We start from the raw sequence: 70771 nt of genomic DNA, 5'->3' as shown, positions 1-70771 counted from the left end.
AGGCCTCCGGTCGCAATGAGGTGGGGAACTAGGTGTTTCTCTGTGGTCTCCACAGGGGATTCAGACATCCTTTCGTCTTGGGAGATGCAAGACCAGCCTGCATTCAAGTCACTGCAGGGATATCCTGCCTTATTTCGAGTCAGGGCGTCACGGTGTCCATTTCACTTGAGGCCACAAACTCAGGGTCCCTCTCACATAGCTAGAGCTGAGAGAAGCCTCCTCTTGAGGTGCTTGTGGTAAGGTGGTATTCCTCTGGAGTCGAAGCCAGGGACTACCCTCTCATCTCGAGTTGATTTTTGGTCCACGGAGCTTTTTCGTGTTGCTACAGTGACCTCAGGATCCCTCTAGCCTTGAAACAGTGTTCTTGGGGTTTCTTTGGAGTGCCATCAAGGAAATCAAGGCTCCTTTCATGTGTGATGTGCAACACGGAATTGCTCTGCACGCAGTGCAGGGGAATCGGGCCTCATCTCGCGGCGAGGGGGAAGTCTCATGGTTTTTCTCGAGTTGCGGCGGGAACCTGGGGTATATTCTCGAGTTACGACGGGGATGGCCCTTCCAGCCACGTGTTTGTTCAGCGACGTCAGGACTCCTTCCTAGTTGCGAGGGACAACTCGGGATTCTCCTCGAGGCTTGGCAGGGCAATTGGAAAGCCTCTCCAGCTGAGGCGGGAGACCAAGGGTCCATTTCCACGTGCCACAGGAATCCTGGGACTCCTATCAAGTTTCACGAGGAGTCAGGCATCGTCTCCTTTGGAGGCACTGATCTCCGCGTACCTCTGGAGTTTTCAAAGGATGTGAGGACTCCGGTCGCGATGAGGTGGGGAACTAGGTCTTTCTCTGTGGTCTCCACAGGGGATTCAGACATCCTTTCGTCTTGGGAGATGTAAGACGAGACTGCATTCAAGTCACTGCAGGGATATCCGGCCTTATTTCGAGTCAGGGCGTCGCGGTGTCCATTCCACTTGAGGCCACAAACTCAGGGTCCCTATCACATACCTAGAGCTGAGAGAAGCCTCCTCTTGAGGTGCTTGTGGTAAGGTGGTATTCCTCTGGAGTCGAATCCAGGGACTACCCTCTTATCTCGAGTTGATTTTTGGTCCACAGAGCTCTTTCGTGTTGCTACAGTGACCTCAGGATCCCTCTAGCCTTGAAACAGTGTTCTTGGGTTTTCTCTGGAGTGCCATCAAGGAAATCAAGGCTCCTTTCATGTGTGATGGCAGCACGGAATTTTTCTCCACGCACTGCAGGGGAATCTGGCCTCATCTCGCGGCGAGGGGGACGTCTCATGGTTTTTCTCGAGTTGCGGCGGGAACCTGGGGTATATTCTCGAGTTACGACGGGGATGGACCTTCCACACACGTGTTTGTTCAGCGACGGAAGGACTCCTGTCTAGTTGCGAGGGACAACTCGGAATTCTCCTCGAGGCTTGCCAGGGCAATTGGGACGCCTCTCCAGCTGAGGCGGGAGACCAAGGGTCCCTTTCCACGTGCCACAGGAATCCTGGGACTCCTATCAAGTTTCACGAGGAGTCAGGCATCGTCTCCTTTGGAGTCACTGATCTCCGCATACCTCTGGAGTTTTTAAAGGATGTGAGGCCTCCGGTCGCGATGAGGTGGGGAACTAGGTGTTTCTCTGTGGTCTCCACAGGGGATTCAGACATCCTTTCGTCTTGGGAGATGCAAGACGAGCCTGCATTCAAGTCACTGCAGGGATATCCGGCGTTATTTCGCGTCAGGGCAACGCAGTGTCCATTCCACTTGAGGCCGCAAACTCAGGGTCCCTCTCACATACCTAGAGCTGAGAGAAGCCTCCTCTTGAGGTGCTTGTGGTAAGGTGGTTTCCTCTGGAGTCGAAGCCAGGGACTAACCTCTCATCTCGAGTTGATTTTTGGTCCACGGAGCTCTTTCGTGTGGCTACAGTGACCTCAGGATCCCTCTAGACTTGAAACAGTGTTCTTGGGGTTTCTCTGGAGTGCCATCAAGGACATCAAGGCTTCTTTCATGTGTGATGTGCAACACGGAATTGCTCTGCACGCAGTGCAGGGGAATCGGGCCTCATCTCGCGGCGAGGGGGAAGTCTCATGGTTTTTCTCGAGTTGCGGCGGGAACCTGGGGTACATTCTCGAGTTACGACGGGGATGGCCCTTCCACACACGTGTTTGTTCAGCGACGTCAGGACTCCTGCCTAGTTGCGAGGGACAACTCGGGATTCTCCTCCAGGTTTGGCAGGGCAACTGGGACGCCTCTCCAGCTGAGGCGGGAGACCAAGGGTCCCTTTCCACGTGCCACAGGAATCCTGGGACTCCTATCAAGTTTCACGAGGAGTCAGGCATCGTCTCCTTTGGAGGCACTGATCTCCGCGTACCTCTGGAGTTTTCAAAGTATGTGAGGACTCCGGTCGCGATGAGCTGGGGAACTAGGTCTTTCTCTGTGGTCTCCACAGGGGATTCAGACATCCTTTCATCTTGGGAGATGCAAGACGAGCCTGCATTCAAGTCACTGCAGGGATATCTGGCATTATTTCGCGTCATGGCATCGCGGTGTCCATTCCACTTGAGGCCGCAAACTCAGGGTCCCTCTCACATACCTAGAGCTGAGAAAAGCCTCCTCTTGAGGTGCTTGTGGTAAGGTGGTATTCCTCTGGAGTCGAAGCCAGGGACTAACCTCTCATCTCGAGTTGATTTTTGGTCCACGGAGCTCTTTCGTGTTGCTACAGTGACCTCAGGATCCCTCTAGCCTTGAAACAGTGTTCTTGGGGTTTCTCTGGAGTGCCATCAAGGAAATCAAGGCTCCTTTCATGTGTGATGTGCAGCACGGAATTGTTCTGCACGCACTGCAGGGGAATCTGGCCTCATTTCGCGGCGAGGGGGACGTCTCATGGTTTTTCTCGAGTTGCGGTGGGAACCTTGGGTATATTCTCGAGTTACGACGGGGATGGACCTTCCACACACGTGTTTGTTCAGCGACGGCAGGACTCCTGCCTAGTTGCGAGGGACAACTCGGGATTCTCCTCGAGGCTTGGCAGGGCAATTGGGACGCCTCTCCAGCTGAGGCGGGAGACCAAGGGTCCCTTTCCACGTGCCACAGGAATCCTGGGACTCCTATCAATTTTCCCGAGGAGTTAGGCATCGTCTCCTTTGGAGGCACTGATCTCCGCGTACCTCTGGAGTTTTTAAAGGATGTGAGGCCTCCGGTCGCGATGAGGTGGGGAACTAGGTTTTTCTCTGTGGTCTCCACAGGGGATTCAGACATCCTTTCTTCTTGGGAGATGCAAGACGAGCCTGCATTCAAGTCACTGCAGGGATATCCGGCCTTATTTCGCGTCAGGGAATCGCCGTGTCCATTCCACTTGAGGCCGCAAACTCAGGGTCCCTCTCACATAACTAGAGCTGAGAGAAGCCTCCTCTTGAGGTGCTTGTGGTAAGGTGGTATTCCTCTGGAGTCGAAGCCAGGGACAAACCTCTCATCTCGATTTGATTTTTGGTCCACGGAGCTCTTTTGTGTTGCTACAGTGACCTCAGGATCCCTCTATCCTTGAAACAGTGTTCTTGGGGTTTCTTTGGAGTGCCATCAAGGAAATCAAGGCTCCTTTCATGTGTGATGTGCAACACGGAATTGCTCTGCACGCAGTGCAGGGGAATCGGGCCTCATCTCGCGGCGAGGGGGAAGTCTCATGGTTTTTCTCGAGTTGCGGCGGGAACCTGGGTTATATTCTCGAGTTACGACGGGGATGGCCCTTCCACCCACGTGTTTGTTCAGCGACGTCAGGACTCCTTCCTAGTTGCGAGGGACAACTCGGGATTCTCCTCGAGGCTTGGCAGGGCAATTGGAAAGCCTCTCCAGCTGAGGCGGGAGACCAAGGGTCCATTTCCACGTGCCACAGGAATCCTGGGACTCCTATCAAGTTTCACGAGGAGTCAGGCATCGTCTCCTTTGGAGGCACTGATCTCCGCGTACCTCTGGAGTGTTCAAAGGATGTGAGGACTCCGGTCGCGATGAGGTGGGGAACTAGGTCTTTCTCTGTGGTCTCCACAGGGGATTCAGACATCCTTTCGTCTTGGGAGATGTAAGACGAGACTGCATTCAAGTCACTGCAGGGATATCCGGCCTTTTTTCGAGTCAGGGCGTCGCGGTGTCCATTCCACTTGAGGCCACAAACTCAGGGTCCCTATCACATACCTAGAGCTGAGAGAAGCCTCCTCTTGAGGTGCTTGTGGTAAGGTGGTATTCCTCTGGAGTCGAATCCAGGGACTACCCTCTTATCTCGAGTTGATTTTTGGTCCACAGAGCTCTTTCGTGTTGCTACAGTGACCTCAGGATCCCTCTAGCCTTGAAACAGTGTTCTTGCGGTTTCTCTGGAGTGCCATCAAGGAAATCAAGGCTCCTTTCATGTGTGATGGCAGCACGGAATTTTTCTCCACGCACTGCAGGGGAATCTGGCCTCATCTCGCGGCGAGGGGGACGTCTCATGGTTTTTCTCGAGTTGCGGCGGGAACCTGGGGTATATTCTCGAGTTACGACGGGGATGGACCTTCCACACACGTGTTTGTTCAGCGACGGAAGGACTCCTGTCTAGTTGCGAGGGACAACTCGGAATTCTCCTCGAGGCTTGCCAGGGCAATTGGGACGCCTCTCCAGCTGAGGCGGGAGACCAAGGGTCCCTTTCCACGTGCCACAGGAATCCTGGGACTCCTATCAAGTTTCACGAGGAGTCAGGCATCGTCTCCTTTGGAGGCACTGATCTCCGCATACCTCTGGAGTTTTTAAAGGATGTGAGGCCTCCGGTCGCGATGAGGTGGGGAACTAGGTGTTTCTCTGTGGTCTCCACAGGGGATTCAGACATCCTTTCGTCTTGGGAGATGCAAGACGAGCCTGCATTCAAGTCACTGCAGGGATATCCGGCGTTATTTCGCGTCAGGGCAACGCAGTGTCCATTCCACTTGAGGCCGCAAACTCAGGGTCCCTCTCACATACCTAGAGCTGAGAGAAGCCTCCTCTTGAGGTGCTTGTGGTAAGGTGGTATTCCTCTGGAGTTGAAGCCAGGGACTAACCTCTCATCTCCAGTTAATTTGTGGTCCACGGATCTCTTTCGTGTTGCTACATTGACCTCAGGATCCCTCTAGCCTTGAAACAGTGTTCTTGGGGTTTCTCTGGAGTGCCATCAAGGAAATCAAGGCTCCTTTCATGTGTGATGTGCAACACGGAATTGCTCTGGACGCAGTGGAGGGGAATCGGGCCTCATCTTGCGGCGAGGGGGAAGTCTCATGGTTTTTCTCGAGTTGCAGCGGGAACCTGGGGTATATTCTCGAGTTATGACGGGGATGGCCCTTCCACCCTCGTGTTTGTTCAGCGACGTCAGGACTCCTGCCTAGTTGCGAGGGACAACTCGGGATTCTCCTCGAGGCTTGGCAGGGCAATTGGGACGCCTCTCCAGCTGAGGCGGGAGACCAAGGGTCCCTTTCCACGTGCCACAGGAATCCTGGGACTCCTATCAAGTTTCACGAGGAGTCAGGCCTTATCTCCCTTGGAGGCACTGATCTCCGCGTACGACTGGAGTTTTCAAAGGATGTGAGGCCTCCGGTCGCGATGAGGTGGGGAACTAGGTCTTTCTCTGTGGTCTGCACAGGGGATTCAGACATCCTTTCGTCTTCGGAGATGCAAGACGAGCCTGCATTCAAGGCACTGCAGGGATATCCGGCGTTATTTCGCGTCAGGGCAACGCAGTGTCCATTCCACTTGAGGCCGCAAACTCAGGGTCCCTCTCACATACCTAGAGCTGAGAGAAGCCTCCTCTTGAGGTGCTTGTGGAAAATTGGTATTCCTCTGGAGTCGAAGCCAGGGACTAACCTCTCATCTCGAGTTGATTTTTGGTCCACAGAGCTCTTTCGTGTTGCTACAGTGACCTCAGGATCCCTCTAGCCTTGAAACAGTGTTCTTGGGGTTTCTCTGGAGTGCCATCAAGGAAATCAAGGCTCCTTTCATGTGTGATGTGCAACACGGAATTGCTCTGCACGCAGTGCAGGGGAATCTGGCCTCATCTCGCGGCGAGGCGGAAGTCTCATGGTTTTTCTCGAGTTGCGGCGGGAACCTAGGGTATATTCTCTAGTTACGACGGGGATGGCCCTTCCACACACGTGTTTCTTCAGCAACGTCAGGACTCCTGCCTAGTTGCGAAGGACAACTCGGGATTCTCCTCGAGGCTTAGCAGGGCAATTGAGACGCTTCTCCAGCTAAGGCGGGAGACCAAGGGTCCCTTTCCACGTGCCACAGGAATCCTGGGACTCCTATCAAGTTTCACGAGGAGTCAGGCATCGTCTCCTTTGGAGGCACTGATCTCCGCGTACCTCTGGAGTTTTCAAAGGATGTGAGGCCTCCGGTCGCGATGAGGTGGGGAACTAGGTCTTTCTCTGTGGTCTCCACAGGGGATTCAGACATCCTTTCGTCTTGGGAGATGCAAGACGAGCCTGCATTCAAGTCACTGCAGGGATATCCGGCCTTATTTCGAGTCAGGGCATCGCAGGGTCCATTCCACTTGAGGCCGCAAACTCAGGGTCCCTCTCACATACCTAGAGCTGAGAGAAGCCTCCTCTTGAGGTGCTTGTGGTAAGGTGGTATGCCTCTGGAGTCGAAGCCAGGGACTAACCTCTCATCTCGAGTTGATTTTTGGTCCACGGAGCTCTTTCGTGTTGCTACAGTGACCTCAGGATCCCTCTAGCCTTGAAACAGTGTTCTTGGGGTTTCTCTGGAGTGCCATCAAGGAAATCAAGGCTCCTTTCATGTTTGATGTGCAATACGGAATTGCTTTGAATGCAGTGCAGGGGAATCGGGCCTCATCTCGCGGCGAGGGGGAAGTCTCATGGTTTTTCTCGAGTTGCGGCGGGAACCTGGGGTATATTCTCGAGTTACGACGGGGATGGCCCTTCCACCCACGTGTTTGTTCATCGACGTCAGGACTGCTGCCTAGTTGCGAGGGACAACTCGGGATTCTCCTCGAGACTTGACAGGGCAATTGGGACGCCTCTCCAGCTGAGGCGGGAGACCAAGGGTCCCTTTCCACGTGCCACAGGAATCCTGGGACTCCTATCAAGTTTCACGAGGAGTCAGGCATCGTCTCCTTTGGAGGCACTGATCTCAGTGTACCTCTGTAGTTTTCAAAGGATGTGAGGCCTCCGGTCGCGATGAGGTGGGGAACTAGATCTTTCTCTGTGGTCTCCACAGGGGATTCAGACATCCTTTCCTCTTGGGAAATGCAAGACGAGCCTGCATTCAAGTCACTGCAGGGATATCCGGCCTTATTTCGAGTCAGGGCATGGCGGTGTCCATTCCACTTGAGGCCGCAAACTCAGGGTCCCTCTCACATACCTAGAGCTGAGAGAAGCCTCCTCTTGAGGTGCTTGTGGTAAGGTGGTTTCCTCTGGAGTCGAAGCCAGGGACTAACCTCTCATCTCGAGTTGATTTTTGGTCCACGGAGCTCTTTCGTGTGGCTACAGTGACCTCAGGATCCCTCTAGACTTGAAACAGTGTTCTTGGGGTTTCTCTGGAGTGCCATCAAGGACATCAAGGCTTCTTTCATGTGTGATGTGCAACACGGAATTGCTCTGCACGCAGTGCAGGGGAATCGGGCCTCATCTCGCGGCGAGGGGGAAGTCTCATGGTTTTTCTCGAGTTGCGGCGGGAACCTGGGGTACATTCTCGAGTTACGACGGGGAAGGCCCTTCCACACACGTGTTTGTTCAGCGACGTCAGGACTCCTGCCTAGTTGCGAGGGACAACTCGGGATTCTCCTCCAGGTTTGGTAGGGCAACTGGGACGCCTCTCTAGCTGAGGCGGGAGACCAAGGGTCCCTTTCCACGTGCCACAGGAATCCTGGGACTCCTATCAAGTTTCACGAGGAGTCAGGCATCGTCTCCTTTGGAGGCACTGATCTCCGCGTACCTCTGGAGTTTTCAAAGGATGTGAGGACTCCGGTCGCGATGAGCTGGGGAACTAGGTCTTTCTCTGTGGTCTCCACAGGGGATTCAGACATCCTTTCATCTTGGGAGATGCAAGACGAGCCTGCATTCAAGTCACTGCAGGGATATCTGGCATTATTTCGCGTCATGGCATCGCGGTGTCCATTCCACTTGAGGCCGCAAACTCAGGGTCCCTCTCACATACCTAGAGCTGAGAAAAGCCTCCTCTTGAGGTGCTTGTGGTAAGGTGGTATTCCTCTGGAGTCGAAGCCAGGGACTAACCTCTCATCTCGAGTTGATTTTTGGTCCACGGAGCTCTTTCGTGTGGCTACAGTGACCTCAGGATCCCTCTAGCCTTGAAACAGTGTTCTTGGGGTTTCTCTGGAGTGCCATCAAGGAAATCAAGGCTTCTTTCATGTTTGATGTGCAACACGGAATTGCTGTGCATGCAGTGCAGGGGAATCGGGCCTCATCTCGCGGCGAGGGGGAAGTCTCATTGTTTTTCTCGATTTGCGGCGAGAACCTGGGGTATATTCTTGAGTTACGACGGGGATGTCCCTTCCACACACGTGTTTGTTCAGCGACGTCAGGACTTCTTCCTAGTTGGGAGGGACAACTCGGGATTCTCCTCGAGGCTTGGCAGGGCAATTGGAACGCCTCTCCAGCTGAGGCGGGAGACCAAGGTCCATTTCCACGTGCCACAGGAATCCTGGGACTCCTATCAAGTTTCACGAGGAGTCAGGCATCGTCTCCTTTGGAGGCACTGATCTCCGCGTACCTCTGGAGTTTTCAAAGGATGTGAGGCCTCCGGTCGCCATGAGGTGGGAAACTAGGTCTTTCTCTGTGGTCTCCAGAGGGGATTCAGACATCCTTTTGTATTGGCAGATGCAAGACGAGCCTGCATTCAAGTCACTGCAGGGATATCCGGCCTTATTTCGAGTCAGGGCATCGCGGTGTCCATTCGACTTGAGGCCGCAAACTCAGGGTCCCTCTCACATACCTAGAGCTGAGAGAAGCCTCCTCTTGAGGTGCTTGTGGTAAGGTGGTATTCCTCTGGAGTCGAATCCAGGGACTACCCTCTTATCTCGAGTTGATTTTTGGTCCACAGAGCTCTTTCGTGTTGCTACAGTGACCTCAGGATCCCTCTAGCCTTGAAACAGTGTTCTTGGGTTTTCTCTGGAGTGCCATCAAGGAAATCAAGGCTCCTTTCATGTGTGATGTGCAGCACGGAATTGCACTGCACGCACTGCAGGGGAATCTGGCCTCATCTCGCGGCGAGGGGGACCTCTCATGGTTTTTCTCGAGTTGCGGCGGGAACCTGGGCTATATTCTCGAGGTACGACGGGGATGGCCCTTCCACCCACGTGTTTGTTCAGCGACGTCAGGACTCCTGCCTAGTTGCGAGGGACAACTCGCGATTCTCCTCGAGGCTTGGCAGGGCAATTGGGACGCCTCTCCAGCTGAGGCGGGAGACCAAGGGTCCCTTTCCACGTGCCACAGGAATCCTGGGATTCCTATCAAGTTTCACGAGGAGTCAGGCATCGTCTCCTTTGGAGGCACTGATCTCCGCGTACCTCTGGAGTTTTCAAAGGATGTGAGGCCTCCGGTCGCGATGAAGTGGGGAACTAGGTCTTTCTCTGTGGTCTCCACAAGGGATTCAGACATCCTTTCGTCTTCGGAGATGCAAGACGAGCCTGCATTCAAGTCACTGCAGGGATATCCGGCCTTATTTCGAGTCAGGGCATCGCGGTGTCCATTCCACTTGAGGCCGCAAACTCAGGGTCCCTCTCACATAGCTAGAGCTGAGAGAAGCCTCCTCTTGAGGTGCTTGTGGTAAGGTGGTATGCCTCTGGAGTCGAAGCCAGGGACTAACCTCTCATCTCGAGTTGATTTTTGGTCCACGGAGCTCTTTCGTGTTGCTACAGTGACCTCAGGATCCCTCTAGCCTTGAAACAGTGTTCTTGGGGTTTCTCTGGAGTGCCATCAAGGAAATCAAGGCTCCTTTCATGTTTGATGTGCAATACGGAATTGCTTTGAATGCAGTGCAGGGGAATCGGGCCTCATCTTGCGGCGAGGGGGAAGTCTCATGGTTTTTCTCGAGTTGCGGCGGGAACCTGGGGTATATTCTCGAGTTACGACGGGGATGGCCCTTCCACCCACGTGTTTGTTCATCGACGTCAGGACTGCTGCCTAGTTGCGAGGGAGAACTCGGGATTCTCCTCGAGACTTGACAGGGCAATTGGGACGCCTCTCCAGCTGAGGCGGGAGACCAAGGGTCCCTTTCCACGTGCCACAGGAATCCTGGGACTCCTATCAAGTTTCACGAGGAGTCAGGCATCGTCTCCTTTGGAGGCACTGATCTCAGTGTACCTCTGGAGTTTTCAAAGGATGTGAGGCCTCCGGTCGCGATGAGGTGGGGAACTAGATCTTTCTCTGTGGTCTCCACAGGGGATTCAGACATCCTTTCCTCTTGGGAAATGCAAGACGAGCCTGCATTCAAGTCACTGCAGGGATATCCGGCCTTATTTCGAGTCAGGGCATGGCGGTGTCCATTCCACTTGAGGCCGCAAACTCAGGGTCCCTCTCACATACCTAGAGCTGAGAGAAGCCTCCTCTTGAGGTGCTTGTGGTAAGGTGGTTTCCTCTGGAGTCGAAGCCAGGGACTAACCTCTCATCTCGAGTTGATTTTTGGTCCACGGAGCTCTTTCGTGTGGCTACAGTGACCTCAGGATCCCTCTAGACTTGAAACAGTGTTCTTGGGGTTTCTCTGGAGTGCCATCAAGGACATCAAGGCTTCTTTCATGTGTGATGTGCAACACGGAATTGCTCTGCACGCAGTGCAGGGGAATCGGGCCTCATCTCACGGCGAGGGGGAAGTCTCATGGTTTTTCTCGAGTTGCGGCGGGAACCTGGGGTACATTCTCGAGTTACGACGGGGAAGGCCCTTCCACACACGTGTTTGTTCAGCGACGTCAGGACTCCTGCCTAGTTGCGAGGGACAACTCGGGATTCTCCTCCAGGTTTGGTAGGGCAACTGGGACGCCTCTCCAGCTGAGGCGGGAGACCAAGGGTCCCTTTCCACGTGCCACAGGAATCCTGGGACTCCTATCAAGTTTCACGAGGAGTCAGGCATCGTCTCCTTTGGAGGCACTGATCTCCGCGTACCTCTGGAGTTTTCAAAGGATGTGAGGACTCCGGTCGCGATGAGCTGGGGAACTAGGTCTTTCTCTGTGGTCTCCACAGGGGATTCAGACATCCTTTCATCTTGGGAGATGCAAGACGAGCCTGCATTCAAGTCACTGCAGGGATATCTGGCATTATTTCGCGTCATGGCATCGCGGTGTCCATTCCACTTGAGGCCGCAAACTCAGCGTCCCTCTCACATACCTAGAGCTGAGAAAAGCCTCCTCTTGAGGTGCTTGTGGTAAGGTGGTATTCCTCTGGAGTCGAAGCCAGGGACTAACCTCTCATCTCGAGTTGATTTTTGGTCCACGGAGCTCTTTCGTGTGGCTACAGTGACCTCAGGATCCCTCTAGCCTTGAAACAGTGTTCTTGGGGTTTCTCTGGAGTGCCATCAAGGAAATCAAGGCTTCTTTCATGTTTGATGTGCAACACGGAATTGCTGTGCATGCAGTGCAGGGGAATCGGGCCTCATCTCGCGGCGAGGGGGAAGTCTCATGGTTTTTCTCGATTTGCGGCGAGAACCTGGGGTATATTCTTGAGTTACGACGGGGATGTCCCTTCCACACACGTGTTTGTTCAGCGACGTCAGGACTTCTTCCTAGTTGGGAGGGACAACTCGGGATTCTCCTCGAGGCTTGGCAGGGCAATTGGAACGCCTCTCCAGCTGAGGCGGGAGACCAAGGTCCATTTCCACGTGCCACAGGAATCCTGGGACTCCTATCAAGTTTCACGAGGAGTCAGGCATCGTCTCCTTTGGAGGCACTGATCTCCGCGTACCTCTGGAGTTTTCAAAGGATGTGAGGCCTCCGGTCGCCATGAGGTGGGAAACTAGGTCTTTCTCTGTGGTCTCCAGAGGGGATTCAGACATCCTTTTGTATTGGCAGATGCAAGACGAGCCTGCATTCAAGTCACTGCAGGGATATCCGGCCTTATTTCGAGTCAGGGCATCGCGGTGTCCATTCGACTTGAGGCCGCAAACTCAGGGTCCCTCTCACATACCTAGAGCTGAGAGAAGCCTCCTCTTGAGGTGCTTGTGGTAAGGTGGTATTCCTCTGGAGTCGAATCCAGGGACTACCCTCTTATCTCGAGTTGATTTTTGGTCCACAGAGCTCTTTCGTGTTGCTACAGTGACCTCAGGATCCCTCTAGCCTTGAAACAGTGTTCTTGGGTTTTCTCTGGAGTGCCATCAAGGAAATCAAGGCTCCTTTCATGTGTGATGTGCAGCACGGAATTGCACTGCACGCACTGCAGGGGAATCTGGCCTCATCTCGCGGCGAGGGGGACCTCTCATGGTTTTTCTCGAGTTGCGGCGGGAACCTGGGCTATATTCTCGAGGTACGACGGGGATGGCCCTTCCACCCACGTGTTTGTTCAGCGACGTCAGGACTCCTGCCTAGTTGCGAGGGACAACTCGCGATTCTCCTCGAGGCTTGGCAGGGCAATTGGGACGCCTCTCCAGCTGAGGCGGGAGACCAAGGGTCCCTTTCCACGTGCCACAGGAATCCTGGGATTCCTATCAAGTTTCACGAGGAGTCAGGCATCGTCTCCTTTGGAGGCACTGATCTCCGCGTACCTCTGGAGTTTTCAAAGGATGTGAGGCCTCCGGTCGCGATGAAGTGGGGAACTAGGTCTTTCTCTGTGGTCTCCACAAGGGATTCAGACATCCTTTCGTCTTCGGAGATGCAAGACGAGCCTGCATTCAAGTCACTGCAGGGATATCCGGCCTTATTTCGAGTCAGGGCATCGCGGTGTCCATTCCACTTGAGGCCGCAAACTCTGGGTCCCTCTCACATAGCTAGAGCTGAGAGAAGCCTCCTCTTGAGGTGTTTGTGGTAAGGTGGTATTTCTCTGGAGTCGAAGTCAGGGACTAACATCTCATCTCGAGTTGATTTTTGGTCGACGGAGCTCTTTCTTGTTGCTACAGTGACCTCAGGATCCCTCTAGCCTTGAAACAGTGTTCTTGGGGTTTCTCTGGAGTGCCATCAAGGAAATCAAGGCTCCTTCATGTGTGATGTGCAACACGGAATTGCTCTGCACGCAGTGCAGGGGAATCGGGCCTCATCTCGCGGCGAGGGGGAAGTCTCATGGTTTTTCTCGAGTTGCGGCGGGAACCTGGGGTATATTCTCAAGTTACGACGGGGATGGCCCTTCCACACACGTGTTTGTTCAGCGACGTCAGGACTCCTGCCTAGTTGCGAGGGATAACTCGGGATTCTCCTCGAGGCTTGGCAGGGCAATTGGGACGCCTCTCCAGCTCAGGCGGGAGACCTAGGGTCCCTTTCCACGTGCCACAGGAATCCTGGGACTCCTATCAAGTTTCACGAGGAGTCAGGCATCGTCTCCTTTGGAGGCACTGATCTCCGCGTACCTCTGGAGTTTTCAAAGGATGTGAGGCCTCCGGTCGCGATGAGGTGGGGAACTAGGTCTTTCTCTGTGGTCTCCACAGGGGATTCAGACAACCTTTCGTCTTGGGAGATGCAAGACGAGCCTGCATTCAAGTCACTGCAGGGATATCCGGCCTTATTTCGAGTCAGGGCGTCGCAGTGTCCATTTCACTTGAGGCCACAAACTCAGGGTCCGTCTCACATAGCTAGAGCTGAGAGAAGCCTCCTCTTGAGGTGCTTGTGGTAAGGTGGTATTCCTCTTGAGTCGAAGCCAGGGACTACCCTCTCATCTCGAGTTGATTTATAGTCCACGGAGCTCCTTCGTGTTGCTACAGTGACCTCAGGATCCCTCTAGCCTTGAAACAGTGTTCTTGGGGTTTCTCTGGAGTGCCATCAAGGAAATCAAGGCTCCTTTCATGTGTGATGTGCAGCACGGAATTGCTCTGCACGCACTGTAGGGGAATCTGGCCTCATCTCGCGGCGAGGGGGAAGTCTCATGGTTTTTCTCGAGTTGCGGCGGGAACCTGGGGTATATTCTCAAGTTACGACGGGGATGGCCCTTCCACCCACGTGTTTGTTCAGCGACGTCAGGACTCCTGCCTAGTTGCGAGGGACAACTCGGGATTCTCCTCGAGGCTTGGCAGGGCAATTGGGACGCCTGTCCAGCTGAGGCGGGAGACCAAGGGTCCCTTTCCACGTGCCACAGGAATCCTGGGACTCCTATCAAGTTTCACGAAGAGTCAGGCATCGTCTCCTTTGGAGGCACTGATCTCCGCGTACCTCTGGAGTTTTCAAAGGATTTGAGGCCTCCGGTCGCGATGAGGTGGGGAACTAGGTCTTTCTCTGTGGTCTCCACAGGGGATTCAGACATCCTTTCGTCTTGGGAGATGCAAGACGAGCCTGCATTCAAGTCACTGCAGGGATATCCGGCCTTATTTCGAGTCAGGGCATCGCGGTGCCCATTCCACTTGAGGCCGCAGACTCAGCGTCCCTCTCACATAGATAGAGCTGAGAGAAGCCTCCTCTTGAGGTGCTTGTGGTAAGGTGGTATTCCTCTGGAGTCGAAGCCAGGGACTAACCTCTCATCTCGACTTGATTTTTGGTCCACGGAGCTCTTTCGTGTTGCTACAGTGACCTCAAGATCCCTCTAGCCTTGAAACAGTGTTCTTGGGGTTTTTCTGGAGTGCCATCAAGGAAATCAAGCCTCCTTTCATGTGTGATGTGCAACACGGAATTGCTCTGCACGCAGTGCAGGGGAATCGGGCCTCATCTCGCGGCGAGGGGGATGTCTCATGGTTTTTCTCGAGTTGCGGCGGGAACCTGGGGTATATTCTCGAGTTACGACGGGGATGGCCCTTCCACACACGTGTTTGTTCAGCGACATCAGGACTCCTGCCTAGTTGCGAGGGACAACTCGGGATTCTCCTCGAGGCTTGGCAGGGCAATTGGGACGCCTCTCCAGCTGAGGCGGGAGACCAAGGCTCCCTTTCCACGTGCCACAGGAATCCTGGGACTCGTATCAAGTTTCACGAGGAGTCAGGCATCATCTCCTTTGGAGGCACTGACCTCCGCGTACCTCTGGAGTTTTCAAAGGATGTGAGGCCTCCGGTCGCCATGAGGTGGGGAACTAGGTCTTTCTCTGTGGTCTCCACAGGGGATTCAGACATCCTTTCATCTTGGGAGATGCAAGACGAGCCTGCATTCAAGTCACTGCAGGGATATCAGGCGTTATTTCGCGTCAGGGCATCGCAGTGTCCATTCCACTTGAGGCCGCAAACTCTGGGTCCCTCTCACATATCTAAGGCTGAGAGAAGCCTCCTCTTGAGGTGCTTGTGGTAAGGTGGTATTCCTCTGGAGTCGAAGCCAGGGACTAACCTCTCATCTCGAGTTGATTTTTGGTCCACGGAGCTCTTTCGTGTTGCTACAGTGACCTCAGGATCCCTCTAGCCTTGAAACAGTGTTCTTGAGGTTTCTCTGGAGTGCCATCAAGGAAATCAAGGCTCCTTTCATGTGTGATGTGCAACACGGAATTGCTCTGCACGCAGTGCAGGGGAATCGGACCTCATCTTGAAGCGAGGGGGAAGTCTCATGGTTTTTCTCGAGTTGCGGCGGGAACCTGGGGTATATTCTCGAGTTACGACGGGGATGGCCCTTCCACACACGTGTTTGTTCAGCGACGTCAGGACTCCTGCCTAGTTGCGAGGGACAACTCGAGATTCTCCTCGAGGCTTGGCAGGGCAATTGGGACGCCTCTCCAGCTGAGGCGGGAGACCAAGGGTCCCTTTCCACGTGCCACAGGAATCCTGGGACTCCTATCAAGTTTCACGAGGAGTCAGGCATTGTCTCCTTTGGAGGCACTGATCTCAGTGTACCTCTGGAGTTTTCAAAGGATGTGAGTCCTCCGGTCACGATGAGGTGGGGAACTAGGTCTTTCTCTGTGGTCTCCACAGGGGATTCAGACATCCTTTCGTCTTGGGAGATGCAAGACCTGCCTGCATTCAAGTCACTGCAGGGATATCCGGCCTTATTTCGAGTCAGGGCATCGCAGTGTCCATTCCACTTGAGGCCGCAAACTCAGGGTCCCTCTCACATACCTAGAGCTGAGAGAAGCCTCCTCTTGAGGGGCTTGTTGTAAGCTGGTATTCCTCTGGAGTCGAAGCCAGGGACTACCCTCTCATCTCGAGTTGATTTTTGGTCCACAGAGCTGTTTCGTGTTGCTACAGTGATCTCAGGATCTCTCTAGCCTTGAAAGAGTGTTCTTGGGGTTTCTCTGGAGTGCCATCAAGGAAATCAAGGCTCCTTTCATGTGTGATGTGCAACACGGAATTGCTCTGCACGCAGTGCAGGGGAATCGGGCCTCATCTTGCGGCGAGGGGGAAGTCTCGTGGTTTTTCTCGAGTTGCGGCGGGAACCTGGGGTATATTCTCGAGTTACGACGGGGATGGCCCTTCCACACACGTGTTTGTTCAGCGACGTCAGGACTCCTGCCTAGTTGCGAGGGAAAACTCGGTATTCTCCTCGAGGCTTGGCAGGGCAATTGGGATGCCTCTCCAGCTGAGGGGGGAGACCAAGGGTCCCTTTCCACGTGCCAGAGGAATCCTGGGACTCGTATTAAGTTTCACGAGGAGTCAGGCATCGTCTCCTTTGGAGGCACTGATCTCCGCGTACCTCTGGAGTTTTCAAAGGATGTGAGGCCTCCGGTCGCGATGAGGTGGGGAACTAGGTCTTTCTCTGTGGTCTCCACAGGGGATTCAGACATCCTTTCGTCTTGGGAGATGCAAGACGAGCCTGCATTCAAGTCACTGCAGGGATATCAGGCGTTATTTTGCGTCAGGGCATCGCAGTGTCCATTCCACTTGAGGCCGCAAACTCAGGGTCCCTCTCACATACCTAGAGCTGAGAGAAGCCTCCCCTTGAGGTGCTTGTGGTAAGGTGGTATTCCTCTGGAGTCGAAGAGAGGGAATAACCTCTCATCTCGTGTTGATTTTTGGTCCACGGAGCTCTTTCTTGTTGCTACAGTGACTTCAGGATCCCTCTAGCCTTGAAACAGTGTTCTTGGGGTTTCTCTGGAGTGCAATCAAGGAAATCAAGGCTCCTTTCATGTTTGATGTGCAATACGGAATTGCTTTGAATGCAGTGCAGGGGAATCGGGCCTCATCTTGCGGCGATGGGGAAGTCTCATGGTTTTTCTCGAGTTGCGGCGGGAACCTGGGGTATATTCTCGAGTTACGACGGGGATGGCCCTTCCACCCACGTGTTTGTTCAGCGACGGCAGGACTCCTGCCTAGTTGCGAGGGACAACTCGGGATTCTCCTCGAGGCTTGGCAGGGCAATTGGGACGCCTCTCCAGCTGAGGCGGGAGACCAAGGGTCCCTTTCCACGTGCCACAGGAATCCTGGGACTCCTATCAAGTTTCACGAGGAGTCAGGCATCGTCTCCTTTGGAGGCACTGATCTCAGTGTACCTCTGGAGTTTTCAAAGTATGTGAGGCCTCCGGTCGCGATGAGGTGGGGAACTAGGTCTTTCTCTGTGGTTTCCACAGGGGATTCAGACATCCTTTCATCTTGGGAGATGCAAGACGAGCCTGCATTCAAGTCACTGCAGGGATATCCGGCCTTATTTCGAGTCAGGGCATCGCGGTGTCCATTCCACTTGAGGCCGCAAACTCAGGGTCCCTCTCACATACCTAGAGCTGAGAGAAGCCTCCTCTTGAGGTGCTTGTGGTAAGGTGGTATTCCTCTGGAGTCGAAGCCAGGGACTAACCTCTCATCTCGAGTTGATTTTTGGTCCACGGAGCTCTTTCGTGTTGCTACAGTGACCTCAGGATCCCTCTAGCCTTGAAACAGTGTTCTTGGGGTTTCTCTGGAGTGCCACCAAGGAAATCAAGGCTCCTTTCATGTGTGATGTGCAACACGGAATTGCTCTGCACGCAGTGCAGGGGAATCGGGCCTCATCTCGCGGCGAGGGGGAAGTCTCATGGTTTTTCTCGAGTTGCGGCGGGAACCTGGGGTACATTCTCGAGTTATGACGGGGATGGCCCTTCCACCCACGTGTTTGTTCAGCGACGTCAGGACTCCTACCTAGTTGCGAGGGACAACTCGGGATTCTCCTCGAGGCTTGACAGGGCAATTGGGACGCCTCTCCAGCTGAGGCGGGAGACCAAGGGTCCCTTTCCATGTGCCAAAGGAATCCTGGGACTCCTATCAAGTTTCACGAGGAGTCAGGCATCGTCTCCTTTGGAGGCACTGATCTCCGTGTACCTCTGGAATTTTCAAAGGATGTGAGGCCTCCGGTCGCGAAGAGGTGGGGAACAAGGTGTTTCTCTGTGGTTTCCACAGGGGATTCAGACATCCTTTCATCTTGGGAGATGCAAGACGAGCCTGCATTCAAGTCACTGCAGGGATATCCGGCCTTATTTCACGTCAGGGCATCGCGGTGTCCATTCCACTTGAGGCCACACTCAGGGTCCCTCTCACATACCTAGAGCTGAGAGAATCCTCCTCTTGAGGTGCTTGTGGTAAGGTGGTATTCCTCTGGAGTCGAAGCCAGGCACTAACCTCTCATCTCGAGTTGATTTTTGGTCCACGGAGATTTTTCGTGTTGTTACAGTGACCTCAGGATCCCTCTAGCATTGAAGCAATGTTCTTGGGGTTTCTCTGGAGTGCCATCAAGGAAATCAAGGCTCCTTTCATGTGTGATGTGCAACACGGAATTGCTCTGCACGCAGTGCAGGGGAATCGGGCCTCATCTCGCGGCGAGGGGGAAGTCTCATTGTTTTTCTCGAGTTGCGGCATGAATCTGGGGTATATTCTCGAGTTACGATGGGGATGGCCCTTCCATCCACGTGTTTGTTCAGCGACGTCAGGACTCCTGCCTAGTTGCGAGGGACCACTCTGGATTCTCCTCGAGGCTTGGCAGGGCAATTGGGACGCCTCTCCAGCTGAGGCGGGAGACCAAGGGTCCCTTTCCACGTGCCACAGGAATCCTGGGACTCCTATCAAGTTTCAAGAGGAGTCAGGCATCGTCTCCTTTGGAGGCACTGATCTCCGCGTACCTCTGGAGTTTTCAAAGGATGTGAGGCCTCCGGTCGCGATGAGGTGGGGAACTAGGTCTTTCTCTGTGGTCTCCACAGGGGATTCAGACATCCTTTTATCTTGGGAGATGCAAGACGAGCCTGCATTCAAGTCACTGCAGGGATATCCGGCCTTATTTCCCGCCAGGGCATCGCGGTGTCCATTCCCCTTGAGGCCGCAAACTCAGCGTTCCTCTCACATACCTAGAGCTGAGAGAAGCCTCCTCTTGAGGTGCTTGTGGTAAGGTGGTATTCCTCTGGAGTCGAAGCCAGGGACTAACCTATCATCTCGAGTTGTTTTTTGGTCCACGGAGCTCTTTCGTGTGGCTACAGTGACCTCAGGATCTCTCTAGCCTTGAAACAGTGTTCTTGGGGTTTCTCTGGAGTGCCATCAAGGAAATCAAGTCTCCTTTCATGTGTGATGTGCAACACGGAATTGCTCTACACGCAGTGCAGGAGAATCGGGCCTCATCTCGCAGCGAGGGGGAATTCTCATGGTTTTTCTCGAGTGGAGGCGGGAACCTCGGGTATATTCTCGAGTTACGACGGGGATGGCCCTTCCACACACGTGTTTGTTCAGCGACGTCAGGACTCCTGCCTAGTTGCGAGGGACAACTCGGGATTCTCCTCGAGGGTTGGCAGGGCAACTGGGACACTTCTCCAGCTGAGGCGGGAGACCTAGGGTCCCTTTCCACGTGCCACAGGAATCCTGGGACTCCTATCAAGTTTCACAAGGAGTCAGGCATCGTCTCCTTTGGAGGCACTGATCTCCGGGTACCTCTGGAGTTTTCAAAGGATGTGAGGTCACCGGTCGCGATGAGGTGGGGAACTAGGTCCTTCTCTGTGGTCTCCACAGGGGATTCAGACATCCTTTCGTCTTGGGAGATGCAAGACGAGCCTGCATTCAAGTCACTGCAGGGATATCCGGCCTTATTTCGAGTCAGGGCATCGCGGTGTCCATTCCACTTGAGGCCGCAATCTCAGGGTCCCTCTCACATAGCTAGAGCTGAGAGAAGCCTCCTCTTGAGGTGCTTGTGGTAAGGTGGTATTCCTCTGGAGTCGAAGCCAGGGACTACCCTCTTAGCTCGAGTTAATTTTTGGTCCACAGAGCTCTTTCGTGTTGCTACAGTGACCTCAGGATCCCTCTAGCCTTGAAAGAGTGTTCTTGGGGTTTCTCTGGAGTGCCATCAAGGAAATCAAGGCTCCTTTCATGTGTGATGTGCAACACGGAATTGCTCTGCACGCAGTGCAGGGGAATCGGCCCTCATCTCGCGGCGAGGGGGAAGTCTCATGGTTTTTCTCGAGTTGCGGCGGGAACCTGGGGTATATTCTCGAGTTACGACGGGGATGGCCCTTCCACACACGTGTTTGTTCAGCGACGGCAGGACTCCTGCCTAGTTGCGAGGGACAACTCGGGATTCTCCTCGAGGCTTGGCAGGGCAATTGGTACGCCTCTCCAGCTGAGGCGGGAGACCAAGGGTCCCTTTCCACGTGCCACAGGAATCCTGGGACTCGTATTAAGTTTCACGAGGAGTCAGGCATCGTCTCCTTTGGAGGCACTGATCTCCGCGTACCTCTGGAGTTTTCAAAGGATGTGAGGCCTCCGGTCGCCGTGAAGTGGGGAACTAGGTCTTTCTCTGTGGTCTCCACAGGGGATTCAGACATCCTTTCATCTTGGGAGATGCAAGTGGAGCCTGCATTCAAGTCATTGCAGGGATATCCGGCCTTATTTCGAGTCAGGGCGTCGCGGTGTCCATTCCACTTGAGGCCGCAAACTCAGGGTCCCTCTCACATATCTAGAGCTGAGAAAAGCCTCCTCTTGAGGTGCTTGTGGTAAGGTGGTATTTCTCTGGAGTCGAAGCCAGGGACTAACCTCTCATCTCGAGTTGATTTTTGGTCCACGGAGCTCTTTCGTGTGGCTACAGTGACCTCAGGATCCCTCTAGCCTTGAAACAGTGTTCTTGGGGTTTCTCTGGAGTGCCATCAAGGAAATCAAGGCTCCTTTCATGTGTGATGTGCAACACGGAATTGCTCTGCACGCAGTGCAGGGGAATCGGGCCTCATCTCGCGGCGAGGGGGAAGTCTCATGGTTTTTCTCGAGTTGCTGCGGGAACCTGGGGTATATTCTCAAGTTACGACGGGGATGGCCCTTCCATACACGTGTTTGTTCAGCGACGTGAGGACTCCTGCCTAGTTGCAAGGGATAACTCGGGATTCTCCTCGAGGCTTGGCAGGGCAATTGGGACGCCTCTCCAGCTGAGTCGGGAGACCAAGGGTCCCTTTCCACGTGCAACAGGAATCCTGGGACTTCTATCAAGTTTCACGAGGAGTCAGGCATCGTCTCCTTTGAAGGCACTGATCTCCGCGTACCACTGGAGTTTTCAAAGGATGTGAGGCCTCCGGTCACGATAAGGTGGGGATCTAGGTCTTTCTCTCTGGTCTCCACAGGGGATTCAGACATCATTTCATCTTGGGAGATGCAAGACGAGCCTGCATTCAAGTCACTTTAGGGATATCTGGCCTTATTTCGAGTCAGGGCATCCCGGTGTCCATTCCACTTGAGGCCGCAAACTCAGGGTCCCTCTCACATACCTAGAGCTGAGAGAAGCCTCCTCTTGAGGTGCTTGTGGTAAGGTGGTATTCCTCTGGAGTCGAAGCCAGGGACTAACCTCTCATCTCGAGTTGATTTTTGGTCCACGGAGGTCTTTCGTGTTGCTACAGTGACCTCAGGATCCCTCTAGCCTTGAAACAGTGTCCTTGGGGTTTCTCTGGAGTGCCATCAAGGAAATCAAGGCTCCTTTCATGTGTGATGTGCAACACGGCACTGCTCTGCACGCAGTGCAGGGGAATCGGGCCTCATCTCGCGGCGAGGGGGAAGTCTCATGGTTTTTCTCGAGTTGCGGCGGGAACCTGGGGTATATTCTCGAGTTACGACGGGGATGGTACTTCCACCCACGTGTTTGTTCAGCGACGTCAGGACTCCTGCTTAGTTGCGAGGGACAACTCGGGATTCTCCTCGAGGCTTGGCAGGGCAATTGGGACGCCTCTCCAGCTGAGGCGGGAAACAAAGGGTCCCTTTCCACGGGCCACAGGAATCCTGGGACTCGTATCAAGTTTCACGAGGAGTCAGGCATCGTCTCCTTTGGAGGCACTGATCTCCGCGTACCTCTGGAGTTTTCAAAGGATGTGAGGCCTCCGGTCGCCATGAGGTGGGGAACTAGGTCTTTCTCTGTGGTCTCCACAGGGGATTCAGACATGCTTTCATCTTGGGAGATGCGAGACGAGCCTGCATTCAAGTCACTGCAGGGATATCCAGCCTTATTTCGCGACAGGGCATCTCAGTGTCCATTCCACTTGAGGCCGCAAACTCAGGGTCCCTCTCACATACCTACAGCTGAGAGAAGCCTCCTCTTGAGGTGCTTGTGGTAAAGTGGTATTCCTCTGGAGTTGAAGCCAGGGACTAACCTATCATCTCGAGTTGTTTTTTGGTCCACGGAGCTCTTTCGTGTGGCTACAGTGACCTCAGGATCTCTCTAGCCTTGAAACAGTGTTCTTGGGGTTTCTCTGGAGTGCCATCAAGGAAATCAAGTCTCCTTTCATGTGTGATGTGCAACACGGAATTGCTCTACACGCAGTGCAGGAGAATCGGGCCTCATCTCGCGGCGAGGGGGAATTCTCATGGTTTTTCTCGAGTGGAGGCGGGAACCTCGGGTATATTCTCGAGTTACGACGGGGATGGCCCTTCCACACACGTGTTTGTTCAGCGACGTCAGGACTCCTGCCTAGTTGCGAGGGACAACTCGGGATTCTCCTCGAGGGTTGGCAGGGCAACTGGGACACTTCTCCAGCTGAGGCGGGAGACCTAGGGTCCCTTTCCACGTGCCACAGGAATCCTGGGACTCCTATCAAGTTTCACAAGGAGTCAGGCATCGTCTCCTTTGGAGGCACTGATCTCCGGGTACCTCTGGAGTTTTCAAAGGATGTGAGGTCACCGGTCGCGATGAGGTGGGGAACTAGGTCCTTCTCTGTGGTCTCCACAGGGGATTCAGACATCCTTTCGTCTTGGGAGATGCAAGACGAGCCTGCATTCAAGTCACTGCAGGGATATCCGGCCTTATTTCGAGTCAGGGCATCGCGGTGTCCATTCCACTTGAGGCCGCAATCTCAGGGTCCCTCTCACATAGCTAGAGCTGAGAGAAGCCTCCTCTTGAGGTGCTTGTGGTAAGGTGGTATTCCTCTGGAGTCGAAGCCAGGGACTACCCTCTTAGCTCGAGTTAATTTTTGGTCCACAGAGCTCTTTCGTGTTGCTACAGTGACCTCAGGATCCCTCTAGCCTTGAAAGAGTGTTCTTGGGGTTTCTCTGGAGTGCCATCAAGGAAATCAAGGCTCCTTTCATGTGTGATGTGCAACACGGAATTGCTCTGCACGCAGTGCAGGGGAATCGGCCCTCATCTCGCGGCGAGGGGGAAGTCTCATGGTTTTTCTCGAGTTGCGGCGGGAACCTGGGGTATATTCTCGAGTTACGACGGGGATGGCCCTTCCACACACGTGTTTGTTCAGCGACGTCAGGACTCCTGCATAGTTGCGAGGGACAACTCGGGATTCTCCTCGAGGCTTGGCAGGGCAATTGGTACGCCTCTCCAGCTGAGGCGGGAGACCAAGGGTCCCTTTCCACGTGCCACAGGAATCCTGGGACTCGTATTAAGTTTCACGAGGAGTCAGGCATCGTCTCCTTTGGAGGCACTGATCTCCGCGTACCTCTGGAGTTTTCAAAGGATGTGAGGCCTCCGGTCGCCGTGAAGTGGGGAACTAGGTCTTTCTCTGTGGTCTCCACAGGGGATTCAGACATCCTTTCATCTTGGGAGATGCAAGTGGAGCCTGCATTCAAGTCATTGCAGGGATATCCGGCCTTATTTCGAGTCAGGGCGTCGCGGTGTCCATTCCACTTGAGGCCGCAAACTCAGGGTCCCTCTCACATATCTAGAGCTGAGAAAAGCCTCCTCTTGAGGTGCTTGTGGTAAGGTGGTATTCCTCTGGAGTCGAAGCCAGGGACTAACCTCTCATCTCGAGTTGATTTTTGGTCCACGGAGCTCTTTCGTGTTGCTACAGTGACCTCAGGATCCCTCTAGCCTTGAAACAGTGTCCTTGGGGTTTCTCTGGAGTGCCATCAAGGAAATCAAGGCTCCTTTCATGTGTGATGTGCAACACGGCACTGCTCTGCACGCAGTGCAGGGGAATCGGGCCTCATCTCGCGGCGAGGGGGAAGTCTCATGGTTTTTCTCGAGTTGCGGCGGGAACCTGGGGTATATTCTCGAGTTACGACGGGGATGGTACTTCCACCCACGTGTTTGTTCAGCGACGTCAGGACTCCTGCTTAGTTGCGAGGGACAACTCGGGATTCTCCTCGAGGCTTGGCAGGGCAATTGGGACGCCTCTCCAGCTGAGGCGGGAAACAAAGGGTCCCTTTCCACGGGCCACAGGAATCCTGGGACTCGTATCAAGTTTCACGAGGAGTCAGGCATCGTCTCCTTTGGAGGCACTGATCTCCGCGTACCTCTGGAGTTTTCAAAGGATGTGAGGCCTCCGGTCGCCATGAGGTGGGGAACTAGGTCTTTCTCTGTGGTCTCCACAGGGGATTCAGACATGCTTTCATCTTGGGAGATGCGAGACGAGCCTGCATTCAAGTCACTGCAGGGATATCCAGCCTTATTTCGCGACAGGGCATCTCAGTGTCCATTCCACTTGAGGCCGCAAACTCAGGGTCCCTCTCACATACCTACAGCTGAGAGAAGCCTCCTCTTGAGGTGCTTGTGGTAAAGTGGTATTCCTCTGGAGTTGAAGCCAGGGACTAACCTCTCATCTGGAGTTGATTTTTGGTCCACGGAGTTCTTTCGTGTTGCTACAGTGACCTCAGGATCCCTCTAGCCTTGAAAGAGTGTTCTTGGGGTTTCTCTGGAGTGCCATCAAGGAAATCAAGGCTCCTTTCATGTTTGATGTGCAACACGGAATTGCTCTGCATGTAGTGCAGGAGAATCGAGCCTCATCTCGCAGCGAGGGGGAAGTCTCATGGTTTTTCTCGAGTTGCGGCGGGAACCTGGGGTATATTCCCGAGTTATGACGGGGATGGCCCTTCCACCCACGTGTTTATTCAGCGACGTCAGGACTCCTGCCTAGTTGCGAGGGACAACTCGGGATTCTCCTGGAGGCTTGGCAGGGCAATTGGGACGCCTCTCCAGCTGAGGCGGGAGACCAAGGGTCCCTTTCCACGTGCCACAGGAATCCTGGGACTCCTATCAAGTTTCACGAGGAGTCAGGCATTGTCTCCTTTGGAGGCACTGATCTCCGCGTACCTCTGGAGTTTTCAAAGGATGTGAGGCCTCCGGTCGCGATGTGGTGGGGAACTAGGTCTTTCTCTGTGGTCTCCACAGGGGATTCAGACATCCTTTCGTCTTGGGAGATGCAAGACGAGCCTGCATTCAAGTCACTGCAGGGATATGCGGCCTTATTTCGAGTCAGGGCATCTCGGTGTCCATTCCACTTGAGGCCGCAAACTCAGGGTCCCTCTCACATACCTAGAGCTGAGAGAAGCCTCCTCTTGAGGTGCTTGTGGTTAAGTGGTATTCCTCTGGAGTCGAAGCCAGGGACTAACCTCTCATCTCGAGTTGATTTTTGGTCCACGGAGCTCTTTCGTGTTGCTACAGTGACCTCAGGATCCCTCTAGCCTTGAAACAGTGTTCTTGGGGTTTCTCTGGAGTGCCACCAAGGAAATCAAGGCTCCTTTCATGTGTGATGTGCAACACGGAATTGCTCTGCACGCAGTGCAGGGGAATCGGGCCTCATCTCGCGGCGAGGGGGAAGTCTCATGGTTTTTCTCGAGTTGCGGCGGGAACCTGGAGGATATTCTCGAGTTACGACGGGGATGGCCCTTCCACCCACGTGTTTGTTCAGCGACGTCAGGACTCCTACCTAGTTGCGAGGGACAACTCGGGATTCTCCTCGAGGCTTGGCAGGGCAATTGGGACGCCTCTCCAGCTGAGGCGGGAGACCAAGGGTCCCTTTCCATGTGCCACAGGAATCCTGGGACTCCTATCAAGTTTCACGAGGAGTCAGGCATCGTCTCCTTTGGAGGCACTGATCTCCGTGTACCTCTGGAATTTTCAAAGGATGTGAGGCCTCCGGTCGCGAAGAGGTGGGGAACAAGTTGTTTCTCTGTGGTTTCCACAGGGGATTCAGACATCCTTTCATCTTGGGAGATGCAAGACGAGCCTGCATTCAAGTCCCTGCAGGGATATCCGGCCTTATTTCACGTCAGGGCATCGCGGTGTCCATTCCACTTGAGGCCACACTCAGGGTCCCTCTCACATACCTAGAGCTGAGAGAAGCCTCCTCTTGAGGTGCTTGTGGTAAGGTGGTATTCCTCTGGAGTCGAAGCCAGGCACTAACCTCTCATCTCGAGTTGATTTTTGGTCCACGGAGATTTTTCGTGTTGCTACAGTGACCTCAGGATCCCTCTAGCATTGAAGCAATGTTCTTGGGGTTTCTCTCGAGTGCCATCAAGGAAATCAAGGCTCCTTTCATGTGTGATGTGCAACACGGAATTGCTCTGCACGCAGTGCAGGGGAATCGGGCCTCATCTCGCGGCGAGGGGGAAGTCTCATGGTTTTTCTCGAGTTGCGGCATGAATCTGGGGTATATTCTCGAGTTACGATGGGGACGGCCCTTCAATCCACGTGTTTGTTCAGCGACGTCAGGACTCCTGCCTAGTTGCGAGGGACAACTCGGGATTCTCCTCGAGGCTTGGCAGGGCAATTGGGACGCCTCTCCAGCTGAGGCGGGAGACCAGGGTCCCTTTCCACGTGCCACAGGAATCCTGGTACTCCTATCAAGATTCAAGAGGAGTCAGGCATCGTCTCCTTTGGAGGCACTGATCTCCGCGTACCTCTGGAGTTTTCAAAGGATGTGAGGCCTCCGGTCGCGATGAGGTGGGGAACTAGGTCTTTCTCTGTGGTCTCCACAGGGGATTCAGACATCCTTTCGTCTTGGGAGATGCAAGACGAGCCTATATTCAAGTCACTGCAGGGATATCCGGCCTTATTTCGAGTCAGGGCATCGCGGTGTCCATTCCACTTGAGGCCGCAAACTCAGGGTCCCTCTCACATACCTAGAGCTGAGAGAAGCCTCCTCTTGAGGTGCTTGTGGTAAGGTGGTATTCCTCTGGAGTCGAAGCCAGGGACTAACCTCTCATCTCGAGTTGATTTTTGGTCCACGGAGCTCTTTCGTGTTGCTACAGTGACCTCAGGATCCCTCGAGGCTTGAAACAGTGTTCTTGGGGTTTCTCTGGAGTGCCATCAAGGAAATCAAGGCGCCTTTCATGTGTGATGTGCAACACGGAATTGCTCTGCACGCAGTGCAGGGGAATCGGGCCTCATCTCACGACGAGGGGGAAGTCTCATGGTTTTTCTCGAGTTGCGGCGGGAACATGGGGTATATTCTCGAGTTACGACGGGGATGGCCCTTCCACCCACGTGTTTGTTCAGCGACGTCAGGACTCCTGCCTAGTTGCGAGGGACAACTCGGGATTCTCCTCGAGGCTTGGCAGGGCAATTGGGACGCCTCTTCAGCTGAGACGGGAGACCAAGTGTCCCTTACCACGTGCCACAGGAATCCTGGGACTCCTATCAAGTTTCACGAGGAGTCAGGCATCGTCTCCTTTGGAGGCACTGATCTCCGCGTACCTTTGGAGTTTTCAAAGGATGTGAGGCCTCCGGTCGCGATGAGGTGGGGAACTAGGTCTTTCTCTGTGGTCTCCACAGGGGATTCAGACATCCTTTCGTCTTGGGAGATGCAAGACGAGCCTGCATTCAAGTCACTGCAGGGATATCCGGCCTTATTTCGAGTCAGGGAATCGCGGTGTCCATTCCACTTGAGGCCGCAAACTCAGGGTCCCTCTCACATACCTAGAGCTGAGAGAAGCCTCCTCTTGAGGTGCTTGTGGTAAGGTGGTATTCCTCTGGAGTCTAAGCCAGGGACTAACCTCTCATCTCGAGTTGATTTTTGGTCCACGGAGCTCTTTCGTGTTGCTACAGTAACCTCAGGATCCCTCTAGCATTGAAACAGTGTTCTTGGGGTTTCTCTGAAGTGCCATCAAGGAAATCAAGGCTCCTTTCATGTTTGATGTGAAACACGGAATTGCTCTGCATGTAGTGCAGGAGAATCGAGCATCATCTCGCGGCGAGGGGGAAGTCTCGTGGTTTTTCTCGAGTTGCGGCGGGAACCTGGGGTATATTCCCGAGTTATGACGGGGATGGACCTTCCACCCACGTGTTTGTTCAGCGACGTCAGGACTCCTGCCTAGTTGCGAGGGACAACTCGGGATTCTCCTGGAGGCTTGGCAGGGCAATTGGGACGCCTCTCCAGCTGAGGCGGGAGACCAAGGGTCCCTTTCCACGTGCCACAGGAATCCTGGGACTCCTATCAAGTTTCACGAGGAGTCAGGCATCGTCTCCTTTGGAGGCACTGATCTCCGCGTACCTCTGGAGTTTTCAAAGGATGTGAGGCCTCCGGTCGCGATGTGGTGGGGAACTAGGTCTTTCTCTGTGGTCTCCACAGGGGATTCAGACATCCTTTCGTCTTGGGAGATGCAAGACGAGCCTGCATTCAAGTCACTGCAGGGATATGCGGCCTTATTTCGAGTCAGGGCATCGCGGTGTCCATTCCACTTGAGGCCGCAAACTCAGGGTCCCTCTCACATACCTAGAGCTGAGAGAAGCCTCCTCTTGAGGTGCTTGTGGTAAGGTGGTATTCCTCTGGAGTCGAAGCCAGGGACTAACCTCTCATCTCGAGTTGATTTTTGGTCCACGGAGCTCTTTCGTGTTGCTACAGTGACCTCAGGATCCCTCTAGCCTTGAAACAGTGTTCTTGGGGTTTCTCTGGAGTGCCACCAAGGAAATCAAGGCTCCTTTCATGTGTGATGTGCAACACGGAATTGCTCTGCACGCAGTGCAGGGGAATCGGGCCTCATCTCGCGGCGAGGGGGAAGTCTCATGGTTTTTATCGAGTTGCGGCATGAATCTGGGGTATATTCTCGAGTTACGATGGGGATGGCCCTTCCATCCACGTGTTTGTTCAGCGACGTCAGGACTCCTGCCTAGTTGCGAGGGACAACTCTGGATTCTCCTCGAGGCTTGCCAGGGCAATTGGGACGCCTCTCCAGCTGAGGCGGGAGACCAAGGGTCCCTTTCCACGTGCCACAGGAATCCTGGGACTCCTATCAAGTTTCAAGAGGAGTCAGGCATCGTCTCCTTTGGAGGCACTGATCTCCGCGTACCTCTGGAGTTTTCAAAGGATGTGAGGCCTCCGGTCGCGATGAGGTGGGGAACTAGGTCTTTCTCTGTGGTCTCCACAGGGGATTCAGACATCCTTTCGTCTTGGGAGATGCAAGACGAGCCTATATTCAAGTCACTGCAGGGATATCCGGCCTTATTTCGAGTCAGGGCATCGCGGTGTCCATTCCACTTGAGGCCGCAAACTCAGGGTCCCTCTCACATACCTAGAGCTGAGAGAAGCCTCCTCTTGAGGTGCTTGTGGTAAGGTGGTATTCCTCTGGAGTCGAAGCCAGGGACTAACCTCTCATCTCGAGTTGATTTTTGGTCCACGGAGCTCTTTCGTGTTGCTACAGTGACCTCAGGATCCCTCGAGGCTTGAAACAGTGTTCTTGGGGTTTCTCTGGAGTGCCATCAAGGAAATCAAGGCGCCTTTCATGTGTGATGTGCAACACGGAATTGCTCTGCACGCAGTGCAGGGGAATCGGGCCTCATCTCACGGAGAGGGGGAAGTCTCATGGTTTTTCTCGAGTTGCGGCGGGAACCTGGGGTATATTCTCGAGTTACGACGGGGATGGCCCTTCCACCCACGTGTTTGTTCAGCGACGTCAGGACTCCTGCCTAGTTGCGAGGGACAACTCGGGATTCTCCACGAGGCTTGGCAGGGCAATTGGGACGCCTCTTCAGCTGAGACGGGAGACCAAGTGTCCCTTTCCACGTGCCACAGGAATCCTGGGACTCCTATCAAGTTTCACGAGGAGTCAGGCATCGTCTCCTTTGGAGGCACTGATCTCCGCGTACCTTTGGAGTTTTCAAAGGATGTGAGGCCTCCGGTCGCGATGAGGTGGGGAACTAGGTCTTTCTCTGTGGTCTCCACAGGGGATTCAGACATCCTTTCGTCTTGGGAGATGAAAGACGAGCCTGCATTCAAGTCACTGCAGGGATATGCGGCCTTTTTTCGAGTCAGGGCATCGCGGTGTCCATTCCACTTGAGGCCGCAAACTCAGGGTCCCTCTCACATACCTAGAGCTGAGAGAAGCCTCCTCTTGAGGTGCTTGTGGTAAGGTGGTATTCCTCTGGAGTCGAAGCCAGGGACTAACCTCTCATCTCGAGTTGATTTTTGGTCCACGGAGCTCTTTCGTGTTGCTACAGTAACCTCAGGATCCCTCTAGCATTGAAACAGTGTTCTTGGGGTTTCTCTGAAGTGCCATCAAGGAAATCAAGGCTCCTTTCATGTTTGATGTGAAACACGGAATTGCTCTGCATGTAGTGCAGGAGAATCGAGCATCATCTCGCGGCGAGGGGGAAGTCTCATTGTTTTTCTCGAGTTGCGGCGGGAACATTTAGTATATTCTCGAGTTAAGCCGGGGATGGCCCTTCCACACACGTGTTTGTTAAGCGACGTCAGGACTCCTACCTAGTTGCGAGGGACAACTCGGGATTCTCCTTGAGGCTTGGCAGGGCAATTGGGACGCCTCTCCAGCTGAGGCGGGAGACCAAGGGTCCCTTTCCACGTGCCACAGGAATCCTGGGACTCCTATCAAGTTTCACGAGGAGTCAGGCATCGTCTCCTTTGGAGGCACTGATCTCCGCGTACCTCTGGAGTTTGCAAAGGATGTGAGGAATCCAGTCGCGATGAGGTGGGGAACTAGGTCTTTCTCTGTGGTCTCCACAGGGGATTCAGACATCCTTTCGTCTTGGGAGATGCAAGACGAGCCTGCATTCAAGTCACTGCAGGGATATCCGGCCTTATTTCGAGTCAGGGCATCGCGTTGTCCATTCCACTTGAGGCCGCAAACTTAGGGTCCCTCTCACATACCTAGAGCTGAGAGAAGCCTCCTCTTGAGGTGCATGTGGTAAGGTGGTATTCCTCTGGAGTCGAAGCCAGGGACTAACCTCTCATCTCGAGTTGCTTTTTGGTCCACGGAGCTCTTTCGTGTTGCTACAGTGACCTCAGGATCCCTCTAGCCTTGAAACAGTGTTCTTGGGGTTTCTCTGGAGTGCCACCAAGGAAATCAAGGCTCCTTCCATGTTTGATGTGCAACACGGAATTGCTCTGCACGCAGTGCAGGGGAATCGGGCCTCATCTCGCGGCGAGGGGGAAGTCTCATGGTTTTTCTCGAGTTGCGGCGGAAACCTGGAGTATATTCTCGAGTAACGACGGGGATGGCCCTTCCACCCACGTGTTTGTTAAGCGACGTCAGGACTCCTACCTAGTTGCGAGGGACAACTCGGGATTCTCCTCGAGGCTTGGCAGGGCAATTGGGACGCCTCTCCAGCTGAGGCGGGAGACCAAGGGTCCCTTTCCATGTGCCACAGGAATCCTGGGACTCCTATAAATTTTCACGAGGAGTCAGGCATCGTCTCCTTTGGAGGCACTGATCTCCACGTACCTCTGGAGTTTTCAAAGGATGTGAGGCCTCCGGTCGCGATGAGGTGGGGAACAAGGTGTTTCTCTGTGGTCCCCACAGGGGATTCAGACATCCTTTCGTCTTGGGAGATGCAAGACGAGCCTGCATTCAAGTCACTGCAGGGATATCCGGCTTTATTTCGCGTCAGGGCATCGCAGTGTCCATTCCACTTGAGACCGCAAACTCAGCGTCCCTCTCACATACCTAGAGCTGAGAGAAGCCTCCTCTTGAGGTGCTTGTGGTAAGGTGGTATTCCTCTGGAGTCGAAGCCAGGGACTATCCTCTCATCTCGAGTTGATTTTTGGTCCACGGAGCTCTTTCGTGTTGCTACAGTGACCTCAGGATCCCTCTAGCCTAGAAACAGTGTTCTTGGGATTTCTCTGGAGTGCCATCAAGGAAATCAAGGCTCCTTTCATGTTTGATGTGTAACACGGAATTGCTTTGAATGCAGTGCTGGGGAATCGGGCCTCATCTTGCGGCGAGGGGGAAGTCTCACGGTTTTTCTCGAGTTGCGGCGGGAACCTGGGGTATATTCTCGAGTTAAGCCGGGGATGGCCCTTCCTCCCACGTGTTTGTTCAGCGACGTCAGGACTCCTGCCTAGCTGCGAGGGACAACTCGGGATTCTCCTCGAGGCTTGGCAGGGCAATTGGGACGCCTCTCAAGCTGAGGCGGGAGACCAAGGGTCCCTTTCCACGTGCCACAGGAATCCTGGGACTCCTAAGAAGTTTCACGAGGAGTCAGGCATCGTCTCCTTTGGAGGCACTGATCTCCGCGTACCTCTGGAGTCTTCAAAGGATGTGAGGCCTCCGGTCGCGTGAGGTGGGGAACTAGGTCTTTCTCTGAGGTCTCCACAGGGGATTCAGACATCCTTTCGTCTTGGGAGATGCAAGACGAGCCTGCATTCAAGTCACTGCAGGGATATGCGGCCTTATTTCGAGTCAGGGCATCGCGGTGTCCTTTCCATTTGAGGCGGCAAACTCAGGGTCCCTCTCACATACCTAGAACTGAGAGAAGCCTCCTCTTGAGGTGCTTGTGGTAAGGTGATATTCCTCTGGAGTCGAAGCCAGGGACTAACCTCTCATCTGGAGTTGATTTTTGGTCCACGGAGCTCTTTCGTTTTGCTACAGTGACCTCAGGATCCCTCTAGCCTTGAAACAGTGTTCTTGGGGTTTCTCTGGAGTGCCATCAAGGAAATCAAGGCTCCTTTCATGTTTGATGTGCAACACGGAATTGCTCTGCATGCAGTGCAGGAGAATCGAGGCTCATCTCGCGGCGAGGGGGAAGTCTCATGGTTTTTCTCGAGTTGCGGCGGGAATCTGGGGTATATTCTCGAGTTATGACGGGGATGGCCCTTCCACCCACGTGTTTGTTCAGTGACGTCAGGACTCTTTCCTAGTTGCGAGGGACAATTCGGGATTCTCCTCGAGGCTTGGCAGAGCAATTGGGATGCCTCTCCAGCTGAGGCGGGATTCCAAGGGTCCCTTTCCACATGCCACAGGAATCCTGGGACTCCTATCAAGTTTCACGAGGAGTCAGGCATCGTCTCCTTTGGAGGCACTGATCTCTGTGTACCTCTGGAGTTTTCAAAGAATGTGAGGCCTCCGGTCGCGATGAGGTGGGGAACTAGGTCTTTCTCTGTGGTCTCCACAGGGGATTCAGACATCCTTTCGTCTTGGGAGATGAAAGACGAGCCTGCATTCAAGTCACTGCAGGGATATGCGGCCTTTTTTCGAGTCAGGGCATCGCGGTGTCCATTCCACTTGAGGCCGCAAACTCAGGGTCCCTCTCACATACCTAGAGCTGAGAGAAGCCTCCTCTTGAGGTGCTTGTGGTAAGGTGGTATTCCTCTGGAGTCGAAGCCAGGGACTAACCTCTCATCTCGAGTTGATTTTTGGTCCACGGAGCTCTTTCGTGTTGCTACAGTGACCTCAGGATCCCTCTAGCCTTGAAACAGTGTTCTTGGGGTTTCTCTGGAGTGCCACCAAGGAAATCAAGGCTCCTTCCATGTTTGATGTGCAACACGGAATTGCTCTGCACGCAGTGCAGGGGAATCGGGCCTCATCTCGCGGCGAGGGGGAAGTCTCATGGTTTTTCTCGAGTTGCGGCGGAAACCTGGAGTATATTCTCGAGTTACGACGGGGATGGCCCTTCCACCCACGTGTTTGTTAAGCGACGTCAGGACTCCTACCTAGTTGCGAGGGACAACTCGGGATTCTCCTCGAGGCTTGGCAGGGCAATTGGGACGCCTCTCCAGCTGAGGCGGGAGACCAAGGGTCCCTTTCCATGTGCCACAGGAATCCTGGGACTCCTATAAATTTTCACGAGGAGTCAGGCATCGTCTCCTTTGGAGGCACTGATCTCCACGTACCTCTGGAGTTTTCAAAGGATGTGAGGCCTCCGGTCGCGATGAGGTGGGGAACAAGGTGTTTCTCTGTGGTCCCCACAGGGGATTCAGACATCCTTTCGTCTTGGGAGATGCAAGACGAGCCTGCATTCAAGTCACTGCAGGGATATCCGGCTTTATTTCGCGTCAGGGCATCGCAGTGTCCATTCCACTTGAGACCGCAAACTCAGCGTCCCTCTCACATACCTAGAGCTGAGAGAAGCCTCCTCTTGAGGTGCTTGTGGTAAGGTGGTATTCCTCTGGAGTCGAAGCCAGGGACTATCCTCTCATCTCGAGTTGATTTTTGGTCCATGGAGCTCTTTCGTGTTGCTACAGTGACCTCAGGATCCCTCTAGCCTTGAAACAGTGTTCTTGGGATTTCTCTGGAGTGCCATCAAGGAAATCAAGGCTCCTTTCATGTTTGATGTGTAACACGGAATTGCTTTGAATGCAGTGCTGGGGAATCGGGCCTCATCTTGCGGCGAGGGGGAAGTCTCACGGTTTTTCTCGAGTTGCGGCGGGAACCTGGGGTATATTCTCGAGTTACGACGGGGATGGCCCTTCCTCCCACGTGTTTGTTCAGCGACGTCAGGACTCCTGCCTAGCTGCGAGGGACAACTCGGGATTCTCCTCGAGGCTTGGCAGGGCAATTGGGACGCCTCTCAAGCTGAGGCGGGAGACCAAGGGTCCCTTTCCACGTGCCACAGGAATCCTGGGACTCCTAAGAAGTTTCACGAGGAGTCAGGCATCGTCTCCTTTGGAGGCACTGATCTCCGCGTACCTCTGGAGTCTTCAAAGGATGTGAGGCCTCCGGTCGCGTGAGGTGGGGAACTAGGTCTTTCTCTGAGGTCTCCACAGGGGATTCAGACATCCTTTCGTCTTGGGAGATGCAAGACGAGCCTGCATTCAAGTCACTGCAGGGATATGCGGCCTTATTTCGAGTCAGGGCATCGCGGTGTCCTTTCCACTTGAGGCTGCAAACTCAGGGTCCCTCTCACATACCTAGAACTGAGAGAAGCCTCCTCTTGAGGTGCTTGTGGTAAGGTGATATTCCTCTGGAGTCGAAGCCAGGGACTAACCTCTCATCTGGAGTTGATTTTTGGTCCACGGAGCTCTTTCGTTTTGCTACAGTGACCTCAGGATCCCTCTAGCCTTGAAACAGTGTTCTTGGGGTTTCTCTGGAGTGCCATCAAGGAAATCAAGGCTCCTTTCATGTTTGATGTGCAACACGGAATTGCTCTGCATGCAGTGCAGGAGAATCGAGGCTCATCTCGCGGCGAGGGGGAAGTCTCATGGTTTTTCTCGAGTTGCGGCGGGAATCTGGGGTATATTCTCGAGTTATGACGGGGATGGCCCTTCCACCCACGTGTTTGTTCAGTGACGTCAGGACTCTTTCCTAGTTGCGAGGGACAATTCGGGATTCTCCTCGAGGCTTGGCAGAGCAATTGGGATGCCTCTCCAGCTGAGGCGGGATTCCAAGGGTCCCTTTCCACATGCCACAGGAATCCTGGGACTCCTATCAAGTTTCACGAGGAGTCAGGCATCGTCTCCTTTGGAGGCACTGATCTCTGTGTACCTCTGGAGTTTTCAAAGAATGTGAGGCCTCCGGTCGCGATGAGGTGGGGAACTAGGTCTTTCTCTGTGGTCTCCACAGGGGATTCAGACATCCTTTCATCTTGGGAAATGCAGGATGAGCCTGCATTCAAGTCACTGCATGGATATCCGGCCTTATTTCGAGTCAGGGCATCGCGGTGTCCATTCCACTTGAGGCCGCAAACTCAGGGTCCCTCTCACATACATAGAGCTGAGAGAAGCCTCCTCTTGAGGTGCTTGTGGTAAGGTGGTATTCCTCTGGAGTCGAAGCCAGGGACTAACCTGCATCTCGAGTTGATTTTTGGGCCACGGAGCTCTTTCGTGTTGCTACAGTAACCTCAGGATCCCTCTAGCATTGAAACAGTGTTCTTGGGGTTTCTCGGGAGTACCATCAAGGAAATCAAGGCTCCTTTCATGTTTGATGTGCAACACGGAATTGCGCTGCATGCAGTGCAGGAGAATCGAGCGTCATCTCGCGGCGAGGGGGAAGTCTCATAATTTTTCTCGAGCTGCGGCGGGAATCTGGGGTATATTCTCGAGTTACGACGGGGATGGCCATTCCACCCACGTGTTTGTTCAGTGACGTCAGGACTCCTGCCTAGTTGCGAGGGACAACTCGGGATTCTCCTCGAGGATTGGCAGGGCAATTGGGATGCCTCTCCAGCTGAGGCGGGAGACCAAGGGTCCCTTTCGACGTGCCGCAGGAATCCTGGGACTCCTATCAAGCTTCACGAGGAGTCAGGCATCGTCTCCTTTGGAGGCACTGATCTCTGCGTACCTCTGGAGTTTTCAAAGGATGTGAGGCCTCCGGTCGCGATGAGGTGGGGAACTAGGTCTTTCTCTGTGGTCTCCACAGGGGATTCAGACATCCTTTCGTCTTGGGAGATGCAAGACGAGCCTACATTCAAGTCACTGCAGGGATATTCGGCCTTATTTCGAGTCAGGGCATCGCGGTGTCCACTCCACTTGAGGCCGCAAACTCAGGGTCCCTCTCACATACCTAGAGCTGAGAGAAGCCTCCTCTTGAGGTGCTTGTGGTAAGGTGGTATTCCTCTGGAGTCGAAGCCAGGGACTAACTTCTCATCTCGAGTTGATTTTTGGTTAACGGAGTTTTTCTTGTTGCTACAGTGACCTCAGGATCCCTCTAGCCTTGAAGCAGTGTTCTTGGGGTTTCTCTGGAGTGCCATCAAGGAAATCAAGGCTCCTTTCATGTGTGATGTGCAACACGGAATTGCTCTGCACGCAGTGCAGGGGAATCGGGCCACATCTCGCGGCGAGGGGGAAGTCTCATTGTTTTTCTCGAATTGCGGCAGGAATCTGGGGTATATTCTCGAGTTACGTTGGGGATGGCCCTTCCATCCACGTGTTTGTTCAGCGACGTCAGGACTCCTGCCTAGTTGCGAGGAACAAATCTGGATTCACCTCGAGGCTTGCCAGGGCATTTGGGACGCCTCTCCAGCTGAGGCGGGAGACCAAGGGTCCCTTTCCACGTGCCACAGGAATCCTGGGACTCCTATCAAGTTTCACGAGGAGTCAGGCATCGTCTCCTTTGGAGGCACTGATCTCCGCGTACCCCTGGAGTTTTCAAAGGATGTGAGGCCTCCGGTCGCGATGAGGTGGGGAACTAGCTCTTTCTCTGTGGTTTTCACAGGGGATTCAGACATCCTTTCATCTTGGGAGATGCAAGACGAGCCTGCATTCAAGTCACTGCAGGGATATCCGGCCTTATTTCGCATCAGGGCATCGCGGTGTCCATTCCACTTGAGGCCGCAAACTCAGGGTCCCTCTCACATACCTAGAGCTGAGAGAAGCCTCCTCTTGAGGTGCTTGTGGTAAGGTGGTATTCCTCTGGAGTCGAAGCCAGGGACTAACCTCTCATCTCGAGTTGATTTTTGGTCCACGGAGCTCCTTCTCGTTGCTACAGTGACCTCAGGATTCCTCTATCCTTGAAACAGTGTTCTTGGGGTTTCTCTGGAGTGCCATCAAGGAAATCAAGGCTCCTTTCATCTGTGAAGTGCAACACGGAATTGCTCTGCACGCACTGCAGGGGAATCGGGCCTCATCTCGCGGCGAGGGGGAAGTCTCATGGTTTTTCTCCAGTTACGGCGGGAACCTGGGGTATATTCTCGAGTTACGACGGGGATGGCCCTTCCACCCACGTGTTTGTTCAGCGACGTCAGGACTCCTGCCTAGTTGCGAGGGACAACTCGGGATTCTCCTCGAGGCTTGGCAGGGCAATTGGGACGCCTCTCCAGCTGAGGCAGGAGACCAAGTGTCCCTTTCCACTTGCCACAGGAATCCTGGGACTGCTATCAAGGTTCACGAGGAGTCAGGCATCGTCTCCTTTGGAGACACTGATCTCCGCGTACCTCTGTAGTTTTCAAAGGATGTGAGGCATCCGGTCGCGATGAGGTGGGGAACTAGGTCTTTCTCTGTGGTCTCCACAGGGGATTCAGACATCCTTTCGTCTTGGGAGATGCAAGACGAGCCTGCATTCAAGTCACTGCAGGGATATCCGGCCTTATTTCGCATCAGGGCATCGCGGTGTCCATTACACTTGAGGCCGCAAACTCAGGGTCCCTCTCACATACCTAGAGCTGAGAGAAGGCTCCTCTTGAGGTGCTTGTGGTAAGGTGGTATTCCTCTGGAGTCGATGCCAGGGACTAACCTCTCATCTCGAGTTGATTTTTGGTCCACGGAGCTCTTTCGTGTGGCTACAGTGACCTCAGGATCCCTCTAGCCTTGAAACAGTGTTCTTGGGGTTTCTCTGGAATGCCATCAAGGAAATCAAGGCTCCTTTCATGTTTGATGTACAACAGGGAATTGCTCTGCACGCAGTGCAGGGGAATCGGGCCTCATCTCGCGGCGAGGGGGAAGTCTCATGGTTTTCCTCGAGTTGCGGCGGGAACCTGGGGTATATTCTCGAGTTACGACGGGGATGGCCCTTCCACCCACGTGTTTGTTCAGTGACGTCACGACTCCTGCCTAGTTGCGAGGGACAACTCGGGATTCTCCTCGAGGCTTGGCAGGGCAATTGGGACGCCTCTCCAACTGAGGCAGGAGACCAAGTGTCCCTTTCCACGTGCCACAGGAATCCTGGGACTGCTATCAAGGTTCACGAGGAGTCAGGCATCGTCTCCTTTGGAGGCACTGATCTCCGCGTACCTCTGGAGTTTTCAAAGGATGTGAGGCCTCCGGTCGCGATGAGGTGGGGAACTAGGTCTTTCTCTGTGGTCTCCACAGGGGATTCAGACATCCTTTCATCTTGGGAGATGCAAGACGAGCCTGCATTCAAGTCACTTCAGAGATATCTGGCCTTATACCGTGTCAGGGCATCGCGGTGTCCATTCCATTTGAGGCCGCAAACTCAGGTTCCCTCTCACATACCTAGAGCTGAGAGAAGCCTCCTCTTGAGGTGCTTGTGGTAAGGTGGTATTCCTCTGCAATCGAAGCCAGGGACTAACCTCTCATCTCGAGTTGTTTTTTGGTCCACGGAGCTCTTTCGTGTTGCTACAGTGACCTCAGGATCCCTCTAGCCTTGAAACAGTGTTCTTGTGGGTTCTCTGGAGTGCCATCAAGGAAATCAAGGCTCCTTTCGTGTTTGATGTGCAACACGGAATTGCTCTGCATGCAGTGCAGGGGAATCGAGCCTCATCTCGCGGCGAGGAGGAAGTCTCATGGTTTTTCTCGAGTTGCGGCGGGAACCTGGGTTATATTCTCGAGTTATGACGGGGATGGCCCATCCACCCACGTGTTTGTTCAGCGACGTCAGGACTCCTGCCTAGTTGCGAGGGACAACTCGGGATTCTCCTCGAGGCTTGGCAGGGCAATTGGGACGCCTCTCCAGCTGAGGCAGGAGACCAAGTGTCCCTTTCCACGTGCCACAGGAATCCTGGGACTGCTATCAAGGTTCACGAGGAGTCAGGCATCGTCTCCTTTGGAGGCACTGATCTCCGCGTACCTCTGGAGTTTTCAAAGGATGTGAGGCATCCGGTCGCGATGAGGTGCGGAACTAGGTCTTTCTCTGTGGTCTCCACAGGGGATTCAGACATCCTTTCGTCTTTGGAGATGCAAGACGAGCCTGCATTCAAGTCACTGCATGGATATCCGGCCTTATTTCGAGTCAGGGCATCGCGGTGTCCATTCCACTTGAGACCGCAAAATCAGGGTCCCTCTCACATACCTAGAGCTGAGAGAAGCCTCCTCTTGAGGTGCTTGTGGTAAGGTGGTATTCCTCTGGAGTCGAAGCCAAGGACTAACCTCACATCTCGAGTTGATTTGTCGTCCACGGAGCTCTTTCGTGTTGCTACAGTGACCTCAGGATCCCTCTAGCCTTGAAACAGTGTTCTTGGGGTTTCTCTGGAGTGCCATCAAGGAAATCAAGGCTCCTTTCATGTTTGATGTGCAACACGGAATTGCTCTGCATGCAGTGCAGGAGAATCGAGTCTCATCTCGCGGCGAGGGGGAAGTCTCATCGTTTTTCTCGAGTTGCAGCAGGAACCTGGGGTATATTCTCGAGTTACGATGGGGATGGCCCTTCCAACCACGTGTTTGTTCAGCGACGTGAGGACTCCTGCCTAGTTGCGAGGGACAACTCGGGATTCTCCTCGAGGCTTGGCAGGGCAATTGGGACGCCTCTCCAGCTGAGGCGGGAGACCAAGGGTCCCTTTCCACGTGCACAGGGATCCTGGGACTCCTATCAAGTTTCACGAGGAGTCAGGCATCGTCTCCTTTGGAGGCACTGATCTCCGCGTACCTCTGAAGTTTTCAAAGAATTTGAGGCCTCTGGTCGCAATGAGGTGGGGAACTAAGTCTTTCTCTGTGGTCTCCACAGGGGATTCAGACATCCTTTCGTCTTGGGAGATGCAAGACGAGCCTGCATTCAAGTCACTGCAGGGATATCTGGCCTTATTTCGAGTCAGGGCATCGCGGTGTCCATTCTACTTGAGGCCGCAAACTCAGGGTCCCTCTCACATACCTAGAGCTGCGAGAAGCCTCCTCTTGAGGTGCTTGTGGTAAGGTGGTATACCTCTGGAGTCGAAGCCAGGGACTAACCTCTCATCTCGAGTTGATTTTTGGTCCATGGAGCTCTTTTGTGTTGCTACAGTGACCTCAGGATCCCTCTAGCCTTGAAACAGTGTTCTTGGGGTTTCTCTGCAGTGCCATCAAGGAAATCAAGGCTCCTTTCATGTGTGATGTGCAACACGGAATTGCTCTGCACGCAGTGCAGGGGAATCGGGCCTCATCTCGCGGCGAGGGGGAAGTCTCATGGTTTTTCTCGAGTTGTGGCGGGAACCTGGGGTATATTCTCGACTTACGACGGGGATGGCCCTTCCAGCCACATGTTTGTTCAGCGACGTCAGGACTCCTGCCTAGTTGCGAGGGACAACTCGGGATTCTCCTCGAGGCTTGGCAGGGCAATTGGGACGCCTCTCCAGCTGAGGCGGGAGACCAAGAGTCCCTTTCCACGTGCCACAGGAATCCTGGGACTCCTATCAAGTTTCACGAGGAGTCAGGCATCGTCTCCTTTGGAGGCACTGATCTCCGCATACCTCTGAAGTTTTCAAAGGATGTGAGGCCTCCGGTCGCGATGAGGTGGGGAACTAGGTCTTTCTCTGTGGTCTCCACAGGGGATTCAGACATCCTTTCATCTTGGGAGATGCAAGACGAGCCTGCATTCAAGTCACTGCAGGGATATCCGGCCTTATTTCGCATCAGGGCATCGCGGTGTCCATTCCACTTGAGGCCGCAAACTCAGGGTCCCTCTCACATACCTAGAGCTGCGAGAAGCCTCCTCTTGAGGTGCTTGTGGTAAGGTGGTATTCCTCTGGAGTCGATGCCAGGGACTAACCTCTCATCTCGAGTTGATTTTTGGTCCACGGAGCTCTTTCGTGTGGCTACAGTGACCTCAGGATCCCTCTAGCCTTGAAACAGTGTTCTTGGGGTTTCTCTGGAATGCCATCAAGGAAATCAAGGCTCCTTTCATGTTTGATGTACAACAGGGAATTGCTCTGCACGCAGTGCAGGGGAATCGGGCCTCATCTCGCGGCGAGGGGGAAGTCTCATGGTTTTCCTCGAGTTGCGGCGGGAACCTGGGGTATATTCTCGAGTTACGACGGGGATGGCCCTTCCACCCACGTGTTTGTTCAGCGACGTCAGGACTCCTGCCTAGTTGCGAGGGACAACTCGGGATTCTCCTCGAGGCTTGGCAGGGCAATTGGGACGCCTCTCCAACTGAGGCAGGAGACCAAGTGTCCCTTTCCACGTGCCACAGGAATCCTGGGACTGCTATCAAGGTTCACGAGGAGTCAGGCATCGTCTCCTTTGGAGGCACTGATCTCCGCGTACCTCTGGAGTTTTCAAAGGATGTGAGGCCTCCGGTCGCGATGAGGTGGGGAACTAGGTCTTTCTCTGTGGTCTCCACAGGGGATTCAGACATCCTTTCGTCTTGGGAGATGCAAGACGAGCCTGCATTCAAGTCACTGCATGGATATCCGGCCTTATTTCGAGTCAGGGCATCGCGGTGTCCATTCCACTTGAGACCGCAAAATCAGGGTCCCTCTCACATACCTAGAGCTGAGAGAAGCCTCCTCTTGAGGTGCTTGTGGTAAGGTGGTATTCCTCTGGAGTCGAAGCCAAGGACTAACGTCACATCTCGAGTTGATTTGTGGTCCACGGAGCTCTTTCGTGTTGCTACAGTGACCTCAGGATCCCTCTAGCCTTGAAACAGTGTTCTTGGGGTTTCTCTGCAGTGCCATCAAGGAAATCAAGGCTCCTTTCATGTTTGATGTGCAACACGGAATTGCTCTGCATGCAGTGCAGGAGAATCGGGCCTCATCTCGCGGCGAGGGGGAAGTCTCATGGTTTTTCTCGAGTTGCGGCGGGAACCTGGGGTATATTCTCGACTTACGGCGGGGATGGCCCTTCCAGCCACATGTTTGTTCAGCGACGTCAGGACTCCTGCCTAGTTGCGAGGGACAACTCGGGATTCTCCTCGAGGCTTGGCAGGGCAATTGGGACGCCTCTCCAGCTGAGGCGGGGGACCAAGGGTCCCTTTCCACTTGCCACAGGAATCCTGGGACTCCTATCAAGTTTCACGAGGAGTCAGGCATCGTCTCCTTTGGAGGCACTGATCTCCGCGTACTTCTGGAGTTTTCAAAGGATTTGAAGCCTCCGGTCGCGATGAGGTGGGGAACTAGGTCTTTCTCTGTGGTCTCCACAGGGGATTCAAACATCCTTTCATCTTGGGAGATGCAAGACGAGCCTGCATTCAAGTCACTTCAGAGATATCTGGCCTTATACCGTGTCAGGGCATCGCGGTGTCCATTCCATTTGAGGCCGCAAACTCAGGTTCCCTCTCACATACCTAGAGCTGAGAGAAGCCTCCTCTTGAGGTGCTTGTGGTAAGGTGGTATTCCTCTGGAATCGAAGCCAGGGACTAACCTCTCATCTCGAGTTGATTTTTGGTCCACGGAGCTCTTTCGTGTTGCTACAGTGACCTCAGGATCCCTCTAGCCTTGAAACAGTGTTCTTGTGGGTTCTCTGGAGTGCCATCAAGGAAATCAAGGCTCCTTTCGTGTTTGATGTGCAACACGGAATTGCTCTGCATGCAGTGCAGGGGAATCGAGCCTCATCTCGCGGCGAGGAGGAAGTCTCATGGTTTTTCTCGAGTTGCGGCGGGAACCTGGGTTATATTCTCGAGTTATGACGGGGATGGCCCATCCACCCACGTGTTTGTTCAGCGACGTCAGGACTCCTGCCTAGTTGCGAGGGACAACTCGGGATTCTCCTCGAGGCTTGGCAGGGCAATTGGGACGCCTCTCCAGCTGAGGCGGGAGACCAAGGGTCCCTTTCCACGTGCACAGGAATCCTGGGACTCCTATCAAGTTTCACGAGGAGTCAGGCATCGTCTCCTTTGGAGGCACTGATCTCCGCGTACCTCTGAAGTTTTCAAAGAATTTGAGGCCTCTGGTCGCAATGAGGTGGGGAACTAAGTCTTTCTCTGTGGTCTCCACAGGGGATTCAGACATCCTTTTGAAAGGTTGTTGCTGAACGATAAGACGCGGGATTCTTGGCCTCCGGAGGAGACGAATTCAATCCGGGGCCAGGGACGAGGCTGGATCGCTCAGAGCTTTTGTGTAATAAAGTTTTATTAAAGTATAAAGGAGATAGGGAAAGCTTCTGACATAGGCATCAGAAGGGGGCAAAAGAGTACCCCCCTCCTAGTCTTTAGCTGTATGTTATATAGTCACTCACAGTCTGTTAATGAAATGAAAGGAATGTCATAAAATTTAGAATGGCATCAGATAATTCATCCCAGGCCATAAAACGATTGACTTGAATCTTGTAGAAGGGCAGAATACCAACAAATAGTTCCGTTTACATAGATTAGGGGAACAATACCTGAGTAAGTAAGTTAGGCCGTTTGGCGGAACCAACTTGAAGATAGAGTCTGGGGTTCATTAACATAGCTTAAGACAACATTTCCATACGAAAAAGGAATGTATTGGTTAACTCAAAGTTTGAGAGTAGTTAGCTTTAGGTGAGACCAGGTGTCATGGCAACACAGAATGTTAGGAGAAACCTCCTTTTAAATTTGTATAGAGAAGGAAAAACAGATCGCTGGTTTGTTTCTTCTTGCCATTTAAGAGAGATAAAAATGTCTGGCACTTACAGCCTCTTTCCTCCATTTGGAGACCCCTGGCCTTCCTGCCTGTTACCCTCTCACTTTCGTCTTGGGAGATGCAAGACGAGCCTGCATTCAAGTCACTGCAGGGATATCTGGCCTTATTTCGAGTCAGGGCATCGCGGTGTCCATTCTACTTGAGGCCGCAAACTCAGGGTCCCTCTCACATACCTAGAGCTGCGAGAAGCCTCCTCTTGAGGTGCTTGTGGTAAGGTGGTATGCCTCTGGAGTCGAAGCCAGGGACTAACCTCTCATCTCGAGTTGATTTTTGGTCCATGGAGCTCTTTTGTGTTGCTACAGTGACCTCAGGATCCCTCTAGCCTTGAAACAGTGTTCTTGGGGTTTCTCTGCAGTGCCATCAAGGAAATCAAGGCTCCTTTCATGTGTGATGTGCAACACGGAATTGCTCTGCACGCAGTGCAGGGGAATCGGGCCTCATCTCGCGGCGAGGGGGAAGTCTCATGGTTTTTCTCGAGTTGTGGCGGGAACCTGGGGTATATTCTCGACTTACGACGGGGATGGCCCTTCCAGCCACATGTTTGTTCAGCGACGTCAGGACTCCTGCCTAGTTGCGAGGGACAACTCGGGATTCTCCTCGAGGCTTGGCAGGGCAATTGGGACGCCTCTCCAGCTGAGGCGGGAGACCAAGAGTCCCTTTCCACGTGCCACAGGAATCCTGGGACTCCTATCAAGTTTCAAGAGGAGTCAGGCATCGTCTCCTTTGGAGGCACTGATCTCCGCATACCTCTGAAGTTTTCAAAGGATGTGAGGCCTCCGGTCGCGATGAGGTGGGGAACTAGGTCTTTCTCTGTGGTCTCCACAGGGGATTCAGACATCCTTTCATCTTGGGAGATGCAAGACGAGCCTGCATTCAAGTCACTGCAGGGATATCCGGCCTTATTTCGCATCAGGGCATCGCGGTGTCCATTCCACTTGAGGCCGCAAACTCAGGGTCCCTCTCACATACCTAGAGCTGAGAGAAGCCTCCTCTTGAGGTGCTTGTGGTAAGGTGGTATTCCTCTGGAGTCGATGCCAGGGACTAACCTCTCATCTCGAGTTGATTTTTGGTCCACGGAGCTCTTTCGTGTGGCTACAGTGACCTCAGGATCCCTCTAGCCTTGAAACAGTGTTCTTGGGGTTTCTCTGGAGTGCCATCAAGGAAATCAAGGCTCCTTTCATGTTTGATGTGCAACACGGAATTGCTCTGCACGCAGTGCAGGGAATCGGGCCTCATCTCGCGGCGAGGGGGAAGTCTCATGGTTTTCCTCGAGTTGCGGCGGGAACCTGGGGTATATTCTCGAGTTACGACGGGGATGGCCCTTCCACCCACGTGTTTGTTCAGTGCAGTCAGGACTCCTGCCTAGTTGCGAGGGACAATTCGGGATTCTCCTCGAGGCTTGGCAGGGCAATTGGGACGCCTCTCCAGCTGAGGAGGGAGACCAAGTGTCCCTTTCCACGTGCCACAGGAATCCTGGGACTCCTATCAAGTTTCACGAGGAGTCAGGCATCGTCTCCTTTGGAGGCACTGATCTCCGCGTACCTCTGGAGTTTTCAAAGGATGTGAGGCCTCCGGTCGCGATGAGGTGGGGAACTAGGTCTTTCTCTGTGGTCTCCACAGGGGATTCAGACATCCTTTCGTCTTGGGAGATGCAAGACGAGCCTGCATTCAAGTCACTGCAGGGATATCCGGCCTTATTTCGCGTCAGGGCATCGCAGTGTCCATTCCAATTGAGGCCGCAAACTCAGGGTCCCTCTCACATACCTAGAGCTGAGAGAAGCCTCCTCTTGAGGGGCTTGTGGTAAGCTGGTATTCCTCTGGAGTCGAAGCCAGGGACTAACCTCTCATCTCGAGTTGATTTATGGTCCACGGAGCTCTTTTGTGTTGCTACAGTGACATCAGGATCCCTCTAGCCTTGAAACAGTGTTCTTGGGGTTTCTCTGGAGTGCCATCAAGGAAATCAAGGCTCCTTTCATGTTTGATGTGCAATACGGAATTGCTTTGAATGCAGTGCAGGGGAATCGGGCCTCATCTCGCGGCGAGGGGGAAGTCTCATGGTTTTTCTCGAGTTGCGGCGGGAACCTGGGGTATATTCTCGAGTTACGACGGGGATGGCCCTTCCACACACGTGTTTGTTCAGCGACGGCAGGACTCCTGCCTAGTTGCGCGGGACAACTCGGGATTCTCCTCGAGGCTTCGCAGGGCAATTGGGACGCCTCTCCAGCTGAGGCGGGAGACCAAGGGTCCCTTTCCACGTGCCACAGGAATCCTGGGACTCCTATCAAGTTTCACGAGGGGTCAGGCATCGTCTCCTTTGGAGGCACTGATCTCCGCGTACCTCTGGAGTTTTCAAAAGATGTGAGGCCTCCGGTCGCGATGAAGTGGGGAACTAGGTCTTTCGCTGTGGTCTCCACAGGGGATTCAGACATCCTTTCGTCTTGGGAGATGCAAGACGAGCCTGCATTCAAGTCACTGCAGGGATATCCGGCCTTATTTCGAGTCAGGGCATCGCGGTGTCCATTCCACTTGAGGCCGCAAACTCAGGGTCCCTCTCACATACCTAGAGCTGAGAGAAGCCTCCTCTTGAGGTGCTTGTGGTAAGGTGGTATTCCTCTGGAGAAGAAGCCAGGGACTAATCTCTCATCTCGAGTTGATTTTTGGTCCACGGAGCTCTTTCGTGTTGCTACAGTGACCTCAGGATCCCTCTAGCCTTGAAACAGTGTTCTTGGGGTTTCTCTGGAGTGCCATCAAGGAAATCAAGGCTCCTTTCATGTGTGATGTGCAACACGGAATTGCTCTGCACGCAGTGCAGGGGAATCGGGCCTCTTCTCGCGGCGAGGGGGAAGTCTCATGGTTTTTCTCGAGTTGCCCCGGGAACCTGGGGTATATTCTCGAGTTACGACGGGATGGACCTTCCACCCACGTGTTTGTTCAGTGACGTCAGGACTCCTGCCTAGTTTCGAGGGACAACTCGGGATTCTCCTCGAGGCTTGGCAGGGCAATTGGAACGCCTCTCCAGCTGAGGCCGGAGACCAAGGGTCCCTTTCCACGTGCCACAGGAATCCTGGGACTCCTATCAAGTTTCATGAGGAGTCAGGCATCGTCTCCTTTGGAGGCACTGATCTCCGCGTACCTTTGGAGTTTTCAAAGGATGTGAGGCCTCCGGTCGCGATGAGGTGGGGAACTAGGTCTTTCTCTGTGGTCTCCACAGGGGATTCAGACATCCTTTCGTCTTGGGAGATGCAAGACGAGCCTGCATTCAAGTCACTGCAGGGATATCCGGCCTTATTTCGAGTCAGGGCATCACGGTGTCCATTCCACTTGAGGCCGCAAACTCAGGGTCCCTCTCACATACCTAGAGCCGACAGAAGCCTCCTCTTGAGGTGCTTGTTGTAAGGTGGTATTCCTCTGGAGTCGACGCCAGGGACTAACCTCTCATCTCGAGTTGATTCTTGCTCCACGGAGCTCTTTCGTGTTGCTACAGTGACTTCAGGATCCCTCTAGCCTTGAAACAGTGTTCTTGGGGTTTCTCTGGAGTGCCATCAAGGAAATCAAATCTCCTTTCATGTGTGATGTGCAATACGGAATTGCTCTGCACGCAGTGCAGGGGAATCGGGCCTCATCTTGCGGCGAGGGGGAAGTCTCATTGTTTTTCTTGAGTTGCGGCGGGAACCTGGGTTATATTCTCGAGTTACGACGGGGATGGCCCTTCCACACACCTGTTTGTTCAGCGACTTAAGGACTCCTGCCTAGTTGCGAGGGAGAATTCGGGAATCTCCTCGAAGCTTGGCAGGGCAATTGGGATGCCTCTCCAATGAGGCGGGAGACCAAGTGTCCCTTTCCACGTGCCACAGGAATCCTGGGACTCTTATCAAATATCTCGAGGAGTCAGGCATCGTCTCCTTTGGAGGCACTGTTCTCCGCGTACCTCTGGAGTTTTCAAAGGATGTGAGGCCTCCGATCGCGATGAGGTGGGGAACTAGGTCTTTCTCTGTGGTCTCCACAGGGGATTCAGACATCCTTTCGTCTTGGGAGATGCAAGACGAGCCTGCATTCAAGTCACTGCAGCGATATCCGGCCTTATTTCGAGTTAGGGCATCGCGGTGTCCATTCCACTTGAGGCTGCAAACTCAGGGTCCCTCTCACATACCTAGAACTGAGAGAACCCTCCTCTTGAGGTGCTTGTGGTAAGGTGGTATTCCTCTGGAGTCGATGCCAGGGACTAACCCCTCATCTCGAGTTGATTTTTTGGTCCACGGAGCTCTTTCGTGTTGCTACAGTGACCTTAGGATCCCTCTAGCCTTGAAACAGTGTTCTTGGGGTTTCTCTGGAGTGCCATCAAGGAAATCAAGGCTCCTTTCAAGTGTGATGTGCAACATGGAATTGCTCTGCACGCAGTGCAGGGGAATCAGGCCTCATTTTGCTTCGAGGGGGAAGTCTCATGGTTTTTCTCGAGTTGCGGCGGGAACCTGGGGTATATTCTCGAGTTACGACGGGGATGGCCCTTCCACACAAGTATTTGTTCAGCGACGTCAGGACTTCTGCCTAGTTGCGAGGGACAACTCGGGATTCTCCTCGAGGCTTGGCAGGGCAATTTGGATGCCTCTCCAGCTGAGGCGGGAGACCAAGGGTCCCTTTCCACGTGCCACAGGAATCCTGGGACTCCTATCAAGTCTCTCGAAGAGTCAGGTATCGTCTCCTTTGGAGGCACTGATCTCTGCATACCTCTGGAGCTATCAAAGGATGTGAGGCGTCCGGTCGCGATGAGGTGGGGAACTAGGTCTTTCTCTGTCGTGTCCGCAGGGGATTCAGACATCCTTTCATCTTGGGAGAGGCAAGACGAGCCTGCATTCAAGTCACTGCAGGGATATCCTGCCTTATTTCGAGTCAGGGCATCGCGGTGTCCATTCGACTTGAGGCTGCAAACCAAGGGTCCCTCTCACATACCTAGAGCTGAGAGAATCCTCCTCTTGAGGTGCTTTTGGTAAGGTGGTATTCCTCTGGAGTCGAAGCCAGGGACTAACCTCTCATCTTGAGTTGATTCTTGCTCCACGGAGCTCTTTCATGTTGCTACAGTGACTTCAGGATCCCTCTAGCCTTGAAACAGTGTTCTTGGGTTTTCTCTGGAGTGCCATGTAGGAAATTAATGCTCCTTTCAAGTGTGATGTGCAACACGGAATTGCTCTGCACGCAGTGCAGGGGAATCGGGCCTCATCTCGCGGCGAGGGGGAAGTCTCATGGTTTTTCTCGAGTTGCGGCGGGAACCTGGGGTATATTCTCGAGTTACGACGGGAATGGCCCTTCCACACACCTGTTTGTTCAGCGACGTCAGGACTCCTGCCTAGTTGCAAGGGACAACTCGGGATTCTCCTCGAGGCTTGGCAGGGCAATTGGGATGCCTCTCCAGATGAGGCGGGAGACCAAGGGTCCTTTTCCACGTGCCACAGGAATCCTGGGACTCCTATCAAGTTTGATGAGGAGTCAGCCATCGTTTCCTTTGGAGGCACTGACCTCCGGGTACCTCTGGAGTTTTCAAAGGATGTGAGGCCTCCGGTCGCGATGAGGTGGGTAACTAGGTCTTTCTGTGTGGTCTCCACAGGGGATTCAGACATCCTTTCATCTTGGGAGATGCAAGAAGAGCCTGCATTCAAGTCACTGCAGGGATATCCGGCCTTATTTCGAGTCAGGGCATCGCGGTGTCCATTCCACTTGAGGCTGCAAACTCAGGGTCCCTCTCACATACCATGAGCTGAGAGAAGCCTCCTCTTAAGGTGCTTGTGGTAAGGTGGTATTCCTCTGGAGTCGAAGCCAGGAACTAATTTCTCATCTCGAGTTGATTTTTGGGCCACGGAGCTCTTTCGTGTTGCTACAGTGACCTCAGGATGCCTCTAGCCTTGAGACAGTGTTCCTGGGGTTTCTCTGGAGTGCCATCAAGGAAATCAAGGCTCCTTTCAGGTGTGATGTCCAACACGGAATTGCTCTGCACGCAGTGCAGGGGAATCGGGCCTCATCTCGCGGCGAGGGGGAAGTTTCATGGTTTTTCTCGAGTTGCGGCCGGAACCTGCGGTATATTCTCGAGTTACGACGGGGATGGCCCATCCACCCACATGTTTGTTCAGCCACGTCAGGACTCGAGTCTAGTTGCGAGGGACAACTCGGGATTCTCCTCGAGGCTTGGCAGGGCAATTGGGACGCCTCTCCAGCTGAGGCGGGAGACCAAGGGTCCCTTTCCACGTGCCACAGGAATCCTGGGACTCCTATCAAGTGTCACGAGGAGTCAGGCATCGTCTTCTTTGGAGGCACTGTTCTCCGCGTACCTCTGAAGTTTTCAAAGGATGTGAGGCCTCCGTTCGTGATGAGGTGTGGAACTAGGTCTTTCTCTGTGGTCTCCACAGGGGAATCAGACATCCTTTCGTCTTGGGAGATGCAAGACGAGCCTGCATTCAAGTCACTGCAATGATATCCGGCCTTATTTCGAGTCAGGGCATCGCGGTGTCCATTCCACTTGAGGCCGCAAACTCAGGGTCCCTCTCACATACCTAGAGCTGAGAGAAGCCTCCTCTTGAGGTGCTTGTGGTAAGGTGGTGTTCTTCTGGAGTCGAAGTCAGGGACTAACCTCTCATCTCGAGTTGATTTTTGGCCCACGGAGCTCCTTTGTGTTGCTACAGTGACCTCAGGATCCCTCTAGCCTTGAAACAGTGTTCTTGGGGTTTCTCTGGAGTGCCATCAAGGAAATCAAGGCTCCTTTCCTGTGTGATGTGCAACACGGAATTGCTCTACAGTTAGTGCAGAGGAATCGGTCCTGATCTCGCGGCGAGGGGGAAGTCTCATGGTTTTTCTCTAGTTGCGGCGGGAACCTGGGGTATATTCTCGAGTTACGACGGGGATGGCCCTTCCACCCACGTGTTTGTTCAGCGATGGCAGGACTCCTGCCTAGTTGCGAGGGACAACTCGGGATTCTTCTCGAGGCTTGGCAGGGCAATTGGGACGCCTCTCCAGCTGAGGCGGGAGACCAAGGGTCCCTTTCCACGTGCCACAGGAATCCTGGGACTCCTATCAAGTTTCACGAGGAGTCAGGCATCGTTTCCTTTGGAGGCACTGATCTCCGCGTACCTCTGAAGTTTTCAAAGAATGTGAGGTCTCCGGTTGCGATGAGGTGGGGAACTAGGTCTTTCTCTGTGGTCTCCAAGGGGATTCAGACCACATTTTGTCTTGGGAGATGCAAGACAAGCCTGCATTCAAGTGACTGCAGGGATATCCGGCCTTATTTCGAGTCAGGGCGTAGCGGTGTCCATTCCATTTGAGGCCGCAAACTCAGATTCCCTCTCACATCCCGAGAGCTGAGAGAAGCCTCCTCTTGAGGTACTTGTGGTAAGGTGGTGTTCTTCTGGGGTTGAAGCCAGGGACTAACCTCTCATCTCGAGTTGATTTTTGGCCCACGGAGCTGTTCCGTGTTGCTACATTGACCTCAGGATCCCTCTAGCCTTGAAACAGTGTTCTTGGGTTTTCTCTGGAGTGCCATCAAGGAAATCAGGGCTCCTTTCATGTGTGATGTGCAACACGGAATTGCTCTGCACGCAGTGTAGAGGAATCGGGCCTCATCTCGCGGCGAGGGGGAAGTCTCATGGTTTTTCTCGAGTTGCGGTGGGAACCTGGGGTATATTCTCGAGTTACGATGGGGATGGCCCTTTCACACACGTGTTTCTTCAGCGACGGCAGGACTCCTGCCTAGTTGGGAGGGACAACTCGGGATTCTCCTCGAGGCTTGGCAGGGCAATTGGGACGCCTCTCCAGCTGACGCGGGTGTCCAAGTGTCCCTTTCCACGTGCCACAGGAATCCTGGGACTCCTATTAAGTTTCACGAGGAGTCAGGCATCGTCTCCTTTGGAGGCACTGATCTCCGCGTACCTCTGGAGTTTTCAAAGGATGTGAGGCCTCCGGTCGCGATGAGGTGGGGAACTAGGTCTTTCTCTGTGGTCTCCACAGGGGATTCAGACATCCTTTCGTCTTGGGAGATGCAACACGAGCCTGCATTCAAGTCACTGCAGGAATATCTGGCCTTATTTCGAGTCAGGGCATCCCGGTGTCCATTCGACTAGAAGCTGCAAACTCAGGGTCCCTCTCACATACCTAGAGCTGAGAGAAGCCTCCTCTTGAGGTGCTTGTGGTAAGGTGGTATTCCTGTGGAGTTGAAGCCAGGGACTAACCCCTCATCTCGAGTTGATTTTTGGGCCACGGAGCTCTTTCGTGTTGCTACAGTGACCTCAGGATCCCTCTAGCCTTGAAACAGTGTTCTTGGGGTTTCTCTGGAGTGCCATCAAGGAAATCAAGGCTCCTTTCATGTGTGATGTGCAACACGGAATTGCTCTGCACGCAGTGCAGGGGAATCGGGCCTCAGCTCGAGGCGAGGGGGAAATCTCATGGTTTTTCTCGAGTTGAGGCGGGAACCTGGGGTATATTCTCGAGTTACGATGGGGATGGCCCTTCCACCCACGTGTTTGTTCAGCGACGTCAGGACTCCTGCCTAGTTGCAAGGGACAACTCGGGATTCTCCTCGAGGATTGGCAGGGCAATTGGGACGCCTCTCCAGCTGAGGTGTGAGACCAAGGGTCCCTTTCCACGTGCCGCAGGAATCCTGGGACTCCTATCAAGTTTCACGAGGAGTCAGGCATCGTCTCCTTTGGAGGCACTGATCTCCGCGTACCTCTGAAGTTTTCAAAGGATGTGAGGCCTCCGGTTGCGATGAGGTGGGGAACTAGGTCTTTCTCTGTGGTCTCCAAGGGGATTCAGACACCCTTTTGTCTTGGGAGATGCAAGACGAGCCTGCATTCAAGTCACTGCAGGGATATCCGGCCTTATTTCGAGTCAGGGCATCACGGTGTCCATTCCACTTGAGGCCGCTAACTCAGGTTCCCTCTCACATACCTAGAGCTGAGAGAAGCCTCCTCTTGAGGTGCTTGTGGTAAGGTGGTATTCCTGTGGAGTCGAAGTTAGGGACTAACCTCTCATCTCGAGTTGATTTTTGGTCCACGGAGCTCTTTCGTGTTGCTACAGTGACCTCAGGATCCCTCTAGCCTGGAAACAGTGTTCTTGGGGTTTCTCTGGAGTGCCATCAAGGAAATCAAGGCTCCTTTCATGTGTGATGTGCAACACGGAATTGCTCTGCACGCAGTGCAGGGGAATCGGGCCTCATCTCGCGGCGAGGGGAAGTCTCATGGTTTTTCTCGAGTTGCGGCGGGGACCTGGGGTATATTCTCGAGTTACGACGGGGATGGCCCTTCCACCCACGTGTTTGTTCAGCGACGTCAAGACTCCTGCCTAGTTGCGAGGGACAACTCGGGATTCTCCTCGAGGTTTGGCAGGGCAATTGGGACGCCTCTCCAGCTGAGGCGGGAGACCAAGGGTCCCTTTCCACGTGCCACAGGAATCCTGGGACTCCTATCAAGTTTCACGAGGGGTCAGGCATCGTCTCCTTTGGAGGCACTGATCTCCGCGTACCTCTGAAGTTTTCAAAGGATGTGAGGCCTCCGGTCGCGATGAGGTGGGGAACTAGGTCTTTCTCTGTGGTCTCCACAGGGGATTCAGACATCCTATCTTCTTGGGAGATGCAAGACGAGCCTGTATTCAAGTCACTGCAGTTATATCCGGCCTTATTTCGAGTCAGGGCATCGCGGTGTCCATTCCACTTGAGGCCGCAAACTCAGGGTCCGTCTCACATACCTAGAGCTGAGAGAAGCCTCCTCTTGAGGTGCTTGTGGTAAGGTGGTATTTCTCTGGAGTCGAATCCAGGGACTAACCTCTCATTTCGAGTTGATTTTTGGTCCACGGAGCTCTTTCGTGTTGCTACAGTGACCTCAGGATCCCTCTAGCCTTGAAACAGTGTTCTTGGGGTTTCTCTGGAGTGCCATCAAGGAAATCAAGGCTCCTTTCATGTTTGATGTGCAACACGGAATTGCTCTGCATGCAGTGCAGGAGAATCGAGCCTCATCTCGCGGCGAGGGGGAAGTCTCATGGTTTTTCTCAAGTTGCGGCGGGACCCTGGGGTATATTCTCGAGTTATGACGGGGATGGCCCTTCCAGGCACGTGTTTGTTCAACGACGTCAGGACTCCTGCCTAGTTGCTAGGGAGAACTCGGGAATCATCTCGAGGCTTGGCAGGGCAATTGGGACGCCTTTCCAGCTGAGGCGGGAGACCAAGTGTCCCTTTTCACGTGCCACAGGAATCCTGGGACTCCTATCAAGTTTCACGAGGGGTCAGGCATCGTCTCCTTTGGAGGCACTGATCTCCACGTACCTCTGAAGTTTACAAAGGATGTGAGGCCTCCGGTCGCGATGAGGTGGGGAACTAGGTCTTTCTCTGTGGTCTCCACAGGGGATTCAGACATCCTTTCATCTTGGGAGATGCAAGACGAGCCTGCATTCAAGTCACTGCAGGGATATCCGGCCTTATTTCGAGTCAGGGCATCGCGGTGTCCATTCCACTTGAGGCCGTAAACTCAGGGTTCCTCTCACATACCTAGAGCTGAGAGAAATTTCCTCTTGAGGTGCTTGTGGTAAGGTGGTATTCCTCTGGAGTCGAAGCCAGGAACTAACCTCTTATCTCGAGTTGATTTTTGGTCCATGGAACTCTTTCGTGTTGCTACAGTGACCTCAGTTTTCCTCTAGCCTTGAAACAGTGTTCTTGGGGTTTCTCTGGAGTGACATCAAGGAAATCAAGGCTCCTTTCATGTGTGATGTGCAACACGGAATTGCTCTGCACGCAGTGCAGGGTTTCGGGCCTCATTTTGCGGCGAGGGGGAAGTCTCATGGTTTTTCTCGAGTTGCGGTGGGAACCTGGGGTATATTCTCGAGTTACAACGGGGATGGCCCTACCACCCACGTGTTTGTTCAGTCACGTCAGGACTCCTGCATAGTTGCGAGGGACAACTCGGGATTCTCCTCGAGGCTTGGCAGAGCAATTGGGACGCCTCTGCAGCTGAGGCGGGAGACCAAGGGTTCCTTTCCAGGTGCCACAGGAATCCTGGGACTCCTATCAAGTTTCACGAGGAGTCAGGCATCGTCTCCTTTGGAGGCACTGATCTCCGCGTACCTCTGGAGTTTTCAAAGGATGTGAGGCCTCCGGTCGCGATGAGGTGGGGACTAGGTCTTTCTCTGTGGTCTCCACAGGGGATTCAGACATCCTTTCGTCTTGGGAGATGCAGGACAAGCCTGCATTCATGTCACTGCAGGGATATCTGGCCTTATTTCGAGTAAGGGCATCGCGGTGTCCATTCCACTTGAGGCCGCAAACTCAGGGTCCCTCTCACATACCTAGAGCTGAGAGAAGCCTCCTCTTGAGGTGCTTGTGGTAAGGTGGTATTCCTCTGGAGTCGAAGCCAGGGACTAACCTCTCATCTCGAGTTGATTTTTGGTCCACGGAGCTCTTTCGTGTGGCTACAGTGATCTCAGGATCCCTCTAGCCTTGAAACAGTGTTCTTGTGGGTTCTCTGGAGTGCCATCAAGGAAATCAAGGCTCCTTTCGTGTTTGATGTGTAACACGGAATTGCTCTGCATGCAGTGCAGGGGAATCGGGCCTCATCTCGCGGAGAGGGGGAAGTCTCATGGTTTTTCTCGAGTTGCGGCGGGAACCTGGGTAATATTCTCGAGTTACGACAGGGATTGCCCATCCACCCACGTGTTTGTTCAGCGACGTCAGGACTCCTGCCTAGTTGCGAGGGACAACTCGGGATTCTCCTCGAGGCTTGGCAGGGCAATTGGGACGCCTCTCCAGCTGAGGCAGGAGACCAAGGGTCCCTTTCCACGTGCCACAGGAATCCTGGGTCTGCTATCAAGGTTCACGAGGAGTCAGGCATCGTCTCCTTTGGAGGCACTGATCTCCGCGTACCTCTGGAGTTTTCAAAGGATGTGAGGCATCCGGTCGCGATGAGGTGGGGAACTAGGTCTTTCTCTGTGGTCTCCACAGGGGATTCAGACATCCTTTCGTCTTGGGAGATGCAAGATGAGCCTGCATTCAATTCACTGCAGGGATTTCCGGCCTTATTTCACGTCAGGGCATCGCAGTGTCCATTCCACTTAAGTCCGCAAACTCAGGGTCCCTCTCACATACCTAGAGCTGAGAGAAGCCTCCTCTTGAGGTGCTTGTGGTAAGGTGGTATTCCTCTGGAGTCGAAGCCAGGGACTAACCTCTCATCTCGAGTTGATTTTTGGTCCACGGACCTCTTTCGTGTTGCTGCAGTAACCTCAGGATCCCTCTAGCCTTGAAACAGTGTTCTTGGGGTTTCTCTGGAGTGCCATCAAGGAAATCAAGGCTCCTTTCATGTTTGGTGAGCAACACGGAATTGCTCTGCATGCAGTGCTGGAGAATCGAGCCTCATCTCGCGGCGAGGGGGAAGTCTCATGGTTTTTCTCAAGTTGCGGCGGGACCCTGGGGTATATTCTCGAGTTATGACGGGGATGGCCCTTCCAACCACGTGTTTGTTCAACGACGTCAGGACTCCTGCATAGTTGCGAGGGAGAACTCGGGATTCACCTCGAGGCTTGGCAGGGCAATTGGGACGCCTCTCCAGCTGAGGCGGGAGACCAAGTGTCCCTTTTCACGCGCCACAGGAATCCTGGGACTCCTATAAAGTTTCACGAGGAGTCAGGCATCCTCTTCTTTAAAGGAACTGATCTCCGCGCACCTCTGGAGTTTTCATAGGATGTGAGGCCTCCGGTCGCGATGAGGTGGGGAACTAGATCTTTCTCTGAGGTTTCCACGGGGATTCAGACATCCTTTCATCTTAGGAGATGCAAGACGAGCCTGTATTCAAGTCACTGCAGGGATATCCGGCCTTATTTCGAGTCAGGGCATCGCGGTGTCCATTCCACTTGAGGGCGCAAACTCAGGGTCCCTCTCACATACCTAGAGCAGAGAGAAGCCTATTCTTGATGTGCTTGTGGTAAGGTGGTATTCCTCTGGAGTCGAAGCCAGGGACTAACCTCTCATCTCGAGTTGATTTTTGGTCCACGGAGCTCTTTCGTGTTGCTACAGTGACCTCAGGATCCCTCTAGCCTTGAAACAGTGTTCTTGGGGTTTCTCTGGAGTGCCATCAAGGAAATCAAGGCGCCTTTCATGTGTGATGTGCAACACGGAATTGCTCTGCACGCAGTGCAGGGAATCGGGCCTCATCTCGCGGCGAGGGGGAAGTCTCATGGTTTTTCTCGAGTTGCGGCGGGAACCTGGGGTATATTCTCGTGTTACGACGGGGATGGACCTTCCACACACGTGTTTGTTCAGCGACGTCAGGACTCCTGTCTAGTTGCGAGGGACAACTCGGGATTCTCCTCGAGGTTTGGCAGGGCAATTGCGACGCCTCTCCAGCTGAGGCGGGAGACCAAGGGTCCCTTTCCACGTGCCACAGGAATCCTGGGACTCCTATCAAGTTTCACGAGGAGTCAGGCATCGTCTCCTTTGGAGGCACTGATCTCCGCGTACCTCTGGACTTTTCAAAGGATGTGAGGCCTCCGGTCGCAATGAGGTGGGGAACTTGGTGTTTCTCTGTGGTCTCCACAGGGGATTCAGACATTCTTTCGTCTTGGGAGATGCAAGACGAGCCTGCATTCAAGTCACTGCAGGGATATCCGGCCTTATTTCGAGTCAGGGCATCGCGGTGACCATTCCACTTGAGGCCGCAAACTCAGGGTCCCTTTCAGATAGCTAGAGCTGAGAGAAGCCTCCTCTTGAGGTGCTTGTGGTAAGGTGGTATTCCTCTGGAGTCGAAGCCAGGGACTAACCTCTCATCTCGAGTTGATTTTTGGCCGACGGAGGTCTTTCGTGTTGCTACAGTGACCTCAGGATCCCTCTAGCCTTGAAACAATGTTCTTGGGGTTGCTCTGGAATGCCATCAAGGAAACCAAGGCTCCTTTCATGTGTGATGTGCAACACGTAATTGCTCTGCATACAGTGCAGGGGAATCGGGCCTCATCTCACGGCGAGGGGGAAGTCTCATGGTTTTTCTCGAGTTGCGGCGGGAACCTGGGGTATATTCTCGAGTTACGACGGGGTTGGACCTTCCACAGACGTGTTTCTTCAGCGACGTCAGGACTCCTGTCTAGTTGCGAGGGACAACTCGGGATTCTCCTCGAGGCTTGGCAGGGCAATTGGGACGCCTCTCCAGCTGAGGCGGGAGACCAAGGGTCCCTTTCCATGTGCCACAGGAATCCTGGGACTCCTATCAAGTTTCACGAGGAGTCAGGCATCGTCTCCTTTGGAGGCACTGATCTCCGCGTACCTCTGGAGTTTTCAAAGGATGTAAGGCCTCCGGTCGCGATGAGCTGGGGAACTAGGTCTTTCTCTATGGTCTTCACAGAGGATTCAGACATCCTTTCATCTTGGGAGATGCTAGACGAGCCTGCATTCAAGTCACTGCAGGGATATCCGGCCTTATTTTGAGCCAGGTCATCGCAGTGTCCATTCCACTTGAGGCCGCAAACTCAGGGTCCCTCTCACATACCTAGAGCTGAGAGAAGCCTCCTCTTGAGGTGCTTGTGGTAAGGTGGTATTCCTCTGGAGTCGAAGCCAGGGACTAACCTCTCATCTCAAGTTGATTTTTGGTCCACGGAGCTCTTTCGTGTTGCTACATTGACATCAGGATCCCTCTAGCCTTGAAACAGTGTTCTTGGGGTTTCTCTGGAGTGCCATCAAGGAAATCAAGGCTCCTTTCATGTGTGATGTGCAACACGGAATTGCTCTGCACGCAGTGCAGGGGAATCGGGCCTCAGCTCGCGGCGAGGGGGAAGTCTCATGGTTTTTCTCGAGTTCCGGCGGAAACCTGGGGTATATTCTCGAGTTACGACGGGGATGGCCCTTCCACACTCGTGTTTCTTCAGCGACGGAAGGACTCCTGCCTAGTTGCGAGGGACAACTCGGGATTCTCCTGGAGGCTTGGCAGGGCAATTGGGACGCCTCTCCAGCTGAGGCGGGAGACCAAGCGTCCCTTTCCACGTGCCACAGGAATCCTGGAACTCCTATCAAGTTTCACGAGGAGTCAGGCATCGTCTCCTTTGGAGGCACTGATCTCCGCGTACCTCTGGAGTTTTCAAAGGATGTGAGGCCTCCGGTCGCGATGAGGTGGGGAACTAGGTCTTTCTCTGTGGTCTACACAGGGGATTCAGACATCCTTTCGTCTTGGGAGATGCAAGACGAGCCTGCATTCAAGTCACTGCAGGGAAATCCAGCCTTATTTCGAGTCAGGGCATCGCGGTGTCCATTCCACTTGAGGCCGCAAACTCAGAGTCCCTCTCACATACCTAGAGCTGAGAGAAGCCTCCTCTTGAGGTGCTTGTGGTAAGGTGGTATTCCTGTGGAGTTGAAGCCAGGGACTAACCTCTCATCTCGAGTTGATTTTTGGTCCACGGAGCTCTTTCGTGTTGCTACAGGGACCTCAGGATCCCTCTAGCCTTGAAACAGTGTTCTTGGGTTTTCTCTGGAGTGCCACCAAGGAAATCAAGGCTACTTTCATGTGTGATGTGCAACACGGAATTGCTCTGCACGCAGTGCAGGGGAATCGGGCCTCATCTCGCGGCGAGGGGGAAGTCTCATGGTTTTTCTCGAGTTGCGGCGGGAACCTGGGGTATATTCTCGAGTTACGACGGGGATGGCCCTTCCACCCACGTGTTTGTTCAGCGACGTCAGGACTCCTGCCTAGTTGCGAGGGACAACTCGGGATTCTCCTCGAGGCTTGGCAGGGCAATTGGGACGCCTCTCCAGCTGAGGCGGGAGACCAAGGGTCCCTTTCCTCGTGTCACAGGAATCCTGGGACTCCTATCAAGTCTCACGAGGAGTCAGGCATCGTCTCCTTTGGAGGCACTGATCTCCGCGTACCTCTGGAGTTTTCAAAGGATGTGAGGCCTCTGGTCGCGATGAGGTGGGGAACTAGGTCTTTCTCTGTGGTCTCCACAGGGGAGTCAGACATCCTTTCATCTTGGGAGATGCAAGACGAGCCTGCATTCAAGTCACTGCAGGGATATCCGGCCTTATTTCGAGTCAGGGCATCGCGATGTCCATTCCACTTGAGGCCGCAAACTCAGGGTCCCTCACACACACCTAGAGCTGAGAGAAGCCTCCTCTTGAAGTGCTTGTGGTAAGGTGGTATTCCTCTGGAGTCGAAGCCAGGGACTAACCTCTCATCTCGGGTTGATTTTTGGTCCATGGAGCTCTTTTGTGCTGCTTCAGTGACCTCAGGATCCCTCTAGCCTTGAAACAGTGTTCTTGGGGTTTCTCTGGAGTGCCATCAAGGAAATCAAGGCTCCTTTCATGTGTGATGTGCAGCACGGAATTGCTCTGCATGCACTGCAGGGGAATCTGTCCTCATCTCGCGGCGAGGGGGACGTCTCATGGTTTTTCTCGAGTTGCGGCGGGAACCTGGGGTATATTCTCGAGTTACGACGGCGATGGCCCTTCCACCCACGTGTTTGTTCAGCGACGTCAGGACTCCTGCCTAGTTGCGAGGGACAACTCGGGATTCTCCTCGAGGCTTGGCAGGGCAATTGGGACGCCTCTCCAGCTGAGTCGGGAGACCAAGTTTCCCTTTCCACGTGCCACAGGAATCCTGGGACTCCTATCAAGTTTCACGAGGAGTCAGGCATCGTCTCCTTTGGAGGCACTGATCTCCGCGTACCTCTGGAGTTTTCAAAGGATGTAAGGCCTCCGGTCCCGAAGAGGTGGGGAACTAGGTCTTTCTCTATGGTCTTCGCAGGGGATTCAGACATCCTTTCATCTTGGGAGATGCAAGACGAGCCTGCATTGAAGTCACTGCAGGGATATCCGGCCTTATTTTGAGCCAGGTCATCGCAGATTCCATTCCACTTGAGGCCGCAAACTCAGGGTCCCTCTCACATACCTAGAGCTGAGAGAAGCCTCCTCTTGAGGTGCTTGTGGTAAGGTGGTATTCCTCTGGAGTCGAAGCCAGGGACTAACCTCTCATCTCGAGTTGATTTTTGGTCCACGGAGCTCTTTCGTGTTGCTACAGTGACCTCAGGATCCCTCTAGCCTTGAAACAGTGTTCTTGGGGTTTCTCTGGAATGCCATCAAGGAAATCAAGGCTCCTTTCATGTGTGATGTGCAACACGGAATTGGCTGCACGCAGTGCAGGGGAATCGGGCCTCATCTCGCGGCGACGGGGAAGTCTCATGGTTTTTCTCGAGTTGCGGCGGGAACCTGGGGTATATTCTCGAGTTCCGACGGGAATGGCCCTTCCAACCAAGTGTTTGTTCAGCGACGTCAGGACTCCTGCCTAGTTGCGAGGGACAACTCGGGATTCTCCTCGAGGCTTGGCAGGGCAATTGGGACGCCTCTCCAGCTGAGGCGGGAGACCAAGGGTCCCTTTCCACGTGCACAGGAATCCTGGGACTCCTATCAAGTTTCACGAGGAGTCAGGCATCGTCTCCTTTGGAGGCACTGATCTCCGCGTACCTCTGAAGTTTTCAAAGGATGTGAGACCTCCGGTCGCGATGAGGTGGGGAACTAGGTCTTTCTCTGTGGTCTCCACAGGGGATTCAGACATCCTTTCATCTTGGGAGATGCAAGACGAGCCTGCATTCAAGTCACTGCAGGGATATCCGGTCTTATTTCGAGTCAGGGCATCGCGGTGTCCATTCCACTTGAGGCCGCAAAGTCAGGGTCCCTCTCACATACCTAGAGCTGAGAGAAGCCTCCTCTTGAGGTGCTTGTGGTAAGGTGGTATTCCTCTGGAGTTGAAGCCAGGGACTAACCTCTCATCTCGAGTTGATTTTTGGTCCATGGAGCTCCTTCGTGTAGCTACAGTGACCTCAGGATCTCTCTCGCCTTGAAACAGTGTTCTTGCGGTTTCTCTGGAGTGCCACCAAGGAAATCAAGGCTCCTTTCATGTGTGATGTGCAGCACGGAATTGCTCTGCATGCACTGCAGGGGAATCTGTCCTCATCTCGCGGCGAGGGGGACGTCTCATGGTTTTTCTCGAGTTGCGGCGGGAACCTGGGGTATATTCTCGAGTTACGACGGCGATGGCCCTTCCACCCACGTGTTTGTTCAGCGACGTCAGGACTCCTGCCTAGTTGCGAGGGACAACTCGGGATTCTCCTCGAGGCTTGGCAGGGCAATTGGGACGCCTCTCCAGCTGAGGCGGGAGACCAAGGGTCCCTATCCAAGTGCCACAGGAATCCTGGGACTCCTATCAAGTTTCACGAGGAGTCAGGCATCGTCTCCTTTGGAGGCACTGATCTCAGTGTACCTCTGGAATTTTCAAAGTATGTGAGGCCTCCGGTCGAAATGAAGTGGGGAACTAGGTCTTTCTCTGTGGTCTCCACAGGGGATTCAGACATCCTTTTGTCTTGGGAGATGCAAGACGAGCCTGCATTCAAGTCACTGCAGGGATATCCGGCCTTATTTCGAGTCAGGGCATCGCGGTGTCCATTCCACTTGAGGTCGCAAACTCAGGGTCCCTCTCACATACCTAGAGCTGAGAGAAGCCTCCTCTTGAGGTGCTTGTGGTAAGGTGGTTTCCTCTGGAGTCGAAGCCAGGGACTAACCTCTCATCTCGAGTTGATTTTTGGTCCACGGAGGTCTTTCGTGTAGCTACACTGACCTCAGGATCCCTCTAGCCTTGAAACAGTGTTCTTGGGGATTCTCTGGAGTGCCATCAAGGAAATCAGGGCTCTTTTCATGTGTGATGTGCAACACGGAATTGCTCTGCACGCAGTGCAGGGGAATCGGACCTCATCTCGCGGCGAGGGGGATGTCTCATGGTTTTTCTCGAGTTGCGGCGGGAACCGGGGGTATATTCTCGAGTTACGACGGGGATGGCCCTTCCACACACGTGTTTGTTCAGCGACGGCAGGACTCCTGCCTAGTTGCGAGGGACAACTCGGGATTCTCCTCGAGGCTTGGCAGGGCAATTGGGACGCCTCTCCAGCTAAGGCGGGAGACCAAGGGTCCCTTTCCACGTGCCACAGGAATCCTGGGACTCCTATCAAATTTCAGGAGGAGTCAGGCATCGTCTCCTTTGGAGGCACTGATCTCTGCGTACCTCTGGAGTTTTCAAAGGATGTGAGGCCTCCGGTCGCGATGAGGTGGGGATCTAGGCTTTCTCTGTGGTCTCCACAGGGGATTCAGACATCCTTTCGTCTTGGGAGATGCAAGACGAGCCTGCATTCAAGTCACTGCAGGGATATCCGGCCTTATTTCGAGTCAGGGCATCGCGGTGTCCATTCCACTTGAGGCCGCAAACTCAGGGTCCCTCTCACATACCTAGAGCTGAGAGAAGCCTCCTCTTGAGGTGCTTGTGGTAAGGTCGTATTCCTCTGGAGTCGAAGCCAGGGACTAACCTCTCATCTCGAGTTGATTTTTGGTCCACAGAGCTCTTTTGTGTTGCTACAGTGACCTCAGGATCCCTCTAGCCTTGAAACAGTGTTCTTGGGGTTTCTCTGGAGTGCCATCAAGGAAATCAAGGCTCCTTTCATGTGTGATGTGCAACACGGAATTGCTCTGCACACAGTGCAGGGGAATCGGACCTCATCTCGCGGCCAGGGGGATGTCTCATGGTTTTTATCGAGTTGGGGCGGGAACCGGGGTTATATTCTCGAGTTACGACGGGGATGGCCCTTCCACACACGTGTTTGTTCAGCGAAGTCAGGACTCCTGCCTAGTTGCGAGGGACAACTCGGGATTCTCCTCGAGGCTTGGCAGGGCAATTGGGATGCCTCTCCAGCTGAGGCGGGAGACCAAGGGTCCCTTTCCACGTGCCACAGGAATCCTGGGACTCCTATCAAGTTTCACAACGAGTCAGGCATCGTCTCCTTTGGAGGCACTTATCTCCGCGTACCTCTGTAATTTTCAAAGGATGTGAGGCCTCCGGTCGCGATGAGGTGGGGATCTAGGCTTTCTCTGTGGTCTCCACAGGGGATTCAGACATCCTTTCATCTTGGGAGATGCAAGACGAGCTGGCATTCAAGTCACTGCAGAGATATCTGGCCTTATTTCGAGTCAGGGCATCGCGGTGTCCATTCCACTTGAGGCCGCAAACTCAGGGTCCCTCTCACATACCTAGAGCTGAGAGAAGCCTCCTCTTGAGGTGCTTGTGGTAAGGTGGTATTCCTGTGGAGTTGAAGCCAGGGACTAACCTCTCATCTCGAGTTGATTTTTGGTCCACGGAGCTCTTTCGTGTTGCTACAGGGACCTCAGGATCCCTCTAGCCTTGAAACAGTGTTCTTGGGTTTTCTCTGGAATGCCACCAAGGAAATCAAGGCTCCTTTCATGTGTGATGTGCAACACGGAATTGCTCTGCACGCAGTGCAGGGGAATCGGGCCTCATCTCGCGGCGAGGGGGAAGTCTCATGGTTTTTCTCGAGTTGCGGCGGGACCCTGGGGTATATTCTCGAGTTATGACGGGGATGTCCCTTCCAGGCACGTGTTTGTTCAACGACGTCAGGACTCCTGCCTAGTTGCGAGGGAGAACTCGGGATTCACCTCGAGGCTTGGCAGGGCAATTGGGACGCCTCTCCAGCTGAGGCGGGAGACCAAGTGTCCCTTTTCACGCGCCACAGGAATCCTGGGACTCCTATCAAGTTTCACGAGGAGTCAGGCATCCTCTTCTTTAAAGGAACTGATCTCCGCGCACCTCTGGAGTTTTCATAGGATGTGAGGCCTCCGGTCGCGATGAGGTGGGGAACTAGATCTTTCTCTGAGGTCTCCACAGGGATTCAGACATCCTTTCATCTTGGGAGATGCAAAACGAGCCTGTATTCAAGTCACTGCAGGGATATCCGGCCTTATTTCGAGTCAGGGCATCGCGGTGTCCATTCCACTTGAGGGCGCAAACTCAGGGTCCCTCTCACATACCTAGAGCAGAGAGAAGCCTATTCTTGAGGTGCTTGTGGTAAGGTGGTATTCCTCTGAAGTCGAAGCCAGGGACTAACCTCTCATCTCGAGTTGATTTTTGGTCCATGGAGCTCTTTCGTGTTGCTACAGTGACCTCAGGATCCCTCTAGCCTTGAAACAGTGTTCTTGGGGTTTCTCTGGAGTGCCATCAAGGAAATAAAGGCTCCTTTAATGTGTGATGTGCAACACGGAATTGCTCTGCACGCAGTGCAGGGAATCGGGCCTCATCTCGCGGCGAGGGGGAAGTCTCATGGTTTTTCTCGAGTTGCGGCGGGAACCTGGGGTATATTCTCGAGTTACGACGGGCATGGCCCTTCCACCCACGTGTTTGTTCAGCGACGTCAGGACTCCTGTCTAGTTGCAAGGGACAACTCGGGATTCTCCTCGAGGCTTGTCAGGGCAATTGCGACGCCTCTCCAGCTGAGGCGGGAGACCAAGGGTCCCTTTCCACGTGCCACAGGAATCCTGGGACTCCTATCAAGTTTCACGAGGAGTCAGGCATCGTCTCCTTTGGAGGCACTGATCTCCGCGTACCTCTGGAGTTTTCAAAGGATGTAAGGCCTCCGGTCGCGATGAGCTGGGGAACTAGGTCTTTCTCTATGGTCTTCACAGAGGATTCAGACATCCTTTCATCTTGAGAGATGCTAGACGAGCCTGCATTCAAGTCACTGCAGGGATATCCGGCCTTATTTTGAGCCAGGTCATCGCAGTGTCCATTACACTTGAGGCCGCAAACTCAGGGTCCCTCTCACATACCTAGAGCTGAGAGAAGCCTCCTCTTGAGGTGCTTGTGGTAAGGTGGTATTCCTCTGGAGTCGAAGCCAGGGACTAACCTCTCATCTCAAGTTGATTTTTGGTCCACGGAGCTCTTTCGTGTTGCTACATTGACCTCAGGATCCCTCTAGCCTTGAAACAGTGTTCTTGGGGTTTCTCTGGAGTGCCATCAAGGAAATCAAGGCTCCTTTCATGTGTGATGTGCAACACGGAATTGCTCTGCACGCAGTGCAGGGGAATCGGGCCTCAGCTCGCGCGAGGGGGAAGTCTCATGGTTTTTCTCGAGTTCCGGCGGAAACCTGGGGTATATTCTCGAGTTACGACGGGGATGGCCCTTCCACACTCGTGTTTCTTCAGCGACGGCAGGACTCCTGCCTAGTTGCGAGGGACAACTCGGGATTCTCCTGGAGGCTTGGCAGGGCAATTGGGACGCCTCTCCAGCTGAGGCGGGAGACCAAGGGTCCCTTTCCACGTGCCACAGGAATCCTGGGACTCCTATCAAGTTTCACGAGGAGTCAGGCATCGTCTCCTTTGGAGGCACTGATCTCCGCGTACCTCTGGAGTTTTCAAAGGATGTGAGGCCTCCGGTCGCGATGAGGTGGGGAACTAGGTCTTTCTCTGTGGTCTACACAGGGGATTCAGACATCCTTTCGTCTTGGGAGATGCAAGACGAGCCTGCATTCAAGTCACTGCAGGGAAATCCAGCCTTATTTCGAGTCAGGGCATCGCGGTGTCCATTCCACTTGAGGCCGCAAACTCAGAGTCCCTCTCACAAACCTAGAGCTGAGAGAAGCCTACTCTTGAGGTGCTTGTGGTAAGGTGGTATTCCTGTGGAGTTGAAGCCAGGGACTAACCTCTCATCTCGAGTTGATTTTTGGTCGACAGAGCTCTTTCGTGTTGCTACAGGGACCTCAGGATCCCTCTAGCCTTGAAACAGTGTTCTTGGGTTTTCTCTGGAGTGCCACCAAGGAAATCAAGGCTACTTTCATGTGTGATGTGCAACACGGAATTGCTCTGCACGCAGTGCAGGGGAATCGGGCCTCATCTCGCGGCGAGGGGGAAGTCTCATGGTTTTTCTCGAGTTGCGGCGGGAACCTGGGGTATATTCTCGAGTTACGACGGGGATGGCCCTTCCACCCACGTGTTTGTTCAGCGACGTCAGGACTCCTGCCTAGTTGCGAGGGACAACTCGGGATTCTCCTCGAGGCTTGGCAGGGCAATTGGGACGCCTCTCCAGCTGAGGCGGGAGACCAAGGGTCCCTTTCCACGTGCCACAGGAATCCTGGGACTCCTATCAAGTCTCACGAGGAGTCAGGCATCGTCTCCTTTGGAGGCACTGATCTCCGCGTACCTCTGGAGTTTTCAAAGGATGTGAGGCCTCCGGTCGCGATGAGGTGGGGAACTAGGTCTTTCTCTGTGGTCTCCACAGGGGATTCAGACATCCTTTCATCTTGGGAGATGCAAGACGAGCCTGCATTCAAGTCACTGCAGGGATATCCGGCCTTATTTCGAGTCAGGGCATCGCGGTGTCCATTCCACTTGAGGCCGCAAACTCAGGGTCCCTCTCACATACCTAGAGCTGAGAGAAGCCTCCTCTTGAGGTGCTTGTGGTAAGGTGGTATTCCTCTGGAGTTGAAGCCAGGGACTAACCTCTCATCTCGAGTTGATTTTTGGTCCATGGAGCTCCTTCGTGTAGCTACAGTGACCTCAGGATCTCTCTAGCCTTGAAACAGTGTTCTTGGGGTTTCTCTGGAGTGCCATCAAGGAAATCAAGGCTCCTTTCATGTGTGATGTGCAGCACGGAATTGCTCTGCATGCACTGCAGGGGAATCGGGCCTCATCTCGCGGCGAGGGGGACGTCTCATGGTTTTTCTCGAGTTGCGGCGGGAACCTGGGGTATATTCTCGAGTTCCGACGGGAATGGCCCTTCCACCCACGTGTTTGTTCAGCGACGTCAGGACTCCTGCCTAGTTGCGAGGGACAACTCGGGATTCTCCTCAAGGCTTGGCAGGGCAATTGGGACGCCTCTCCAGCTGAGGCGGGAGACCAAGGGTCCCTATCCAAGTGCCACAGGAATCCTGGGACTCCTATCAAGTTTCACGAGGAGTCAGGCATCGTCTCCTTTGGAGGCACTGATCTCAGTGTACCTCTGGAATTTTCAAAGTATGTGAGGCCTCCGGTCGCAATGAAGTGGGGAACTAGGTCTTTCTCTGTGGTCTCCACAGGGGATTCAGACATCCTTTTGTCTTGGGAGATGCAAGACGAGCCTGCATTCAAGTCACTGCAGGGATATCCGGCCTTATTTCGAGTCAGGGCATCGCGGTGTCCATTCCACTTGAGGCCGCAAACTCAGGGTCCCTCTCACATACCTAGAGCTGAGAGAAGCCTCCTCTTGAGGTGCTTGTGGTAAGGTGGTTTCCTCTGGAGTCGAAGCCAGGGACTAACCTCTCATCTCGAGTTGATTTTTGGTCCACGGAGGTCTTTCGTGTAGCTACACTGACCTCAGGATCCCTCTAGCCTTGAAACAGTGTTTTTGGGGATTCTCTGGAGTGCCATCAAGGAAATCAGGGCTCTTTTCATGTGTGGTGTGCAACACGGAATTGCTCTGCACGCAGTGCAGGGGAATCGGACCTCATCTCGCGGCGAGGGGGATGTCTCATGGTTTTTCTCGAGTTGCGGCGGGAACCGGGGGTATATTCTCGAGTTACGACGGGGATGGCCCTTCCACACACGTGTTTGTTCAACGACGGCAGGACTCCTGCCTAGTTGCGAGGGACAACTCGGGATTCTCCTCGAGGCTTGGCAGGGCAATTGGGACGCCTCTCCAGCTGAGGCGGGAGACCAAGGGTCCCTTTCCACGTGCCACAGGAATCCTGGGACTCCTATCAAGTTTCACGAGGAGTCAGGCATCGTCTCCTTTGGAGGCACTGATCTCTGCGTACCTCTGGAGTTTTCAAAGGATGTGAGGCCTCCGGTCGCGATGAGGTGGGGATCTAGGCTTTCTCTGTGGTCTCCACAGGGGATTCAGACATCCTTTCGTCTTGGGAGATGCAAGACGAGCCTGCATTCAAGTCACTGCAGGGATATCCGGCCTTATTTCGAGTCAGGGCATCGCGGTGTCCATTCCACTTGAGGCCGCAAACTCAGGGTCCCTCTCACATACCTAGAGCTGAGAGAAGCCTCCTCTTGAGGTGCTTGTGGTAAGGTGGTATTCCTGTGGAGTTGAAGCCAGGGATTAACCTCTCATCTCGAGTTGATTTTTGGTCCACGGAGCTCTTTCGTGTTGCTACAGTGACCTCAGGATCCCTCTAGCCTTGAAACAGTGCTCTTGGGTTTTCTCTGGAGTGCCACCAGGAAATCAAGGCTACTTTCATGTGTGATGTGCAACACGGAATTGCTCTGCACGCAGTGCCGGGGAATGGGGCCTCATCTCGCGGCGAGGGGGAAGTCTCATGGTTTTTCTCGAGTTGCGGCGGGAACCTGGGGTATATTCTCGAGTTACGACGGGGATGGCCCTTCCACCCACGTGTTTGTTCAGCGACGTCAGGACTCCTGCCTAGTTGCGAGGGACAACTCGGGATTCTCCTCGAGGCTTGGCAGGGCAATTGGGACGCCTCTCCAGCTGAGTCGGGAGACCAAGGTTCCCTTTCCACGTGCCACAGGAATCCTGGGACTCCTATCAAGTCTCACGAGGAGTCAGGCATCGTCTCCTTTGGAGGCACTGATCTCCGCGTACCTCTGGAGTTTTCAAAGGATGTGAGGCCTTTGGTCGCGATGAGGTGGGGAACTAGGTCTTTCTCTGTGGTCTCCACAGGGGATTCAGACATCCTTTCATCTTGTGAGATGCAAGACGAGCCTGCATTCAAGTCACTGCAGGGATATCCGGCCTTATTTCGAGTCAGGGCATCGCGATGTCCATTCCACTTGAGGCCGCAAACTCAGGGTCCCTCACACACACCTAGAGCTGAGAGAAGCCTCCTCTTGAGGTGCTTGTGGTAAGGTGGTATTCCTCTGGAGTCGAAGCCAGGGACTAACCTCTCATCTCGAGTTGATTTTTGGTCCATGGAGCTCTTTCGTGCTGCTACAGTGACCTCAGGATCCCTCTAGCCTTGAAACAGTGTTCTTGGGATTTCTCTGGAGTGCCATCAAGGAAATCAAGGCTCCTTTCATGTGTGATGTGCAACACGGAATTGCTCTGCACGCAGTGCAGGAGAATCGGGCCTCATCTCGCGGCGTGGGGGAAGTCTCATGGTTTTTCTCGAGTTGCGGCGGGAACCTGGGGTATATTTTCGAGTTACGACGGGGATGGCCCTTCCACCCACGTGTTTGTTCAGCGACGTCAGGACTCCTGCCTAGTTGCGAGGGACAACTCGGGATTCTCCTTGAGGCTTGGCAGAGCAATTGGGACGCCTCTCCAGCTGAGGCGGGAGACCAAGTTTCCCTTTCCACGTGCCACAGGAATCCTGGGACTCCTATCAAGTTTCACGAGGAGTCAGGCATCGTCTCCTTTGGAGGCACTGATCTCCGCGTACCTCTGGAGTTTTCAAAGGATGTAAGGCCTCCGGTCGCGATGAGGTGGGGAACTAGGTCTTTCTCTATGGCCTTCACAGGGGATTCAGAC

Source organism: Cervus elaphus, chromosome 19 (assembly GCF_910594005.1).
Source record: "Cervus elaphus chromosome 19, mCerEla1.1, whole genome shotgun sequence".
Taxonomy (NCBI): domain Eukaryota; kingdom Metazoa; phylum Chordata; class Mammalia; order Artiodactyla; family Cervidae; genus Cervus; species Cervus elaphus.
Note: the sequence above shows the minus strand (reverse complement) of the source record.